Source organism: Thalassophryne amazonica, chromosome 17, assembly GCF_902500255.1.
Source record: "Thalassophryne amazonica chromosome 17, fThaAma1.1, whole genome shotgun sequence".
Classification (NCBI taxonomy): domain Eukaryota; kingdom Metazoa; phylum Chordata; class Actinopteri; order Batrachoidiformes; family Batrachoididae; genus Thalassophryne; species Thalassophryne amazonica.
The window spans coordinates 1,685,632-1,757,720 of record NC_047119.1 but is presented as its reverse complement, the minus strand read 5'-3'; the positions used below and the strand labels follow the sequence as shown (position 1 = coordinate 1,757,720).

General features: G+C 43.9%; 2 protein-coding genes across 4 annotated transcripts in view; both read right to left on the bottom strand.

Annotated features, from left to right (window-relative positions):
* LOC117528887 (metal transporter CNNM3) overlaps positions 1-3,059 on the bottom strand; it is a 63,985-nt gene extending 60,926 nt beyond the window's left edge. The window contains exon 1 of one of the 2 annotated variants that reach the window (XM_034191503.1): positions 2,215-3,059. In XM_034191503.1, coding sequence (XP_034047394.1) covers positions 2,215-2,928 — 714 coding nt within the window. In that variant the 5' untranslated portion in view covers positions 2,929-3,059. The remainder of the gene's footprint in view (positions 1-2,214) is intronic. The other variant, XM_034191502.1, reaches the window with a different exon arrangement.
* A 14,389-nt stretch (positions 3,060-17,448) lies between these two features.
* On the bottom strand, positions 17,449-65,618 carry LOC117528886 (metal transporter CNNM4-like). Of its 2 annotated transcripts, XM_034191499.1 has the most exons (8): positions 64,226-65,618; positions 51,850-51,993; positions 50,326-50,460; positions 47,325-47,494; positions 40,205-40,301; positions 33,182-33,271; positions 28,736-28,911; positions 17,449-18,017 (listed from the first exon to the last, which is right to left on the bottom strand). In XM_034191499.1, the coding sequence occupies exons 1-8, from the start codon at positions 65,616-65,618 to the stop codon at positions 17,472-17,474; spliced, it is 2,751 nt and encodes a 916-aa protein (XP_034047390.1). In that variant the 3' UTR covers positions 17,449-17,471. The 2 variants fall into 2 exon arrangements, with proteins under 2 accessions (XP_034047390.1, XP_034047391.1); XM_034191500.1 differs by lacking the exon at positions 33,182-33,271.
* Positions 65,619-72,089: the final 6,471 nt, after the last annotated feature.

The window sequence follows — 72,089 nt, the reverse complement described above, 5'->3', positions numbered from 1 at the left end:
TCTGTTTCCATGTATCTTGGTGAGATAAACAGTGACGTTGTGCTAGAGAATTGTAATCTCAATTCTTTACTCCTTATTTGCATAAACCATTTTTGGTTATTTATCTATTGGCTCATTTTTCTAGATACCTGTTCAACAAAAATGTTGTGTATTTATTCATGTGTGCTATGTTCATTCATTCAGAGTTGTATTCATTCCTTATGAACTTGTAAAGGACTTGTGTAAATATTCATCACAAACGTTGAATATAATAACGATATTATGTTGAAACCTGTATAATTGGCTCAGTACAGCACAGGTGCTACTTACATATTTGACACCAGGGGGCGTTGTTGGCCAGTGGCCAGGGGCAGGCTGCAGCTGTAGCAAGAAAGGAGAAATGGGCAGCTAATGCCAACTCTGTTGGCATTGCCCCCACCCCCGTACCAGAATCCTGCTTGCAACTTATGAGCTGCAGTTGCACATCTGGCTGTTCCTGTCGGTGCTGCAAACACAGACAGTCTGGCAGGTGATGCTGCACTTCATGAAGCTTGAACTGATGAATCGGAGATCAAGTGGAAATAAACACGTTTGTTAAAATGTGTCTATCAATACAAAAGTTGTTTAAGAAATGTGAATCCTATTTACATATAGTGTTGTTTATAAGACAGTTTAATGTTAGACTTATAAGAATATTGATATTTGTTTCTCACACACAGTGTTACATTCCTGTTTCTCATATTTTAAGCTTTGACAGACATATGACGTGCATATTTATCCTAGAAACATGTGGTTCATTACAAATGGTCAATCTAAAATAAGCATAAGTTTAGATTTATTTTAATACTTGTATAAAACTGACAGAAATTACTGCCTTGAAAAAGTTGGCATCACTAAATACTCAAGATCTTAAAATGAAAATATTTTAATCATTCAGTTGTGAAAATATGAATTTTATGTGACTTTCATGTAACTGGAGGCATAAATGTCAAAAAGGTTCATAGTGAATGAAGTCACCCCACTCTACTGTGACGTCACCCCGCTCTAGTGTGACGTCACCCCGCTCTACTGTGACGTCACCCCGCTCTACTGTGACGTCACCCCGCTCTACTGTGACGTCACCCCGCTCTACTGTGACGTCACCCCGCTCTAGTGTGACGTCACCCCGCTCTAGTGTGACGTCACCCCGCTCTTGTAACACAGTATTTAAATTCTACTATGTTCATGTAATAAATTATTTATACACACCAGTGTGCTAACACACTGTTCTTAAGTTTTGTTAGATGATGTTTTAAGGTTGAGGAATGTAAGTGTCAGGGAGCACTGCCCAGTCAGTCACATCACACCAGCAGGTCCCCAACTTTAAACTAGTCATTCTTAATTATTTTAAAAATAAGCATGGATAACTGCAGTGGGGTGACTTCCCCTGGGATGAGTTGGCAGTGGGGTGACTCCACTGAAAAAAGTGGGGTGACTTCACCTGGGGTGAGTTGGCAGTGGGGTGACGCCACTGAAAAAAGTGGGGTGACTTCACCTGGGGTGAGTTGGCAGTGGGGTGACGCCACTGAAAAAAGTGGGGTGACTTCACCTGGGGTGAGTTGGCAGTGGGGTGACGCCACAGAAAAAAGTGGGGTGACTTCACCTGGGGTGAGTTGGCAGTGGGGTGACGCCACTGAAAAAAGTGGGGTGACTTCACCTGGGGTGAGTTGGCAGTGGGGTGACACCACCTGGGGTGAGTTGGCAGTGGGGTGACACCACTGAAAAAAGTGGGGTGACTTCACCTGGGGTGAGTTGGCAGTGGGGTGACACCACCTGGGGTGAGTTGGCAGTGGGGTGACACCACTGAAAAAAGTGGGGTGAGTTCACCTGGGGTGACTTCACTCCCTACTGTTGAAAATACTAATCTTGATTATGTAAACTGGGTATAAAGGACGGTACAGCTTTAATCGAGTAATTCTGAATTTCTTCATTTTATTTCTGGAACACGTACAAGCAGCCTGATAAATAAAAGGTTTTATGCAGATTGGGGACGAATGAGATGCAACTTGCCAACTGCAATTTTTGAATTCAGCAGGTCAAAACACATGGGAATAGAAGTTTCAAACTATGTTATAGAGCCAACAAACAAAGTTGTGAAAAACTGGATAAATTAGGTGGCCACGTGTGCAGGTCAGAATCCGTTCGAGTCGATCGGTTATCTGCTTTTAACAGAATTATTCAGGCCCAGAAACTCACCAAGAAGTTCCCTCTCCTCCTGACGGGCTGCAGCCGCTTGGCGGCGCGCTTCTCCTCCTCGGAGCCGCAGCTGTGCAGGACGTAGAGCTCCACGGGGTCGAGCCACAAAAAGCTCAGGTGGACGGTCCTCAGCGCCGCGCACACGAGCAGCAGCAGCGCCAGCAGCAGGGCCAGAGCCCACGGAGGGACGGAGTCCGCGGGCCCGGCGCTGTCCGCGCTGATCCGCAGCCTGTCCGGGACCACAGAGGCCCACTTCCCGCCGCTCAGCACGCACAGGTGGTGGAGGCTCCGGAGGCTCTGCGCCGCCGCCCCTCCTGCTCCTCCGTCTCCAGGGGAGATGCTCCCCTCCAGCGCCCGGACCGTGATCAGGCCGCTGCTGTCCTCGTCTCGGCTGAACTCTCCGGTCACCTCGAAGGAGGCCTCCTTGCGGCGGGACTCCTGCGCGCACGGGTCGGCCCCGGCCTCTCCGGCGGCCGCCCCCGCGAACGCGACCCACGGCCAGCTTCCATTCAGTCCAGTCCCGAACAGACGGAGCTTGAACGTGGACCCTTGCGGCGCAGAGATGACCCGAGCCTTCATGCACACCAGACCCTCCGGGTCTTCCAGCCGCAGCCCCAGAAGCAGCGGGGCGGGCTGCCTGCAGGCGCCGAACCTGATCCCGCAGAACAACAATATCATCAACACCAGTCGTACAGCTGCCAAGCTGGCCACCATATTGGAATGGCTCAGCCTGGCTCTGCGCGAGTCATGTGACCCCACCCTGCTGAAAACCCCGCCCAATGGAGGAGCGCAGCCAGCCAATGGCAGCGCGCGGCGAAACTGGGCTCTGGAGCAGCCATTTTGGCGCACGGAAAGAAAGGGAGATGATGGAGCAGACAAGACATTTTGTGCCTTAATTTGGACTAGTTTCCTCTCCGTTACAGCAGCTGACCAATCGGAACCGCTGTGTTTTTCCGACCAGTGAAGACTGGGAAAACAAGAAGGATGCCACGCCCATCGTCGATAACCTTCTTAAAAACAAGCCATTCACCACTCTGGTTCTCTTGAAATAATAACTAAAAAAACCAAAAAGAGAACAAACAAACACGGGCTCCAGCCCCATCAACACCTCACGGGAATAAACGGGATTCAAAGATGGACGGATGTTAATATTTGACTATTCTGACTGAATATATACATATAAATATATGTAGACAGACACACACTGACACTAGCAACTAATTTATTATAACAATTTACTTTGAATAATCTGTGTAAACAATGTCAAAATAACTAATTATTTCTGTTATTAATCTGCAGTTTTATTGTTCTAATGATTGTCTGTAATCTGAGCCAATACCACATGAACCTTTATGACATCATGCAACTGTATGTGCTGCCCACTCATCAGCAGACATCAAAGCGATCATGTAGCTCGGTCCAGACTCTCTGCAGCATATCACATGTGATCGAGGGGTGCACAGAAATTCTGCAGGTGAGATAATAAAGTTAATGTATCTGTGGTCACCATATTTATAGACATTTTTTTGCACACCCTGAAACATATCACCCTTATTTACAGATAACACTGTGATCTGCAGTGAGAGGAGACAGTAGGTGGAACCCACCCTAAAGAAGTGGCGATATGTAAGAGACCTCTTGCAAGGGAGACCTGGACAATTATAAAGTCTCCAGTCCATCTAACCTGTATGTCTTTGGTTGTGGGAGGAAACCGGAAGCCCACGCAAACACAGAGAGAACACGCAAACTCCACACAGAAAGGCCACAGGTGGGAATCGAACCCATTACCTTCTCTCTGTGAGGCAACAGTGCTAACCACTAAACCACCGTGCCGCCCAAATTTAATAAAATTTAAGATGAATTAAATTCTTTGTTGTCCTAAAACCTTTGCACAATACTGCAAAATGACAGAAAACCAGAGGGAAAAAAAGTGTCCCTTTGAACCTGATGACATTATCAAAGCAAGTCTGATTTGCTCCATCTCTCTCTCTCTCTCTCTCTCTCGTTGCACTAAAACTTAAGAAAACACCAGCAAATAGAAAAACACTGCAAAAGCAAAATGCACTGCAAGTCAGGCCCAAAGTGTCTAATTACTTTTGATCCCTTTAAATGGGGAGGCCACACACACAAAATGAACTGCAGTGTATTGGTCTAATTTGGGTGGAAGCTGGACATTTTCAGTATCTGCTTTCAGCTACCTTCAATATCCATATACATATTTGGATTTAACTAATTGCTGAAAACACTTTATTATTGTCATTAAAAAAGCCACAGTGCTTTAAGTCATCAGTGTAACAAAGTAAAGTTTACAGTTCGGGCAGTCAAAGAGGACATACCTCCACCCTGATCCAATGGTCCTCGATTTAAATCTCTGTTCACATATTCCTTTGATCCCTTTTTGTCTTTGTGAGAGGGTTCTTCCTTTGATCTCTTCTGTAACATTCTGAATTGCTGATTACTGACCTCAAAAACTACCAATAACTGTGCTGTGAATAAGTAACACACAGTAGAAAACGGCCCATGTGACAAACACACACTGGAAATATTTAAGCCCCGTCACACGGCTGAGGCCTAAAACAACAGGCTGCTCCAGAGTCCCACAACCTGAAGGTGTGAACAACAAAAACTGCTGACCAGATCGGACCGGCACTCCAAAGAGAGCCAAACGAGTCTCCATGTTTTTGAGCAGCAGAAGAGCTGAGATAAGAGCAGCAAAGGAGCGTGAGGAAGTGAGGACACCCGTGGGAGGAAAAACGGGACGGTGGGAAAAGAGAGCAGGAGAAACCGGTGAAGGTCAGGAGACGCTTCAGCTGAGGCCTAGAAAACACTTTGGTGATCATTTGGTGCGGCACAAAAATGTGAAGCTGAAAAATGTGACGTGAAATCATTTTAAAATGACCAGGAAAATGTTTCCTGGTCCCCCCCCCCCCCCCCCCCCCCCCACAACAAAAACAGCTGATGACATCATCACCATAAGTGAAAAAGCACATTTTTAGCCCTCAAACGCATCTCCTCAGTACCACAATGATTCTATCTTGTTGCTAAAATACAAAAACGTTCATTTCACCATTGAAGAATCAGAAAAATGGGTGACCTTTTTTTCAGAAAAATGTTCAATTAGATCAAAACCTGATCTTTGCAATTAATGAGTTTCTCATTTCCATACAAGGCCACTGTGTCATTGACACACTGAAATATCGAAAACACAAGCAGATGAAATCTCACGTGTCATTTCGATGTCGTGATGATGTAACAGACTTGCAAGGAACTGAGACCGGGTGGTGAACCAATTTCGGGACAGTCAAATATAGATCATCCCCCCCACCTTCCTAAGCAATTAGACCCGTCTTTATTTTCCATTCTGGTTGTTTTGTATATTGATAGAGACCATTGTGACCCAAAATAGATTGAACCCCAGTTCTTACAGTTTTTACAGAAATTTTGCAACTCATTCACTGACCAACTCCATTAATTCTACCAGGAAACAATTTGACACCAAATTAAAAGACAAACACGGACAACATGCACAGAACTAGACACAAATAGACAGATGGAATAACAATACTCACAATTATTTTCTTATTTTCCAGCTTTTGAATTCACCCTTGAATTAATCTGGTTAGTGTGGAAACAAAACAACACATCTCAAAGCAGTATCACACTCCTAATAAATACATTTGAGGGCTGAGAATAAAAGGGCAATTCCATGAGAAATGGGACATGACCAGCAAAAATTATTTTCAGTTATAGATTCTGAAAAAGGATGCAACTTATTTATAAAACCCCCAACTTTACAATAAAAGTGTCATGCCCAGCCCTGGCTCAGGGGTTAGGGCTTCATTCAGTGCCTTATTTATGCCTCGATTCTTTGGTTTTACCTTTCATTAGTTTATACTTTATCATGTTAGTCTCAGTTTGGTTCTGTTTATTGCTTTGCTTTGTTTCCTGTTTAGTCACTGGTTTCATTCTTTACCTTATCATTTAGTTTGCAGTCTTTGGTTTTCTTTTATTCTGCAGTTGGTTGTTGATTTCTTTAGTTTAGTTCTGTTTATCACATTTCTTGAATTCTGCTTTAGTCACAGGTTTTGGTTATTATTCACCTTCAGTGAATAACCTTTGTTATTGCATTTTCTGTTTATCAGTTATCTTGTTTTATGATTATTCTGTTGTCACTGGGTTTGTTTATTCTCTGTTTATCATCTATTTTGTGTTGTATTCTGTGGTTACTGGTTTGGTTTCATGTCAGTTATTTTCTGCTCAGTTTGTAAACTGATTCCTCATGTCTTTATCGGTTATTGCATTTTATTTTTATACTTTAATCTGTATCAGTCCCTGTTCTAGTTTCAATTATAATCATAGATCTTGTTTCCCGCTGTTTGGATTAGTCACATTATTTCCTAGTTTTGTTCCCCTTTTGTTTTGCTCTCACATTATTGCTTGTCTGGAACACGTCACGTTATTCACTGTTAGTTTTTCTGTCACTTACTTCTCTTGCTTTACACCGTTTTGTTTTCCCGTCCCGCACTCTCTTGCCTTTCTACCCTCTTCTTTGTTTCACTAAACCACACCTCTTTCCAGAACCTTCCACACACCTGCCTCACATCACCTTGATTAGTTTCCTCCTTATTTAAGTCCTCACGACTCACTGCCAGATTGTTGATTTCATGTCAGTCTCCAGCCTTAGTTCTAAGTTCACCTTTTCCCTGTTGTTTGCCTGTTGGATTTTTGACCTTGCTTTGTCTTTATCTCTTTTCCACGTGAACTGACTGTCAAATGATTAGTTAAAGTGGTTGGTTGTCAGTTTTTGCCAGATTTTTACATTAGATTTTTGTTGTTTTGACAAATGTTCATATTACATATATCTCAAGAAAGGTTGGGCATGTAGGAGGAGTGGAAACACTTTCCTCAGATTTCCTAAAACCTTTTAAACCAAGAAATGCATGAAAGAGTGTAATTTGATGTAAAATCATCAATAATTGGATTATTTCATTAGCAAAATATTTCAGAAAACATGTCTTATCTGCAAGTCATGTTAATGAATCAGATGTAACGTCAGTCACATGGAACGTTTCACAGCCCTGAAGCCAGTGCTGCCAAGCGCCTGACCATTTGTTCTGTATTGCAGTCAGTGTATTAGCGAGCCGACTCCCCTGTATAACTAACGTTCACAGTCAGGATTTGTTGTTAGTTTTCAGAGAATTTTGAAATAAAGTTTGAGATTTTCATGTGTCTTTTTCTTTCAACATCGTCACACTCATATTTTTGTTATAAAAAAAAAAAAAACAGAAGCGTAACTGGGTATTTTTTCTTTGCCCACACGAGATCAGGTTGGAAAGGCTCAGACGCCTTACGAATGCACGTCTGTCACTGTGGAACTGCCCTGAATATTCAATGACAAGAGGACACAATTCTGTGGTCAAATCCCAAGTACTGTAAATGCTCTTTGAACTCATTGAACTGTGTGTCCTATATCGTCATACACAGCAGTCAATACACCGAGTGACAAACCGAACCAAAGCTCATCAAAAAGGACAAAAGTATTTGAGGTCAACTCTGTTATGTTTATTGCTTCTGCAATGCCTTCTTCATAAAACAATAGAAAATAAAACTTTGAATATCGCACCTGTTATCATAAATAACTGTCAACTGTTTCCAGCATCTCGTCATCACACCCATGATGTCTTGTGGAGTATTTACAGATTTCAGAGTTTTCACACCCATTCAGCCTGGAAACATTGAAAAAAAATTGACAAAGCTGAATGAGTCAGAAAGTTTTCTGACGCAATAACAATAATCAGGTAAGTGAACACAGTGTTTATGGGGAAATGAACCCAGTGAAATCTGGAAGCCTGTTTCACGGAACGACACTTTCAGGCGCGACGCTACGTACAAAAATAAAATAGAATAAATACAAAGTTCACAACAAATAAAAGATGATTTTCCATTTCCCAGCACACAAACTGGTAGTTCCACAGCCAACCAGTGGCTCTGTGAGAGGAGACATCTATGAAGCAGCCAGCAGGTCCACTGGTTCCCCCAAAAGAAGGCTTCGTCCTTTTAAATAAAATCTAAAGCTTCTGTGTTCTTTCTGCTCCTGTGCAGAGAAGTTCTTTGGAATATCGACATTTAAAGTGTTTTCAGTTCAGTGCTTGGTTACACAGGTTTGTTCTTTTTACTTTTCACATAAATATTTTGTTTTCAAGAAAATATCTTTACACTCTGTTACATCAGGTCACTGCACACGTGGGAAAAACGGGCGGATTACAGGGAAGCAGCATCGGTATCAGAGTTCAACTCTGTCACACACACAGTGAGGAGTGAGCGGCGCCGGCATCAGTACAAGTCCTCCAAAAACACACGACACAATGCATCCCGCCACACTGGGTCGTTGGTGTGTGGAATTATCAACCCCAACATTAATTCAGAGAGAGATTAACCGAGTGCTAGGTCAGGGTCGACATCCGGTGATGACTATTTACGCCGTAAATGAATATTGTCAGATGCTACATGATAAGTGCAGTTCACAACAAATGCGATTAGAGCTGGTTTGTTTGTAATATGCCCCGTCAACGGGCAGGTGTGTCACAATTCCTGGCAGAAATTGCTAGTTGCCCCAAATCCAGAAACCTGGTTCCCCTCAAAATGTTTTCACTGGAGATCCATCGTATGAATCTGCTTGACCACTTCTTCAATCGCGGGGCTAATTTTAGTCCAAAGACCATGCAGCCATTTGTATACCCACTTACGCCATCCAAGGGTCCCGGTGGGCCCTGGAGCCAGTCCTAGCAGGAATAGGGTGTGAGGTGGGTTCATGCTGGACAGGACGCCAGTCTGTCACAGGGTCACATACAGACAAACACACCTATGGTCAATTTAAAGTTTCCAAACCACTTAACCTGCATGTCTTTGGATGTGGGAGGAAGTCGGAGGGAACCCACACAAACACGTCAGCTCCACACAGAAAGGCCCGTGTGCAAAGCAATCCCATGACCTTCTTGCTGTGAGGCAACAGTGCGAACCACTAACTGTGCTGCCTGTGCATAGACCAATAAGAAACATTTTTAAAAAACATGGTTCATGAAGACATCACTGCCATCTACTGGATGTGGTTAAAGTGCTGAAAGCGCAGATTGATGACCTACGAGCATAACAAAAAACAAATCTAAGACGGTGTGGAATTCAGTCTCACACCTGATTTGTGTTGTTTCCGTCTAATTTTGTTAGTGGTGGCCTTGTGGTTAGAGAAGTGGCCTTTGACCAGAGGGGTTGTAGTTTTGATCCCCTGTCCAGCTAGACAGAAATGTGGGTGGAAAGATGAGATACTTCCCTTTTCTCACCCTTTTTCTTTTAAACCGCATGCACCCTTTGGTGTTGGGGGGGGGGGGGGGACTCCTTAATGGCCAAGAAGCAGAAACAGGGGGTTTGCTTCATTTCTCTCACCCTCACTACAACAATAAAAGGGAACTTCAGAAAAATCCCAAGTCCTCAAGAAGCATTTCTGAAACCGAATGCTTATAGGTTTGATCCCCTAACATGGGTGGGGAAGAAATACCTCACTTGTCTCACCCTCATTACCACAGTTACTGTAACCTTGATCAAAGTATTTAATTACCAAAAAACTGCCTTGAAACCAGAAGGTTGTAAGTTTGATCCCTATCCGGCTAGAGATACAAAAATCCAGGTGGTGATCCGCTGTGGCGACCCTGTACAAAAAAATGGGAGCAGCCGAATGAACAACAACAACTTGTCTCAGATTTTTTAACACTGGGTGGGAAACAAATCATTTGATTCCCTAGAAGGAGCCATGAACATAGAGAATTTGATTCCCTAATGTGGGTGGGGACGGTGCAGCACTGCACTCATTACAACGCACCTCAACAAAATCCTTAATCCCCAAGAACCGGCATAGAGACTGAATGCGGGTTGTGAAGGAGAAGTACTGCACGTGTCTCATCCTTGTTACCACAGTTACAGTCAAGTATTTAAATCACCAAAAAGCAGCCTTGAAACCAGAGGGATGTAGGTTTGGTCCCACAACAAGCTGGATATGTACTGGGGAAAGGGGAAAGGGATGTACTGCCCCTCTCACCCTTGTTACAGTGCACTTCAGCAAAATCCTAAATCTTCAAGAAGCAGCACTGAAACCGAATGGTTATAGGTTTGATCCCCTAAGCTGTGTTGTGAAGTAGAAGTACTGCACTTGTCTCATCCTTGTTACCAGTTACAATTAAATATTAAAATCACTAAGAAGCAGTGTTGAAACCAGAGGGCTGTAGGTTTGATTCCACAACTAGCTGGATATAAATGCAAGTGGGGAAAGGGATGTACTACACTTTTCCCATCTACACCCTTCTGGTGTAGATGGGATCCACTGATATGGTGGAAAAAATGTGGGTGGGGAAGATGTTGAACAATACATTTTTTACTTACATTAACATAGCTAAAGTGCCGCTGCTTAAGTCGTTTTATCCCAAAGAAGTGGTCTGGTGAACACAGGGTCATAGGTTCAAAACCACATCCACATGGACTAAGGCCCAATCCCAACCATTTCCTTTCAGATGTGGGTGGAGAAGGTCCTCCTCTCACCCACCTCACCTTTCACCTGCAAGTGTCCTTCTATCCCCAAAGGGCTCCTGTTGTGCGGCTCCTAACACCGGCGTGTGTATGAATGGGTGAATGTAAGGCGTCACTCTGAGCACTTTGAGCACCAACCAAAGTCGCCTAGAACATCTGAGAAGAATTTGTTTTTCTGTGAAGCAAACGTTCATCTGTATTACATGTGTGACGTTTGGCAAAAATAACCAAAACACCACACTGTCGGTGCCACTGAACACAGCAGCAGGTTGCTGCATGTTTTAGGTCGCTGGTGTTATCTGTATCTGCGGACTCATTAATCAGTGTCTACGTTAACCTCACCCGGCGTAAATAAACAACAAACAAAGTCCACTGTCAAGTCAAACGAGTGAAGTCAGTCCATCGTTACACCTTAGTGAACGCAGTGTTACGACCTGTGTTCGTGTTCAATAGTGAGCCGGCGGCGAGCTCTGCGCATAGTGACGGCATCATTACGGAGGTGCTAAACAGCAAGCATTCACATGAAACAGCGTTCGTGCACTCGGCATCATCGTTGGATGGAGCTCAGTTCGCAGGAGCCTCCGTCCAAAGAAAGTGAACAATTAAACCTCTCAAATTAAAAAAAAAAAACATATCAGTAAAATACAAATCAACAGCCTGCAAAATAAATACAAACTGAAAAACACTGCATTCAGAAAGTAACCAGACCCTTTACTTCGTCCTCTCGAGAGTTCATACGTTTGTGTTTGTCACCACTTTGCTTTGGTGGAATCTAATGTTCAAGGAAGAGATCAATCAGAGGTTTCTGACCCTCGTCACCGAAACACCGCCTGCTCCTAAACATCACAGCTGCAGCACCAGAGGGCTGAAAACGGTCTTTCTTATTAACCTGGTCCTTCAAAGGGGTCATATCGTAATTTTATTTTAACCCATGACCAAGTGCATTGAAACATTAAAATCTGCAAAAACACGAATCAGCTGCAAAACGTGAATACTGAAAAAATATCTTCCAAAACGTGAACGCAGGTCTGGAAAAACGTGAATTTCTTCACAATTTGGTGTCTGTGCTTGGCTGAGGAGCCAATGGTGCAACGCTGCCATCTGTGGGATTCTAACTGTGCACCTCTCACTTTCATGGCGCCACTCACGCACTTTAGACTCTTTCACGTTCCCTATTAGTGGGTGAACAATCCAACGCTTGGTGAATTCTGCTTCATGATGACAGGAACAGTCGACATTGAAGGATCAAAAAGCGACATCGCCATGAACGCTTAGCCGCCACAAGCCAGTTCTCCCTGTGGTCACTTTTCTGACACTTGCTGTTTAAAAACAAAAAGGCAGAAGGATGGTGAGGCCCCGCTGTCACCATCTGTATTCATACTGAAAATCAAGATCAAGTGACCTTCTGCCCTTCTGCTCCACAGGAGGTTTCTGTCCTCCCTGAGTTTGTCACCTGCGTTACCGTTTGACAGGTGCACTGCCCCGGTCAGACTCCCCACCCATTACTGTTGTTTCAAACCCAACACTGCTGTAACCCGTCTCTTACAAGGTTTAAAAAACAAAACAAAACAAAAAAACAATAAAAAACAAGTAAATCTTCCTCCATCCACATGTAGCATGCCATGTATTTGAATGCAGTGGTGGGCACAGCTAACCAAAAAGTAAGCTTCCATAACCGCTAATCCGCTAACTGGAAAGTTAAGTTTTATAACACTAAACCAATGAACCGCTAAAAACAAATTAGCGGGAATTACAGCTAACCGCTAACTTTTAGTATTGACTCAATACGCAGTTGGCTAAGCCAGTTTTGAGTTTAAGCACCACAAGTACTGCTGGGTAAATTGAAAGGTGATCACAAACCAAAAACAAACAAAAAGCCAGAGCTTCTGTCTTTATGCACCTGACCCGCCGCTACAAAAAAAGAAGCATCATTTACTTGAAACATGAAGGAGCAGGAGACATGAAGCACAAAGAACCTTTCACTCATGGTTTCATTTAAAACCAACTAATTCCAGATAGTTTATCAAGATTAACGGCAAATCTGTCATTTTTACAAAGTGAAAATATGATATTGAACATACTTTTTTAAAGTAATTAACTAATTCTAAAAGGTTTGAGCATTAAACAGACACATGCAAAATTTCAGAGAGTTTGCATTGAGACGTTCTGATCAGGCTGCAGTTTAACTGCTGCAAGCAAACAACAGCATTAACGTCCCAACATAAAACTCTTTGTATATTGTGCCTAAAACTCTCGTGAATATATAATCTGGGTTTGTAGACGTTGTTATTGTGTTTGTTTTATGTAAACCTGCGAGAAGCTCAGGGTGGGTGTCCATTACTTTCAATGGGAATCGCTGTGAGCTGCAATCGCTTCCAGTTCACGTCGTTCTGGAGGAAACTGAAGTTTGCTCTTGAACATCCTGCTTATTGTCCTTTAGAGCACTGTCTGGTCCAGAGTAATATATATAAAATGTCTGAAATTAGATTTGTGTTTATGAAGTTCCACGCAGAACAGGCAGCTCCAGACAGGGGTTTACAGAAAACCCACTCACACTGACCAATATCTGCTCTTTGGCTCCAACCACCCCCTTGAACACAAGCCCAGAGTGATCAGGACTCTTCAACACAGAGCCCTACAGGTGCCCACAAATACAGAGGGAAGGGCTAAAGAACAACTTGTCCGGAAAGCCCTCACAGTATGTGGGTACCCACAATGGTCCCTGGATAAAGTGCAGAAGTCCCAAAGAACAAAGAGACCAGACAGACAGGAGACGGAGCCAAGAAGAAGAGGGGTGTCTCTCCCGTATTTAGCAGGAGTAGGGGAAAAACTACAGAGGATCTTCAGACAGCACAAAATCCCAGTTTACTTTAAACCTGTTAACACCTTGAGACAGAAATTAGTTCAGCCTAAGGACAGGATCCTTAGTTACAAACAGAGCAATGTAGTGTATTCTATCAGATGTCAGGAAAACTGTAACGAACACTACATAGGTGAGACTATGCAGCCGTTGCACAAAAGGCTATACCAGCACCTCAGAGAGGGCGCCGGTGGACCTCAGTCTGCAGTTCATCTCCACCTTAAAGACACTAACCACACGTTTGAGGACAAGGAAGTTAAAATCTTAGCCAGAGAGAAGAAATGGTTTGAAAGAGGGGTGAAGGAGGCATTCTATGTGAAACAGATGAAACCCAGCCTTAACCGGGGAGGGGTCTGAGACACGCTTTATCCCCTGTTTACAATTGGGTACTCAGGTCAAAGCAGTTTCAGTCTTTTGTTCATGGTAATGAGTCATTCACATCATCAGCAGAGTCGTCAAGGGAGCCATCAGGAGAGGGACAGCTGCCCTGTCATTAGGAGGATGCTAACTAGAGCACAATAGGTGCTGATTAGAGCTATTGTTTAGTCACTAGCCTATAGCAGTTGGCCTCTCGGTAGGAGGGGTCTGGTTAGGTTTAAAACTCCAGCTTTTGTGGCTTCTGTTATTCTTGTCTACAAGAGTCAAGACAGAGTCAGACTACCAGAGCAAGAATTTTAGCTGAGGAAGCTTCTGCGATTTGAAGCAAAACGTCCTCGCATCAAGCAACCCAGTCCAGTCGAAGATTCAAGCTTCTCTACTATGGAAGTTCTACGCAGGTTAAACGTTGCAGACACAGAATATTTGGAATATTTGTTTTAGCAAGTTTGTCACAGTAGTCTGATTATTGAAAAACACAACAGGAATTAACATGTAGCATTTTAGGTTTTACAGATGTTTCTGACTGTTAAGCTTTACTCACTATGCCAGCAAGAAAAATGTCAGCAGACTGAAAGTTAGTGGAACTAAATTTAGCACAAGCTAATCGGTCCACTGATGGTTTTCAAAGTTAGCTGAAAAGTTAATCTGCTAACAAAAATGCAGTGGTGAGCACTGTTCAGCTAATCCGACAACCGATAATTATCAAAGCTAATGTTTTTGTTAGCGGATTAGCTTTTCAGGTAAGTTTTAAAACCATCATCAGACAATTATCTTCCGCTAAATTTAGTTCCGATAACTTTTAGACCGCTAACATGTTTTTTTTTTTACATAGCTTGTAACTTGAAAAACATTTATAATCCCTTTTGCTATGCCTGCTATATATTTTGCAGCAGTGAGATAACTAAGAGGAGCTGAGCTCAACTCTGCCCCCAGCAGGAAGAACCTGGCTGCCAAAATGCCACAAAAAGAAAAAAAAAAAATCATTATACCTTAACCCCATACGGTGGTCCAGCGATGAGGAAGAGGTCTTGAAATGGGAAGCAGGTTTGACTTATGGTTTTTGATTTAGAAATCAAATTATTCCAAATAGAATAACTGCATTAATGTAAACTCTTAAAATGTACAAAGTGGATATATAACACATATCTGTTAATTTTAAAATAATGCACTAATTCTGAAGATTTGAACATTAACACACAAGTGCTTAAAGAGATTATGGGTAAAGTTAGCCTCCGCTCATACTGATTGGTTGATTCATTCATTCATTCTATGTAAAAACCATGTGTTGGTGTTTACAAACAAATGTGCTTTTGTAAAATGTCATTTTTTCATTCGTGTAAAAAAAAGCATTTGCAAAGCCGAAAAGTCTGTTCAATTGTGATTCAGGCCGTGTGATATAACCGGCATCAAAATGCACAGAACACTGCCATCTACTGGTGACTGGTTATATCACAGTGTTGTCAACCACAGGATTTTAAAATTATCTGTAGGTTTCCAAAACCTGAGAGACCCCACACGTGGAGATAAAAACTAATCATAGATCTGACAGGTTTAGTTGTACAGCGTGTGTGTGTCAGCCACATGGTAAAAACAACACACACAAAGAGATTTCACACATGAACATTCCCAAGTCAAACACCTCGCTTTCTGATTGGCTGCATGTCACATTTAGTTACTCACGTTCTTCTTAACACACCACATACGGCATGAATATCTGATAACATTATATTTAGCGTCATCATGATTGTCGGGGCGTCCTTAAGATTGTCGGAAGGGGAAGATCAGGTCCGATATCGCCCTAATTATCTTGCCATGTGAACCAGGCTTAACTGATCAGATGATATGACGCCTCACGGAGCAGCTGATTGATCCGTTGTGACACTGCATGGAGCCACTAACCGATCGGATGTTATGATACCGCACGGGGCGACTGATTGATCTTTTGTGACACCGCATGGAGCCCCTAACCGATTGGATGTTATGAAGCCACGAGGAGCGAATGACTCATCCGTTGTGACACTGCACTGCAAAGTTCAACGGCCAAAATACCAACATTCTGGGCGCAATGAACATGTTTTCACTATTATTTGATTTCTTTGCGCGACTGACATCGTTATTCAAGTATTCAAACGCCGATTCCTATCGCCACACAACTCTAACACACGGGAAAGTTTTTTTGACAGTTCTTGTTATTGAAAGAAACCTTGTCTCCCTAACTGGACAGAGTTGTGATGTCATCACGCGTGCGCTTAGGCGCTGTCTAGCAGGATCTTGAAAATTTCTTTTTTAATACAAATGAAAAAATGACATATTTTACAAAAGCACATTTGTTTGTAAACACCAACACGTTATATTGATTCACTTGTGTTGGTTTTTACATAGAATGAATGAATCAACCAATCAGTATGAGTGGAGGCTTAGTTTACCCATAATCCCCTTTGGGCATCTGTGTGTTAATGTTCAAATCTTCAGAATTAGTGCATTATTTTAAAATGAACAGATATGTGTTATATATCACTTTGTACATTTTAAGAGTTTACATTAATGTAGTTATTCTATCTTGAATAATTTTATTTATAAAGCAAAACCATAATTCAAACCTGCTTTCCATTTCAAGACCTCTGCCTCATCGCTGGACCACCGTATCCTGTCAGAGTAAATGAAGCTTTCCTACAGCAAGGGACGGAGCGCACAAAGACATAAGCGCTGGCTCATTGGCTGTTTGGGTTTGTGATCGCCATTGGATCTGTTAGAAGCTTTGGTGGTGTTTAACCTCAAAATCAGCTTCTTAGTAGCTGAGAGCGTATTCGAGGCAAAATTGAAAGTTATTGGTTATCTGTAACTAGGCAGATATCTGCAGATTTTCAATTTACAATGTGAAATTTGAAGGCTGATGGAATTTAACCTGAGTGGGTGTGGCTTTAAATGTGCTGGCCACGCCCCAGGTGTTTTTCTGGCTATCTGCACCACATCACACAGGCAGGCCACGCCTCCCGGACCGGCTCGGTGGGCGTGTCTCCTACAGCAAACAGGAGTTCAGATTGGACTTTGCTGACGTAAATGTAATGGACACTTTAGTTGTAGCTCAAAAGTTTGTACATGTAATTTTAAAACAGTTTAGGCTGAAAATCAATCTGTATTTAAGATTAAAAATTTTTTGCATGTTATGAACCCTTTAAAGAACAAACACACACTTTCACAGATTCCCACTCACAGTCCCCGGCTCTCACTCCTCTCCCTACTCTGCTCATTCCGGGTGTCAGAAGAGGAACATGCAGGAATGGTGTCCGATTACACAGCATACGTGGCGATGTGCTGATCCTCAGCATCCCTCTGACATCCACAGAAAAGTACTCAGGAGACAACATGCACAGAGGAAGAGGAAATAGTGCAAACGCGTGTCATTAAGTGAATGTGCACAGGTCGCCTCCTGCCAGGACAGCAGCTAAATGGTGCTTTCAGTGTGCACGTGACTCACAGGGTGCAGGTGAGGGGGCGCCTGGGTGTGGCCGGGCCTTTGAGGGCCCACGCAGTTCTGCTGCTCACTGAGCAGCGTGGTGGTTTCTCCCGGCCCGTTGGTCAGGCCGGCAGAGCGCGGCATCAGCTGGGACTTCAAAGAGTGACGAGAGGTCTGAGTCATGTGGGGGTTCGAGGTGGACGTAATCGTACCCGTGGAGGCGGGAGGAGTTTGGGATAAGGGGGTGTGATTACTTGATGAGTGTGAGACCTGCTGCAGGAACTGGCTGGGCGGGCGGCCGGAGGACGACGTGGTTGGGGGCAGTGAGACGTGGCTGTTCGGCGGCACCGGCTGAGCGCCGGACAGAGGGCGTTTCACAGGAGGAGTGGCCAAAGGCAGCGGCGTTTGTGTTCCAGGTGGCGTCACAGGAGGCAAAGAGACGGCCGTGTCCAGGCAACGACTGCCCTCTGGAGACTGTGGGGAGCTGTCCAGCCGGGATGCCAGCAGACCGTTTTGATACTGAGCTCGAGTGATCTGAGGCGGGGAGAAAAACAAACAAAAAAAAAGAGCAGAGGAGACACACAGTGAGATATTATGACTCTGTACAAAACATGAATTAAGATTTGTGAAATATCACACATTTATTTTTAGGGCTTCATCTAATGATTATTTTTTAATTGATTAATCCATCTATATTATAACAGGCAAGGGACCTCTGTGTGCGTGGCGTTGATCACGGAGGAATCGGGGAGAGCTGACATTTGCCGTTTGGTATATTTATGTATTGTGGGTCAAGGATGAACACTACGAAAACAGAAAGTTGATAGGACTAACATTTTTTGAGAAATTAGTGATTTTAGCTAACCAGTAAACAATGGATGTTGTGCTACAATGCACCATGGAAGTTCTGGATTTTGAAATTTTAAATGCTGTTATTGTGGTTCATGTTAATTTAACAGTGTTGTTAGTATTATTGATTCATTGTGTTTTTGTAGTTCAATTGGTTTAGTCAGTGTCAGTGTCATGTTGTCGTTACCATGAGTGAAATGTGTTTTGTTTTTGATGTGTTCCGCCACGGTCTCTCTGTCAAATTAAAAGCACCTGCTTACAACAGATTGCAGAAAAGACAAAAAGCTGTGCATGCATGCAAGTTTGATCACACACAGACTGGGGAGAGGTGACATTTGCTGTTTGGGTCAAGGATGAATGGTACCAAAACCAAACATTGATAGGACAGATGTGTGTGATGTTATTTAGTAAGTTCAATGTAAGTACATAATCTAATCTGAAATATGTTAAAATACATGGCTGACACAAGAAACTGAAAACACTTATTTCCATTGTGGTCTATTTAAAAATCAAATAACAAAATAGATGGTACAGGCATGCACCCAGTCTTCCTGGTACTGTCTTTTACAGTAAGGTGTGTAGTGTAACCGACATTTAGCAATCCAGCAATAAAATTACTGAAAATGTAAAATTCAGGTCACTTTTAGGAGTAGTAACAAAAGTCTATCCTGAAATCTAGTAGCGCAAGAAAACATCTGGATGAATAAGAAGCCACGCAGCATGTTTTCTTTGCTACCAGAGGGCTTCTTCAACTATGGTGGGAGAATAGTGGCTCTGAGTGGCTCTTAGACGCATTATCTTCAGTTAACGAGGTTCATCTCTGAGCGTAGTGCTAATTTCAAGATGTTCAAAATGTAGCAACAACAGAGTGGGGCAGTTTGTGTAAAACGTGTCGTGGTGCTTACGAGGCTGCTAAAAGCCCGTTATCGTGTGCCTGGCAGCTACGCAGGACCTGAGAGGCTGTTTTTGGAGTGGCTGCCCTCTTGCCCACACAATTCCACCTGTTCTGTGCTCTGGACGCTGTATATAAAATAATTATTTTGTAGCGGATTAGTCATTTTCTGCCAACCTTGGATGCTGAAAACACCTCTAATCACTTCTGGAATCACAGAGGACTGTTTAAACTGGAAGCTTTTTTTCCTCTCTTTCCTGTTATGTGTCGACGCGGGTTGAGGAGCGGACCTGCGTCTGACGGAACCCAGCGCTAAAATAACCAGAAAGCGGTTCCAATAACAAAACAATTTATTCTTTCACCCTCTGGTGCATAACAAAGTGAATGAACAAAAAATGCGTCAGTCTGGTGGAGTGAAGGCTGGCACGCTCTCCAGCGGCTAAAAGGATCGAAGTGTTGGGAAAGTGTAGGAACACGGACCCACAACAGGGGGCGCAAATGAACGGACAATGGAGTAAGTCAAAATAACAACGCTTTACTGTTGTGAATGTGCACAACGAATACAACCATTACAGAAATGGACAACAGTCAATACACAAAAGTGTCGTGTGGGCAGGCTCGAAGATAGGAGACGCCTCTCCAAGGTAAGACCGGAACCACACGGCTTCCCTCCGCCACAGGACCCCGGGAATACTGGAGCCGCCAAGTCCCGAACTCCCAGGTGGCCACTGCCTCCGCGTGTCGGACCTGGTACTGCTAGCGAGGGAAAAAGAACAGTTAGATGGGGGCGCGTTTGCACCCAGAACTCCGACGGCAGGAAAGGTACCTCCACCTCTCGTTGGAACAGTAATCTCAATAAACTAGCTCAGTCAGAATATGTACTCTGTATGCTTCGATAAGTTACTCTCCGGTAGAACGATATCTCGGCGATGAGGTGGAGATGCCGTCCTGCTGATATACCCCAGTGATAATTGCCGTCAGCTGTCTCAGGTGATGGGTGACAGCTGTTACCGAGGCTGCTCCTGTGGGGCGGCGGCGCCCTCTGGTGCCTGGAGCCCGCACTCCAGGCAGGGCGCCCTCTGGTGGTGGTGGGCCAGCAGTACCTCCTCTTCAGCGGCCCACACAACACGAAGCCTCACTTTTACCGCCAAACACCCCCCAGGTGGACATGACAAACCGACTCTCTGCGAAGGATAGAAGAGGTGAGGTAAGTCAGCAGTTACAAGCAATATCCTTCAAAAGGCACACACTATCAGCAACACATTCAGGTCTGTATTTAAGCTTTATGTAAATGAGCAGCTTCTCACAACAGGTGGAGGATCACCGGTCCGCACGCCACGGCAGTGAGAAGCGAGCTGCACAATTCTCATCACAATTCAAATATACTGCGTAACAAAATACCAAGTTACTATCAACAATTAGTCAAACAATTAATCACCTCTGATTGTGCTGACAGCATGTGTCCCTCACCCTTCTTCCGTCACAGGCACGATGTGTCAAACCCAGGCGCGGGTCCTCAGCGTCTCACAAACGAACATCACAAGGTCGAGTTCCCGGCAATTCTGCTTGAATCACACATGGCTTAAATGCAGAACGCCATCTAATTATCTGCTTCAGCTGAAAGTCTTTAAGGTTGCATGTGAGCACCATCCACAGGTGCTGCACATAACGTTGATGAGGGTGAAGGACTCTTCAGCCAGCACCTTCTCCACAGACAATCAGTTTTCATACCACCTGGAGAGCAAAGAAAAGAAAAGAACACCAAAATGTCCAGCCACACCCCCCCCAACACACAACATTTCCTGCTCTATGTGGAATGTATTTTTAACAGCTTAAGGGACCTATTTTTAATGTTTTTATAGCTTGATAAAACAGTTCCTAGCTGTAAAAGTATGCCTATGGTTGATTTAATATCTTGTTAATGGATCACATGAGCTCCGCTGTGTGTGCGCACTGACACAGTGACTCATCATGACGCTTCAAATGAGCATTTAGGCAGAACACAGGCTCACAAAAGAGTGATTTTTCAGTCAATAATGGACAAACACAAAGTTAAAATTTGGATGACTGCGTGAAAGTGGATGCGTGTTTAAAGCCGCAAAAAAATAACTCCTGTGAAGCCGATAAAAGCAGCGCAGAGCTGTGCAGCAACACAGGAGGAGAGCGTGCAAAAGACCAATTCTGAAGACATAACACAAAGTTAAAAGTTGTATCACGATAACTTATAAGCTGCAAAAGAAATAAAGAAATATATATATTTTAAAGTGGTCCATGTGAGTTGCGGCAGCAGGTGAATATAATTAAAGCAGCCATCTCACTGTGTATGCAGAATGGCACCGCGCGCAAAAGAGTGATTTTGCAGAAATAAATGGACGAACACAAAGTTAAAAGTGGGATCACGGTGTGTGTGTTTAAAGCCGCAGAAGAAATAAAGCCAGCGAGCCGCAGAGCCAGTGAGGAGCACAGAGGCGACTCTCCAGGAGCCTGTGGTTCGGTTCTAGCTGATCTGGTGCATTACAGGTGGACAGTAGCCTGGCACACAGTGCACAACCGCGGGTCTGTACTGGAGCATGTATTTTTTTGGACTGCGTTTAAAAAATGTGACATCTTTAAATGCTACTGTGAATCTGTGAAACAAAAACCCACACTTTAAAGGGACCAGGTGTGGGAGGGCTGGAGGTTTGGACCAAACCCATCATGCCTGTTGTGAAAGTGTAGTGACACGGACCCACAACAGGGGGCACAAATGAACAGCCAATAGATGAGCCAAAAGGTAACAATTTAATGTTGTGAAATGTGCACAACGAACATACAATCTCAGAATATAATTACAGTCAATCCACAAGGTGACGTGTGGGCAGGCTCGAGGATAGAAGACGTCTGTCCTGAGAAGAGCCGGAATCACATGATTTCCGCCGCCACAGAACCTGGTGAATACTGGAGCCGCCAAGTCCCGAATTCCCAGGTGATCACCGTCCCCGACTGTCGGATCTGGTACTGCTGGCGAGAACAAAGACAGTCAAGTGTGGGTGTGTGTACACCCAGTAACAATAACGGTGGGAATGCCACCTCCACCTCTCACTCAAACACTGCTGAGTACTGTAGATTCCTCAGGGGAAAAGAGTGCCTTCAACGCTCTCACAGCTTTCACCAACGGAGGAACTGGTACTCCTGCAAACACTCACAATATACAAATATTGCAATTACAGAACGGCTGAGTATATTACCTCCAATGAAGTATGATATCTCGGCAACGAGGTGGAGATGACGTCTGGTCTTTATGGAGTGAGAGGACGTTGAGTAGATGGGTGACAGCTGTCAAGAGGTAATGAGTGACAGCTGTCACCCCCGGCTGCGTCCATGGCGGCAGCGCCCTCTCGTGCCTGAAGCCCGCACTTCAGGCAGGGCGCCCTCTGATGGTGGGCCAGCAGTACCTCCTCTTCTGGCGGCCCACACACAACAATGCCTAAACGTGTGCCAACATGGCGTTATCATGGCGCTATCACGGCACTACGTGGCTTAGTGTGGCTGATGCGAGCCATTCGAGGCTCTAATGACAGGTTGGTCGTGGCTCACTAGAGGCTGCTACGTGGCACATGCGGGGTACAGAGAGGCACACAGTGGCACCTTCATAGCGGATACGTGATAGATGAAAACGTGGGTCATTCTTCGAATAATCATGACACACCCGTGCGTGGCTCATTATTCATGGCTTATTCTTCAGTGGGACCCAGGCTTTAGAGTAAAATATGTGGTGTTATATTTCATGTCATTAGATGTTATGCATAGGTCCTAAATAACATTTAAAAGGTTAAAAACACATTTAAATCTTGGTAAATGTAATAATGTGCGTCGGGCGGCTGCGGGTCAAAAAGCGACAGAGTTTTCATTAAGTCATTAATAATTTACAGACACATTACACACAACAGGCTCCATTTGATGACTTTCATCTCTCTTTTCTTTCACCAGAGAGGGCGCTCTGCCCGATGTGGTGCGTTCACGTCGGCAGGCTGTAGGTGACGACACTTACTGCGTTCTGTCTGTGGCTCGTTGAGAGAGAACGTATGGTCAGAATCATCGGCTTTTATGGGGGGGGGTCATCTTTTCACATGGGGCGAAAATGGATTTAATTGGTGTGTTATTGATTTTATTGGATGGAGCAAAAAGAAACACTCAGACAGAAGCACTTCTTGTGGCCGCTGAGCTGCTGAAGAGGACCTCATCCTGTAAATCAAGTCGAGACTGGGAGCATGCTCCAGCGCCGCACTTCACCGCATCCAACAACACCACGGTACCACACTGGGCCCAGGATGGCAACCACCCAGGCAGACAACCAGTCCATTCTGACATCTCAAAAATAGCCATCTACTCTGCTCCATAATCATTAGTCGACCTGTAATCACTCAGCGGACAGCAGAGGTAGCCAGCGGCTGAGACGCTAAGGCAAGCAGCTAACTGTATAATCGCTCATCGTAAAGACTTAAATAGACACATCGAGAGATCAATACTGTATGTGTATGTCTGCCTTCACAGGAAAACTGTTCACGCAAATGGACACATCTAATGTTGCCTGTTCAGTGGCGCCCAGATGTGGTTGTTTTATTAGTTTTATTGTTGTTATATTGTGTTGTTTTTTTATGAACTACTCAAATGAAATTGGCCCTTGTGGGATTAATAAAGTTGTTTGATTGATTTATTCAGTGTTTCTTACTGCATCGTCCAATCACAATATTTAGCCAGTTAGCCCACGGTGGTGTTTGCTTTCTAAATCAATAACGAGCCTATTAAGTACAAATCCAAACATCTGTATGTGATGGATAGTCCGTTTTTATTTTATTTTTAACCATGGATTTCTGCTTTAAAATCTCTCTGAATCATTGCTCAAATGTGCCCACTGCCATGAAGAGCCCCAGACTTCCAGCCCTGTTACATGTGAGGTGCAGGTCATCAGTTCTGACGATGCCAACGTGCATTCAGCTGGCTGTCAGCGGGGTGAGACATTAAGAAAATATAAGGAAGGTTAATGTCATTATTACATGGAGAGCGTCTGTTGTTTTGTTCGGGTGACGCGCTGCACACTCAGTACCTCATCACCAGTGGTGGGCACAGATAACCAAAAAAATTAACTTCGATAACAGATAATCAGATCACTGAGAAGTTATCTTTGATAAAGATAAACCGATGAACCACCCAAAAATGTATCGGAAGTTACAAATAACCGATAACAGATCAATTCAACATTGTCTCTGGTACATTTGCAACTACTAATAAACTGAATTTGAGTTTTAACGCCACAATAGCTTCTAGTAATATTAAAAGTGACAACAAACCCAAACAATGAGACCACACTTTTGTCTTTCAACATTCGGTCCCTGCTGGAAGCTCTTGTTTACTACAGAGCTCCCAGTACAGAGACACCCTGAGCACAGCCATAAAGACAACTCTCTATCAGTCATAATGCTCCGGTCAGGCTGAGGTCTTGGAAAATAAAGCCATGCTGACTTATGGTTTTGATTTATAAATAATATTAATACTGATAGAATAACTCCATTAATGTCAATTCTGTCATTTGTACAAAGTTAAAATATAACATATATCTTTTAATGTTGAATAATGCACTAATACTGAGGTTTTTTAACAAACACAGACAGATGGCATTCTGGGTAAAATGTGCCTCTGCTCACACTGATTGGTTCAGTCATTGATTATGTAAACCAACACGTTAATGTGACGTGTGTCGTATGTTGGTGTTTACAGATAAATGTGCTTTTGTCAAATATTCCATTTTTTATTTGTAAAAACAGGCATTTTTACGGAGCCCTGGAAGTGTCATCGCAAAATGTTTTGCATGTGGAGAGAATGTGTGCACGTTTTATTAGTGCCGTGCGCACGTTTTATGATGTTGTAAAACATGCACTCAATTTTGTCTTGACCCATAAATGTTGGCTTTACACTGTGCGAGTTCTGGCCCTTTTTCAGATGATTTTTCATTCGTGCGAGAAATTTTTGAACCGAGTTTCAGGTTAATCGCGCGTTCTGCATCGTGTAGTGTACATGGAGTAACAAGCTGCGTTTAACATCTCACGACCACCTCCTGATCGCTGATCGTATGGTCGAATAAAAATCAAACCTGCTTGATATTATTCTGGTCGGCCGTCGTGAGGTTATCCTGCTGCTGAAGAGCTACACATGTGCAAACACTGCAGAGCTGTCTTGTAATGTTATTTTTTTGTTGTTGTTTTGTTTTTTAACTTAATTTGTAAAAAAAAAAAAAAAAAAACATTTGCAAAGCCAAAAAGTTGATTTGACAACCATCTGATATAACCAGGGTCAAAATAAATAGAACACTGCCATCTACTGGTGCCCAGACGCTTAGTACTTAGAGCGAATACTGCCATGAACACTGCTGGCCAGTAGAGGCCTGAAAAACTTGCCAAAACAAAATCCTAGATAATCCGTGTGTGCTACATTTAAGATGTGTGGAATTTAACAAACGCAAATACAATAACGTCTATAAACCCAGAGAATATATTCACGAGAGTTTTAGGCACTAAAGTTTAATGCTGTTGTCCTAGTGCAGCGGATAACTGAAAAAAATACTTCAAATGGTGATGCAAGCACCAAATTTGGCACACATACTCCTTAGACATTACTCTTTTAAAAATGCCAGGTACCCACGTGAACTTTCAATAGGCGGCCAATTGAAGTATTACACAGGGGTCAAAATTTAAAAATGCTCCAATCATATTGAAAGGTATTTCATATTATTTGTCTGATCATAAAGATTCCAAAATGGTATAGTTTGGACTATCTGTGAATGAATGGTCTGGAGTTATGGGGTAAAAACAGCAAGAACACTGAGAAAGGTCAAGTTTGTACAGGGGTCAAAAGTTAAAGGTGCTCCAATTTTGGTAAAAAGTGGTGCAAATTACTGGTTGAGCTAATAGGCTTAATAAATGGAATAGTTTTGACTGTGTTGCGTGCTTGGTTTGCAAAGTAAAGGTTAAACAATATCAGCATCCATTGGATTCTATGACATGTGACATATGCTATCCTGTAACATGATAACTAAGCATGATACATGATGCAAACTATTCCTTTTTTAACCGTATTCACCCAACTAATAATTTGCATAACTTTTTACCAAAATTGGAGCAACTTTAACTTTTGACCCCTGTACAAATTGAAATTGACCTTTGTCACTGTTCTTGCTGTTTTTACCCCTTAACTCCAAAACATTCATTCACAGATAGTCCAAACTATACCATTTTTGGAATCTTTATGATCAGACAAATAATATGGAATACCTTTCAATATGATTGGAGCATTTTTAAATTGTGACCCCTGTGTAATACTTCAATTGACCCCTTCTTGCCCGCCTATTGAAAGTTCACGTGGGTACCCAGCATTTTTAAAAGAGTAATGTCTAAGGAGTATGTGTGCCAAATTTGGTGCTTGCATCACCATTTGAAGGATCCCTCAGTAAATATTCACTTATCTGCTGCACTATCCGTGGAGCCTGAACAGTGTCTGAAATGCATTTGTGCTGTCGTGAACTTACTGAGATTAGACTATCACCCATAATGCACTGCTGGGCACAGAGAGAGAGAGAGAGAGAGAGAGAGAGAGAGAGAGAGAGAGAGATTTTGCCTATAGAGGACAATGGTTTCTTCTGGAAGCAGCTTTCTGCTGTTTCCAGAGGGTAGAACTATGCATCTGTTAGGAAACTTTTAACAGGTAGGTGCTCAACTGATTTAAAATTTAAAAAATGTTTGTCACTGTTTATCTTTGTTTACTATGTTATCGGTCTAAAAGTTATCGGACAAAAATGTATCGGAACATAATTAGTCCAGTAATGGTTTTTAAAGTTATCTAAAAAGATAATCCGATATGAAAACATTATCTTCGATAATTATCTGTTATCGGATTATCAGAACTGTGCCCACCACTGCTCATCGCTGATGCATGTGCTTCATCTATAACCACGATAAGTGCAATTAACAATGTAAAATGAATATCTACATTAAACAAAGAATTCTATCTCACCAGATTGAATTATATCCAACTGCAGATGTTTATTAGGATAAAATATATACTTCTTTTGCACCAACTGGGAAACAGCATTTAGAAAACCACACGTAATATATTCATACGCTGTGTGCAAAATGTGTTGTGAAAGTGTCGTGACACGGACCCACAACAGGGGGCATTAATGAACGGACAATGGACAAGCCAAAAAGTAACAATTTAATGTTGTGAATTGCACAACGAAGTACAGACAATAACAATATTGTGGATTGTCAATTATACACAAGGTGACGTGTGGGCAGGCTCGAAGATAGAAGACATCTGGCGAGAGAAGAGCCGGAACCCACACAGCTTCCACCACCAACAGATCTGAAGAACACCGGAGCCGCCAAGCCCTGCGCCCCAGGTGGCCGCTGTCTTCAGCAGTCAGACCCAGTACTGCTGGCAGAGAACAGAAACAGTATTGATGAGTGCGAGTTCGCACACTCAGTAATCCTCCGGTGTTTGAATCCTCCAGGAGGGAAAACCTCCACCTCCAATCACACACTCGTGCAGCTCCTGTCTAACCACTTATCTGGTTGGAGTGTGAAGCGAAGCCGTCGCTGTTCACACCAAACGCCAATCCAGCAGATAAGGCAAACACCACAGGAAAACGACTGCAAAGAGCTCAGACTATGACACAGTTTTCAGTACAGCAGAGAATTACCTGAATGGTAGCTGATTTCTTGGCAGGGAGGTGGAGTTGCAGTCCGGCTTTTATGGAGGATGAAGGTGATGAGTGACAGCTGGTGTTGATGTGTGACAGCTGTCACTCCAGTGGTTCCGACGCCCTCTCGTGCTTGAAGCCCGCACTCCAAGCAGGGCGCCATCTGGTGGTGGTGGGCCAGCAGTACCTCCTCTTCAGCGGCCCACACAACAAAATGTATGTTTTCTTTAAAGAAAACTATGAGGCCAGAATTAACTGTGTCATTTGAGTAAAGCACTTCATTTTTGAAGAAAAGGAATATTGAATTAAAATCATACATACTGATGAAACATGATAATTTTAAAGGAAGAGTAAATTTCCACAAGCCAGAGATGAACACAGATTTCATCTCATCTGCATATTACTTGAAAAAAAATGACGTCATTAACATTTTAATTGGTGTAAGATTTGCTACGTTTAGAATGACCGCTCACTTTGGGTGGAGCAACTGAACCCTTCAAGATGACCTCAAACATCATGTTCCGAAGCTGTTCAGGTGTTTTTTTGAAGACTGGCTGAATTTTGCTTCCTTTTGCTGGCAAAATAAAAACTGTTGCTTTGGGACTGAGACTCTGAAACCCGGAGACTCTGTCTGGTGATCAGGGACTCGTTCAGTACGTTTTCAGCTGATACAGCTGCAACATTATACACACGAAACACCACCGCCAAAAAGACACACACACACACACACACACACACACACACACACACACACACACACACACAGGGGAGGGTTACCTTGACAAACTGCAGGTCTGTGAGTGCACGTGCACAGAAGTCTGGGACGTACTGGAAGGGCGTGCCGGGGATCTGCGTGTTGCTGCCGCAGACAGAGCTGCCTTCCGGAGCGCGCTCGGCGCAGCTCAGAGACACCGAGCGGTTCAGATTGCTCCCGTGAGACGGAGATCGGAACTCTGGGATGGCAGAGAAAAGAGCCGACACGAAGGTGAGACGGCAACAAGGCAAATGGGAAAACAAACATACACAGAACACACAACAGCAACAAGGCGAGAGCATGCACACACACTGAGGCAGCCAGGGCCAAATATATTTGCACAGCAACAAAGTCATCATCATCATGAGCTCAGAGTGCAGACTGTGAACTTTAACTTGGGGACAATTATATCAAAATCAGACCCAAAGTGACAGCCATGAGGGAGCTGTAAGCTTCAGAGGTTGTGATTGGACAGACCAGACCAGCCAGGTCTCCATCTTTGTGCCATGCTTCCATGAAGCTCTGACTGGAAGTTGTTCAATGTAACGTTTCTCTCATCACAGCCAGTAAAACCTGTAGCTCCTTCAGTTTTTACAAGTCTCTTGATGGCTTCCCTCATTCTCCCATAGTCAGATTTACAGTTCTGGCCCGTACTTTTCATGACTGAGCAGGTTTTCAGTATCACTGACAGGGACTAAACAGCACTTAAGAGTCCAGGTCAGGGGTCAATGAAGACTTACACAGAGGTCAAAATATAAAAACGCTCCAACCATCACTCACTCACTCATCTTCAACCACTCATCCAGGATCGGGTTGCGGGGCAACAGCTCCAGCAGGCCAGTTCCCAGGCCAGTGTGGAGATAGAATCTTTCCACCTAGTCCTGGGTCTTCCCCAGGGTCTCCTCCCAGATGGAACACCTCCCTAGGCAGGTGCCCAGGAGGCATCCTTACCAGAGGCCCGAACCACCTCAGCTGGCTCCTGGATGTTGATCTTGTTTGACCTTTACTTTGGAGAACAAACATTCAACACAGTCAAAACTATTTCATTTATTAATCCTTTTAGTTCAACCCATAATTTGCACCACTTTTTACTGAAATTGGAGCAACTTTAACTTTTGACCCCTGTACAAACTGAAACTGACCTTTGTCACAATTTTTGCTGTTTTTACCCCATAACATTCAGTCATAGATAGTCCAAACTATACCTTTTAGGAATTGTTATGATAAGATAAATAATGTGGTATAGTTTTGAACATGATTGGAGGATAGGATTTTTAAATTTTGACCCCTGTGTAATGCTTCATTGACCCCTGACCTGGCTACAGTTGACAGGCTGTGGCACACTGAAGCTGGACTCTATGTGCCATTTAGTCCCCTTAAGTGATACTGATTAAGTCCAAATTCACTACTGGTCCATGGACTATACAAGACATATAAACCTGAAACAAATTCTAGTTTTTTTGTTTTGTTTTTTTTGCTAAGGAACACACACTAGTGCGTGACACAGCAAAATATCCAATTACTTTTGGCCTCTGTAAAAGGTGGAAATGTACCATTGCATTGGTCACCTGAGTTATGGATGCATTGACCCTCAAATTAAAGCCAACTGCCTGCAAGACTGTTAAACCATCAACACCCAAATATATGTGTCTGAATGTCAACATTAGACATTTACTACGGTTAGTAATGCCAATAGTAAGTGACAATATGGTATTTGTGATGTAATGAACGCCTCAAACATGCCATGCAATCAGGTGAGTGCATCATTTGAGTGTTTGATGTTAGAGCGGGACAGTTGACGCCGTGATTGGCTGGAATAAAAACACAATGGAGGGTGACGTAGGGGCAGGAAGTCATCCTTGTTGTGGTTTAAAGGACGACATTACAGGTCACCGTGGGTGTTGATCATAGAACTTTAGTTCAATGTCACAAAGGAGGTCAGAACAGGACAAGGTCAGTGCTGAACCAAAGCTCTACAGTCAGTGGTGATGCAGAAACCTGAGCACAGATCAGCGCTTAAAGGGCAGCAGTGACAGGATTCAGAGGGCGCATATGGGAAGTGAGGGCGCTGTGCTGAGAGCCCCGTCCTGCAGATTTGACCACCTCCCTCCCCATGACCACGCCTGAGCCTGATGGTGCTGATGAGACCAGCTTTGATACGGACAGTCTGTTGGCAGCATCAGCATGGAGCACAGACCACAGCTCCACCCGGCGACAAAAGAGCCATTTAAAAACCATTCCTTCAGCTCTTAAACCAGACATGACGTGGGAACAGAGACAGTGGTAGGAACTAATAATTACTCTTGTGATTTGGTCCTGTATAAACTAAATAAATTTAACTGAAATAAACTGAATTAAATTAAATTAAACCTCAAACTGAATATTTTACAAAGCCAGTTTTTGCTTTCTCAGAGGAATGTGTGTGTGTTAAAATTTCAGCTCTTCAGCTCTGTTTTTCAGGGTTTTATAGGAAAAAAGAAAAATATAAACTCATATAATAAAAGTTAGCGGTGAGCAGTTATTGGTAGCTTCAACTAAATGTTTTAGCAGTTGAACATTTGGCGGATTAGCCGTCATCAAAGCTAAAGTTTAGCACAGAGAGGATCCCTATGGAGGTAAATGTGCACATTTACTTTGTAAAATGACATTTTACAGGCTGTGCCCCGAGTCAGCGGCTGGACTCGTCTTCACATTTCAAAGGCTGCTTGGATGCTGCCTCCTTTCCCCTGAAAAAGAAGGACACAGCAGGCGCGTCCTTCATGGCACAAACAATCCCACGAGTCACTGCATGACTTGTTTTCAAACTAAGAAGTTGGTAAAAAAAAAAAAAAAGGCTTTTACGCTCTGTATGTACAATTACATACAAGTTTATATATTTATAATTAAAGCATATATACAAAGTACTGAAAAATGATTAATAAATTACAGATAGCACCCAGTGCACTAACATGGCAGTGTAGCTTTCAAGGTTGCTAGGCAACAGGACGCAGGGATGGAGAAACATGATGCAATAGCAAAATGTTCAGTCAGCAACACCTTTCAGAATGTTTTATTCTGGCCTCTGCTGTATCTGACAGGCTGAAGCTGGAAGAATTTCATGGGACACAGCCCTTAGGAGGGTGCAGACCCTGAGCTGGGACACAGCCACAGTTAGCTGCTTACCTTAGCCTTGCTGTCCTCTTCCAATGTCAACTTCCACTGAGGGATTGCAAGTCACCTGTCATTAAGTGGGCTGTCTAACAGAATGAGCCACTCATTCATGGTACTTTTCCCTTCACGTTTTTACTTCTTTGGTGACAGGGGATTGTGTTTTCTCTTGTGATGGTCTAGTGGTTAAAGTGTTGGGCTTGAGACCAGAGCATCCTCGGTTCAAATCTCAAGTCTGACTGGAAAATCACTAAGGGCCCTTGGGCAAGTTCCTTAATCCCCTAGTTGCTCCCGGTGTGTAGTGAGCGCCTTGTATGGCAGCAGCCTGACATCGGAGTGAATTTGAGGCATAATTGTAAAGCACTTTGAGCATCTGATGCAGATGGAAATGCACTATATAAATCCAGCCCATTTACCATTTGTGATAAGCAACACTTTATCCTCCATTCCACAAAAAAGGGCCTTGGTGGCCTTCACTAATAACCAGTAGACAGCTTGTAGGAAAACAGCCACTAACTGCTTTTCTTTTTTCTGCACTCTTCCACCTGTGCTGTGAAATGCAGTAGGCCGAATAAGTATGTCCTGTATGGGCTACTGTATCAACATGGCAGCCTCCATGAAGGGACTCGCTCCCATGTACATATGAAGGGTTCACTCTAAGCTTATGAAAACACAGTCATTGTTGCAGGTAATTATAGATTAATGTACAGATTTTATCAATCAATCAATTTCAATCAATTTTATTTATATAGCGCCAAATCACAACAACAGTTGCCCCAAGGCGCTTTATATTCTAAGGCAAAGCCATACAATAATTACAGAAAAACCCAACGGTCAAAACGACCCCCTGTGAGCAAGCACTTGGCTACAGTGGGAAGATTTTATGAATGCCATATTCCATTTCTGCTCAGAACAGCCCTAAATCTGACACACTGGGATCGTAATGCTGCATCCACCACTGACCTGATCCACTGAGTATTAAGTTCTCACACTGCAGACGCTCAAACCAGCAAAATATCTGGCATTTTTATTTGATGACTGAGAATAAACTGAGTCAACTTTGCTTTCAATTCATTTTCTTAAAGGCAACCATTCAATGAATTAATCAATAACTGTGATGAGAATAATCTGTTCCAATGCTCTCAGTGTGAATGACGTCAAAGCTGCCTTTAACAGACAACTCAAAAAAAAAAAGAGAATTTCATGAATTACTGGCAGCTGTAAAACTGCTGGAACGGGGCTCTTAAGATGGTAAAAGAGGACGAGGTGAGAATGGCACAAGAAGGAACCCCGACCCGTCTGTAGGCAGTGCCAATCTTTACCTGGGAAACGAGAGAACAGAGAAAACCTCTTAAGAGAGAGGCGTCGTGGAGGGGGTGAGTTCACCGACGGGGAGAGAGGCGGGGTGACAGCTGAGAGGGGAGGTAGAGAAAAACACATCAGCTTGCTTGGTTTTTTCCCCCATTCAAATCTCCTCCCTGCTGGACGTCCAATCAACACCGTTACTGTCCCCTAAAAACAGCTGATTGTCTCAGTAACATGTGTGATCAGTCAGAATGAGGCACGCGGCTTCTTATAGTACACGGCACACTAAAAAACACAATTCTCAGCTTTCAACAGTAATAAAATATGCTGAATTAAATACACGAGTTTAAAAACTTTGCCCCCCCCCCAGTTAGACTGGTATCTGGAGCGAATGGTGTGTGAGAGAATACAGCAAAATCATAATATCACACAAAACACCAGTACAGGCTCAGTGAGACAGTATTTTCACAACACAATCAAACTGAAGTTTTACCAAGTACATATACGTACATCTATAACGGTGTTTTTGACTACGAGTTCATCATATAACTTCTCTGTGACTTCATTTTGAAGTCATTCATACCAATCAATCATAAATATTTTCTGATCAATATATGCCTTAGATCATCCACATGGGCTTCTGGGCTGTTAAAATACACAAAAAGGGGTTTATCAGACCATGTTTTCTTTGACATTTGACCAAACTACACAAAAATTGAATCACGCTGAGATATCTGATATCTGTCCAACTTAAACTCCCACCACGTGTGAAGAAATCAGGCCTCGTCCACACAGAAACTGAACATTCCCCATGCAATATTTTTCTTTGTCATTTTCAAAAGGTGTTCTCTAAACATGGCACCATTTCAACAAATATCTGAGTCCACATAGAAACGCTCAAACTGCCTGAAAACACTAATACATGTGCCAGGCTTGTATGTGGCGCTGTAACACTTCCACAGAAAATGGGGAAGATGACAGAGTGGATTAGTTATCACAGCCTGACCAAAACTGTTGCCCACATAAGCACTTATTTTCTCTTTCATATGGCTAGCATACTGGCATAGTATGTTACTATGCTTTTTACTCTTTTCATTAATTTTATTAGTAAACAGAGCGTGCCACGACCTCAACTTTATCTAAATTCTGGGTCTTTTAGTGAAACTTAGGGCTAGTGGCTGGAGATCACCTTAGTATTTCTTCTGTTTTTCTTGTTTAATGCTGACAAATTATACTGTACAACCCCAATTCCATTGAAGTTGGGACGTTGTGTAAAATGTAAATAAAAACAGAATCCAATGATTTTCAAATCCTCTTCAACCTACATTCAATTGAATACACCACAAAGAAAAGATATTTAATGTTCAAACTGATAAACTTTATTGTTTTTGTGCAAATATTTGCTCATTTTGAAATGGATGTCTGCAACATATTTCAAAAAAGCTGGGACAGTGGTATGTTTACCACTGTGTTACATCACCTTTCCTTCTAACAACACTCAATAAGCGTTTGGGAACTGAAGACACTAATTGTTGAAGCTTTGTAGGTGGAATTCTTTCCCATTCTTGCTTGATGTACAACTTCAGTTGTTCAACAGTCCGGGGTCTCCGTTGTCATATTTTGTGCTTCATAATGCGCCACACATTTTCACTGGGCGACAGGTCTGGACTGCAGACAGGCCAGTCTAGTACCCGCACTCTTTTACTATGAAGCCACGCTGTTGTAACACGTGCAGAATGTGTCTTGGCATTGTCTTGCTGAAATAAGCAGGGACGTCCCTGAAAAAGACGTTGCTTGGATGGCAGCATGTGTTGCTCTAAAACCTGGATGTACCTTTCAGCATTGATGGTGCCATCACAGATGTGTAAGTTTTCCATGCCATGGGCACTAACACACCCCCATACCATCACAGATGTATAAGTTGTCCATGCCATGGACACTAACACACCCCCATACCATCACAGATGTGTAAGTTGCCCATGGGCACTAACACACCCCCATACCATCACAGATGTATAAGTTGTCCATGCCATGGACACTAACACACCCCCATACCATCACAGGTGTGTAAGTTGCCCATGGGCACTAACACACCCCCATACTATCACAGATGTGTAAGTTGCCCATGGGCACTAACACACCCCCATACCATCACAGATGTGTAAGTTGCCCATGGGCACTAACACACCCCCATACCATCACAGATGTGTAAGTTGCCCATGGCACTAACACACCCCCATACGATCACAGATGTGTAGTTGTCCATGCCATGGGCACTAACACACCCCCATACCATCACAGATGTATAAGTTGCCCATGGGCACTAACACACCCCCATACCATCACAGATGTGTAAGTTGTCCGATGCCATGGGGCAACTAATACACCCCCATACCATCACAGATGTGTAAGTTGTCCATGCCAGGGCACTAACACACCCCCATACCATCACAGATGCTGGCTTTTGAACTTTGTGCTGGTAACATCTGGATGGTCTTTTTCCTCTTTTGGTCCAGAGGACCCGACATCCATGATTTCCAAAAACAATTTGAAATGTGGACTCATCAGACCACAGCACACTTTTCCACTTTGTGTCTGTCCATTTCAAATGAGCTCGGGCCCAGAGAAGGCGGCAGCGTTTCTGGATGTTGTTGATATATAGCTTTCACTTTGCATGGTAGAGTTTTAACTTGCACTTGTAGATGTAGTGACGAACTGTGTTACTGACAATGGTTCCTGACAGTGTTCCTGAGCCCACGCGGTAAGATCCTTTACACAATGATGTGGTTTTTAATGCAGTGCTGCCTGAGGGATCAAAGGTCACGGGCATTCAGTGTTGGTTTTCGGCCTTGTTGTTTACATGTAGAAAGTTCTCTGAATCTTCTGATTATATTGGACTGTAGATGATAGAATCCCTAAATTCCTTGTAACTGAACATTGAGAAACATTGTTTTTAAACTGTTGGACTATTTTTTCACACAGTTGTTCACAAAGTTGTGATCCTCACCCCATCTTTGCTTGTGAACGGCTGAGACTTTTGGGATGCTCCTTTTATACCCAATCATGACACTCACAATTAGGTGTCCTCAGTTCCCCAACCTTATTGAGTGTGTTAGAAGGAAAGGTGATGTAACACAGTGGGAAACATACCACTGTCCCAGTTTTTTTAAATGAGTTGCAGGCATCCATTTCAAAATGAGCAAATATTTACACAAAAACAAAGTTTAGCAGTTTAAACATTAAATATCTTGTCTTTGTGGTGTATTCAATTGAATATAGGTTGAAGAGGATTTGAAAATCATTGGATTCTGTTTTTATTACATTTTACACAACGTCCCAACTTCATTGGAAATGGGGTTGTATTGTTGTCTTTCTGATGCCTGATTTTGTTTTTTCTCTCTGTTTGAGGTGCGGCTCCATCCAGTGTGTGGCAGATCGTGCAAAGAGAAACATGGCACATGGACAAAATGTGGACGCTAACGTTCTTTACTACTGATCCTCCTCATCTGAGTCTTCTGAAGTACTGCTCCTTTGACACAAAGTCATTCCAGCGGTACCCAACAATCCTCCAGAGAGACCTAGTAGCTAAGACATCCAGTCCTCGCCTCAGGCCACTGTTCAGCATCCAAGCCTCACAACCATACAGTGAGACACGTGGCAGCAGGACCCTAAAGACTTGGACCTTCATTCTCCTGCAAAGACATCAGTACCCATGAAGACCTCTGTCCAGCAACCTCCTGACTCCATGAGCTCTTCCCAGGTGTCTCTCCATCTCAACCCAGAGACATGTTCATGTTGCAATTTTTATATTTTCCCCCATGATGATATAATTAACTGGCTGCATTAACATTTTTGTATTTTATTGTGTTATGCTAGTAAAGTATTTTAAAATTCTTTGTAAAGTTCTCTACAAATACAATTATCATTCTTATGAAAGCATATTTTATTTTAAAATGACTATTGTGAGACCATTAAAATAAAATACTCCATGAAAAAATAAGGTTCATGATCACATAATTTATTTATACAAAATTTTGCAAATATAATGTCCAGGTTTGTAATTTTCACTTTAGAATAATGTTTCCTTATTGTAAAACATTTACTACTATTTAATTTACTGTATAATGTGAACAGCAACATAATGTATCATGTTTTGTGTCATGGAGCTTGTGAATTGTTACTCTGTTAAAATGTCGTGATGCTTTTGTTGTATTATATCAAATGAAATGAATACTTATTCTGTGATTAACATTTTTACTAAATCAAGCTCATGTGGCAAAAAAATGATGGTTTCACTTTAAGACTGAAGAGCATCCATCCATCCACTCCGGATAAAGCGGAAGCGGAAGACTGAAGAGCATTCTTCATAAAATAACAGCACAAAAAAAACAAAAAAAAACTTTGTTTTAATTTGATTCCACTCAACTCACCCTGACCAAACAAAAGAGCGAGTAGTTTTACAAAAGTTAGTTTAAAAATCTCATGACTAATTACTAAATTTAGATAGAAAAAAATGTTTTCATACAGCAGTTTAGTTACTGCTGTAAAATAATTTGTTGGACAAATATGTGGATTAGTGTTGCATCTTGAATGAATGGAGTTTTGTCACATCCCTCCATCATTGGCACATTTCTGCTGAACAGCTGCCACATCTTAAAATGTGCCACTTCCTGACTTTAGGATTCCAAAGGCAAAAGTCAGTGGGAAACACACACTGGGGTACTTTGGTAGACTGTGCTGCACACAAAACACAGACTTTCTCCAGGATCAGCAGATTAGAGGAAAGACGAGCGGAACATTTCATAAACACTGACAGAGCTGAGCCACTAGGTGGCGGCAGGGTGCCTCTGGATATCAGCACGACCTGGCCAGCAGTGATCCTGATGATGTCTGGTGACTGACGGCCTCATCAGGCGGGATGACGTCACCAAACACCTGCCATCCACTAATACGCATGACCTCGACCTCTGCCGTAACATCAGTTGATCATGACCTCCAAACTCAGCCTTCGTCCAATCTGTACAGAAACACAGTCACTGAAACATCTCATGATGTAACAGTCTGCCTTGTTTTGACTCTTCCACTCAGGTTTTTTCCCTACAAACATCAACAAATGAAACAAATTAGAAAAACTACTATCAAGTTGAGCAAAGAGGAAATGTGTTCATAAGACAAAGTCATCGACTGTGCAGGATGGCGGGGGGCAGGTTTGGTGGAAAAGGCCTCAGAATGATGGCAAACTGCCAGCACCTCCAATATTCAGGTTTACATTCACCAAGTGCTCACAGGCCTAGAACACGGTCGATGGGTGACCACTGGGGTGTGAACCCAGACTGTTCTGTTCATTGAAGGAAGGAACTGAATTCTGTTAGTAACAATCCTTGCAATCACTTTTCCTGCCAGAGAGAACAATGTCATAAAATTCATAATAAAACAAAAACACAAAGCAGATCTTTGTGTTTTTCCAATGTTCTACCAGTCTGTGGTAGCCAGTGTCCTCTTCTCTGTGGTGGTCTGCTGGGGGAGCAGCATGAAGAGGAGGGACGCCAGGCGACTGACAGGCTGTGAGGAAAGCTGGTTTAGTGCTGGGAACAGAGCTGGGACACTAACATCAGTGGCAGAGAGAAGGACCCTCAGTAAACTGCTGGCCATCATGGACAATGTTGAGCATCCTCTGCACAGCGCCATCATCAGGCAGAGGAGCTCATTCAGCGGCAGACTGCTGTCCCAGTCCTGCCACACGGACAGATTCAGGAAGTCTTTGTCCCTCAGGCCATCAGACTGTTCAACTCTTCCCATCTCAGTAAGAATAATCCTGTGACATCTGTTTGACCTTTTATTGCTTTCTTTTGCACTACCAACATTGTTTACATCTGTGCTACCTCCTCACTACTACATTTACTCCTCCGTCATATTCTCTGAGACTGGATGCTGCACTTGCACACAAATTTTATTTTTAGTTAGTAGCTTTTATTGATTAGTCCATTTTTCTTTTATTACTTAACCCTATTTTGTGTGTCTGGTGCAATGTGTGTGTCTTGTCTAATGTGTAAGCTGCTGGATGCCTTGAATTTCCCTCTGGGATCAATAAAGTATCTATCTATCTATCTAGTGTGCAAAACTAATACGACTTCTTTACTGAAATTAAGAAAATAAAGCTTCAGCAGCTTCCAAAATATCAATAACTTTATTTTAAATGGTTGTCACATGTTTAGTAATCAATTAGGGTGCTACCAGGTTCAAAACCTCTATTTTATAGGACAGCAGTGAGGCAACACCTTTGTTTACATTTGAATCAGGAACTGCAGCTTCACCAACTGGATGTTTCAGATGGCTGAGTCCACTTACAAAAGCTCTCAGCTCCTCGAGTGCTGCAACCAGGACATGTGTTCATTCTACAAAGGTCAGCAATATCTACAAAGTCAAGCTTGGTGAACCCTTTCTGAAGTCAACAGATTCCAGAACACACCCATGAGGAACACCAGGATTTACCGGGAAGATGCCCAAGACTGCACCTGCTCTGCATAGCACTTGTAGTACCTGTGTAGCAGTCAGCTATGAGGTCCAGCAACTTAACCAAGGACCACAAAAATGCTCAGAATCACCCAAAGAGCAGGAATTTTCAAAAATTAACACCATCTCCAAAGAACTCATCGTCACCGATATGTGTTAGGAGCCTCATACAAACAATGTAGTTTCAGACCACTTCACTGTTATAAGGATTCTTTTAAATTTCATGCACAATGTTGAAAACCAAAAACTGGACACACGTGGTAGAGTAGCCCGGCAGTGGAGATGAAGTGACATCAGCAGAGACACAGACAGCTGCTGCAGGACGTGATGAGCAACGACGGAACAACACAGTGACCGCGGCATCTCCATGAGTTCATTCATCTGAAAGTACACTATGTGTGTGTGTGTGCACGCACATGGAAATACATGAAATACAAACACAATGACACCAGAAATCATGTGTCACATGCTGTGTGTGTGTGTGTGTGTGTGTGTGTGTGCGTGTGTGTGTGCGTGTGCGCACTCACCCTGTGACAGTGAGCTCAGAGCCATGATGCCGTAATAGGAGAACGGACCAGTTTCAAACCTCATATTTTCTTTTCCTGCTTCCACTTCCACTCGACCCTGAACAAACAACAATAACTCTTTAATGTCATTTTTATTTTGTTATAATTTTTCCTCAAATGAGGTGCACCAGAGATTTGACTCATTTTATATTACACAAATACGAGGTCTGTGATGAAAAAAGCGGTCCTTTTTATTTTTTTCAAAAAATAAAAGGATTTGATTCATATGTTTTTACATCAGACAAGCTTGAACCCTCGTGCGCATGCGTGAGTTTTTTCACGCGTGTTGGTGACGTCATTTGCCTGTGGGCAGGCCTTGAGTGAGGAGTGCTCCACCCCGCCCGTTGGAATCTCTGTCTGCCGCTGCGGACGGTGCGCGTTGCTTTATCAACATTTTTTCTGGACCTGTGAGGAATATCCGAGTGGACACTATTCGAGAAATTAAGCTGGTTTCGGTGAAAAGTTTAACGGCTGATGAGAGATTATGGGGTGTTTCTGTCGGTGTAAGGACTTCCCACGGAGCGGGACGTCCTGCAGCGCTTCCAGGCGCCGTCGTCGGCCTGTTTCGACCTGAAAACATCCTAATTTAAGGCTTAATTCACCCAGGACGTCGTGAGAGAACAGAGAAGATTCAAAAGAGGCCGGCATGAGGAGTTTATGCGGACATTCCACTGTTTAAGGACATTTTTTAATGAAAGACGTGCGCGCAAATTCGCCGAGTCGTTTCCGTGACGACTCGGCGAATCTGTGTGCGCCGCGACAGGAAAAACACCTCCGTGTTGAAAACCATTTGTAGAATTCAGGCGGCTTTTGATGGCTTTCAACAAGTGAGTAACTGAGAAATTGTTTAACAGCTTGGGCATGTTCCAACTTGCCCGTTAAGGTTTCCAACGGAGGTGTTTTTCCTGCCGCGACCCCCCGCGGTCGGGTCCAGCCCGACATGCGACTCTGCCCGCACGTTCTTTCATTACAAAATGTCCGTTAACAATGGAATGTCCGAATAAACTCCTCATGCCGACTTCTTCTGAAAGTTTTCTGTTCTCTGACGACTTACTGGGTCAACAGAGCCTGAAATGTGGAAGTTTTCAACTTGAAACGGTGAGACGCTGCCGCCTCGAAGCGCAGATCGCCGTCAGGCACCGTGGGCCGTCCTTAAAGTGACACTACCAGACCAAAATCTCTCATCAGCCGTTAAAATTTTTACCAAAAACCAGCTGAATTTATCGAATGGTGTCCACTCAGTTGTGCCTTACAGTTTTGAAAAAATTTTTATCAAACAAAGCAGCAGTCTCTGAGCCATTCCTAAACAATGAAAAAACGACGAGAGGGTGGGCAACTCCTCACTCAAAGACTGCCCACAGGCGAATGACGTAACCGACAGGCGTGAAAAAACTCTTGCATGCCCACGAGGGTTCAAGCATGTCTGATGTAATCACACGTGATTCAAATCCATATGGTTTTTGAAAAAATAATAAGGTCTGTTACTTTTATCACAGACCTCATACACACTAGCTGCATGAACTTGTCCAGCGCACCACGTCAGGCATACCGCTCACATACCGCTGTGCCTCGTGTACCGTTAAAAACAAGCCAGATCACAGTTAGGCTGGAGTCTCCCATGTGCCTTCTGACAAAAGTGCAGCTGAAACTTCACATCTTTTTAAGAAAATCCTCTGCACCACCAAGCTGTAAAACTAGTGACGCAACAGACAAAAACTGTACAACGCAGTTCATCCAATCACGGCCACTGAAGCCTGTAACCACTTCAGATTTGTCATGTATGTCTTTGGAGCTTCCCTCACCAGTCTGCTCCTCGCACAGTAATTCAGTTTTTGAGAGCTGCACATTTGCCCTGCAGTACCATACTGTTTCTTTCTACTAATGATTAATGTAATCGATGTCCAAAACACATTCAGTGACTTGGAAATGTTCATGTATCCATCCCCTGAATTTAGAATAGTCAGAGGAGGTCTACAAATTGGCGTGCTGCAACTGGCGTGCCCCTCTTCTTAAGTCACGTGGTAATCACGCAGTGAACGGCAGTGCTAGCTGGTGGCCAGCAGGCTAAGGTAAGCAGCAAACTGTATAATCAGTCGTTTGAAAAAGGTTATTTACATTTACCGAGGTGCTAATGGCTTATAATACACACGTTTATGTCCACGGGGACCCTCTCCATGCTACTGGACACTTCTTTCAACATTCTGACCTGTTCATTGGTGCTAAGAAGCGGTTTACTCTGAGTGTTGCTGATTGCCCCACACCACCATTACATTACATTAGCTGGTTAGCCTGCAACTGTTTGCATTCTCAATCAATAATGTGCTGACTGATTTAGTTTGGTCTGGAGTAGAAAGATGACCTCCAAAATATCGGTTATGTTGTGAAATTTGAAGCATGTGTCCTGCTTCCGTGCACTAATGATTAATCCAGAGGTCCACACTGTGTGGAGGGTAACGAGTCGCCTCCTGTGACGGTTAAAAGAAACACTTTGATGTCTTATAAATATTACATTCTGTCACAGAAGAACTGGCGGAGGTTTGTGTGTCTCTGTCCAACACACACAGCTGGCATCCTGTGTCCTTCTGAAAAAGTTAGGTTTCACATACACACCTGTGCTCAGGCCTCAGAGATGGAACAGAAGCAGCTGTGCTCAGATTACAGACAGAATGTCTGTAGTCACTTTACCCACACCTCAGGTGGAAAAAACAGTGAGACTCCACACAGCAGACACGGGTGCCATCCATCAAAGAGAGGACAGGATGATTGTCATGACCCATGAGTGGTCAGGGGGCACTACCCTCAGGTCTCCCAGGCCAACAAGGTCAATCCTAGCATCCCAATATGATACGATGTGAGGATAGGAGCAGGGTGAGGCCTCAGTTTAGGAATATTAGAAAAAAAGGTGGCTTCTGGTGCATTTTGAGTGTCATTTTTTGTGTCTGTGTGCACGTTATTTTAATAGCACTTGGACTATAACGAACAATAATAAGTATGTAACTGGGTTTCAGTTCAACACTCCTCCCTCCAGAGCTCTCAAGTTATTTACTCTCTCAAGTACATATACTCTGAACAATTTATTGTTACATTTTATTATCTTTTATTTGGCTAAAAATTACTCGCACCACAGAAAGCACCTTTTTTGGAGTTGCACTCAAATCTCATTGCAATGCAAATTACAATGACAATAAAGGTGATTCTGATTCTGATGTTGAGATACACTCAAGGAGTTATTTTACACCAAATGTTGTCTTGCAGGTCATTTTGGTGGAATGTCATGCATTAGCATGAGAACGTGACAACATATGGAGTCTCACACTGAGTGTGAGACCTGACAGGACCGTTTTAAAGTGCGAGTCTCACTCCGAATGAGTGACACTTGAGAGCTCTGTCCCTTTATCTCACTGACTCACACACCATAAACTTCATCTGTTGGACGCTGCATTCACGTTGGCTATAAGCAGCAGACGGCAAACTAAATGTTCTATTTCTTACAATGAGAAGTTGGTGGAAAAATACTAATAACTTTGCCAACACTGACTGTGAGCACAGCAACCATTTACCATGAAGGTACTCGAAAGACACAAAAATTCTACTTTGCCATTTGCCGCAGCCAAAAGGACAAACCGGAGATCATATGTCCTTAACAAATAGAAGGACAAACGGCAAGGGGGTTATTTAAGTGCAGGGAGTCACCATGGACACACACACACACACACCAAAAATCACAGCAAAATTTTTATAGATGTTATATATAATAGCCGACAGGCAGGGGTGATGACCAAGTGGTTAATGCGCTTGGTTTCAGTGCAGAAGGTTATCAGTTCAACTCCACCCCTGCCACATTTCTTCATGCAATGTGGAGTTGCATTAGGAAGGGCATCCGGCATAAAACTTGTGCCAAATCACCATGTAGATCTATGTTGAATCTGCTGTGGCGACCCCGAGTGCAAACAAGGGAGCAGCCAAAGGGTCTTACTTACTTATTTACATATAAACAGGTGACAGTCCACCGCTGTTAGACAACAAACTGCTTCATTTATGACTTTAAATCGCTTAATGATTATAATATATTGAGGAATGCATTTATTTATTATACTGTTAACTTGACTACCAACTCATGGACTGGGGCTTGACATCAGGTATGTTTGCTTTGAGTCTACATACCTGTGTCTTTTGGACAAAAGACTTCATTTGCGCTGGCGTCCCATCTAGGATGAGTCATAAGACTCTCATCGTCTTCACACTGTGGTCCACGGGGCTAATCACCAAAGGGTCTCGCAGCTTGGATGGGACTGACTGACTCCAATGGATGTGTTTGCTGGCCATTTTATTTTGTCATGTAGTGATATGCAAAGCTTTAACATTATTATTTCATTCTTACATGTTCACCAACTGCCAGAGGACGACAGAGGTCACATACTTGCCCATTTAGGTCCAACACTTTGAAGACGGAATGAAATTTTGCATCGCAATTGTGATGGGATCAGAGGAAAGTTGGTGACCAGGATATGCCTCAGAGTTTAGCTTTTAATTCTTTTAATAACTTCGTTAACACCGTGTGATGTTTTTTGTTTAACTGCTAATATTCTGGCTTCATGGTATCACAAAATAATGAGAGTCCTTACTGGCCAATAAGACTCCAGTGGAGGTGAGGAGGCATGTCCCCCCGTGCCCCCTTAGAGTTATCCAAATAAGTACTGTATCACACAATTCCTCAGACGCTGCACTCTCTGTAACACCAGTCTGAGTAAAGTTCTCACTCCATAAATTCTAGTATACAGGGTTCATTTTAAGGACAGCACACAGACAGCAATTCTTTTTTTTTTTTTGAACAGCCTCCTGAATACTTCATTCCCCTCTTCAAAATCTTCCCAATGTTTCCTTTGCTTATGTAAAAGAATCTGTTACTGATGGCTGAGCAAGCTGTGGTGCCTGCCAGAGCCATGATCATCACAGAGAGAGTACAGACAATATTTCAACCATAAATAATCTATACAAGTTAAATGTACAAATAATTATTTTTTTTAAATAAATAAGAATCTTTAGTTATTGAACTGTACAATTAGTTAGAAAAAACATTAATAATGAATTACAAATCCAATCTATACTGCAAAAAAACCTCTACTAATTATATATAAAATGCATTTTTAAATATTTATAATAATTATATAAATATTATATTTTAATTACTTTTAAATTTAATTATATATAAAGGATCTTTACTACTGTATTTTCTGGAGTTGGGGAGCTCCTGCACCTTATACTCTGGTGTGAGGCATATTTTAGCAGGTGCAACTTATACTGTGGTAAATATAATCATTAAATTTATGTACTGGGAGAGTACGAGACTCAAGACAGTGCATTTCAAAATGCTGGAAATTTTTATCTTTGCATACAGTATCAAAGCACCAGGACTGAGTGTGTCTTGTGACATCACAAAGGGCTGACTGGGATTAAAGTCCCAAAAATGTTGAAAGTTATTACACCAATTTTGGCGTCTCTTCACTGGCTTCCTGTCCCAGTGAGATCAGATTTTAAGGTTCAGCTACTAGTCTGTAAAATTGTTCATGGACTGGCACCTCCTACCTAGCTGACCTAATTAAACCTTACGGCCCGGGCTTTACGTTCTCAGGGTGCAGGACTACTTTGTGTCCCTAGGGTGAATAAAAAGTCTGAGTCACAGAGCTTTCTCTTATCGTGCCCCTGTTCTGTGGAATGATCGCCCTGCATCAATAAAACAGATTCTGTGGAGACTTTCAAGTCCAGACTTAAGACACACTTATTTTCCCTTTCATATGGCAGCATACTGGAACAGTTTTATTTTACGCTTTTTACCCTTTTAATTAATTTATTAGTAATTGGAGTGGACCGCGGCCTCAACTTTACCTAAATTCTGGGTCTTTTAGTGAAGTTTAGGGCTAGTGGCCGGCGATCACCTTAGTATTTCTTCTGTTTTTCTTGTTGTTTAATGCTGACAAATTATACTGTATTTCTTGTCTTTTTGCTGCCTGATTCTGTTTTTTTTTCTCTCTGTTTGAGGTGCAGCTCCATCCAGAGATGGGTGTGGTGTCTGTTTCTGTAACCCTCCTGTCCTGTGCATCCACAACATTTCCTGTATATTTGTTCTGTGAATTGTTCTGTATTTTATGTTTGTATCATGGCCCAATCAGAGGGTCACCCCTTAGAGTCTGGTCTGCTTGAGGTTTCTTCCTCAGAGGGAGTTTTTCCTTACCACTGCTGCTCTGGGGGTTAGTAACGTTAGACCTTACTTGTGTGAAGCACCTTGAGGCAACTCTGTTGTGATTTGGTGCTATATAAATGAAAATAGTAAGTAAGTCCCTTCGGCTGCTCCCTTGTTTGCACTCGGGGTCGCCACAGCAAATCCAAGGTGGATCTGCATGTTGAATTGGCACAGGTTTTACACCAGATGCCCTTCCTGATGCAACTCCACATTACATGGAGAAATGTGAAAATAAATTGGGAAAAAAAAAGTCAGAGTTTTGGCCACATGCAGATGTGTGGTCAATAAGAGGACTGTCTTTAAAATGACTGGACTTTTCATCCAGACCACCCCCATGTTTAAAGGTTTCTATTTCAGCCCAAACTCGACCTTTGAAAAGCCACATTGATCCACTGTTATTCCCAGTATTTTACCAATAATGGAACTGGCACATTGAACTGTGAATACAACTTTTAGCTCAGTGAACAAAAAAGGTATCAAGGCCAAACTTTTAATTACCTTAAAGTAGGGGTGTCTTAAGAAGTTTAGCACTTGTGCTAATCAGCTACAGTAATGCTGATGTAGCGACCTTAAATAAACCCGTGGTGGTTCAAAGAAGCCAACCTGTTATCCAGCCACATTCCATGACCACACTGACCTGGTTTAACAACAGACTGACACCAGTCTGCCTCCAAAGAACTGTACAAACATGCACACGGGCACCAACTTTCCTCACTAGAGTCTGGAAAACACTCGGCACTGGTGCCGGCTCCAGAGAGCCACTCCACTTATAACCACTGATAACCAGAGAATGAAATAAAAAACGCTTCCTGTACTGTCTGCGCACGTGTGAGTGAGCACCTGCAGGATGAGCACAAAGTAGTCCACAGGTTTACCCCGCTGATAGAGGAAATGCTGCGGAGAGCGTTTGTCGTTTTCATTGAATTTCAGCTCCTGGATGACGTCGGGATGTCTGAGGATCCGGAGTAAGACCTTCTCTGTGATCTGGAATGGACTGAACTGGCTCACCTCTGGGGAAAAAGACAGACACGAGGAAAATCCAAAGAAAAAGAAGCAAAATGCATCAGGATTGTGTTCGAGAAAAACTTTGGGAGTTGCACACAGATCTGGGAGGATGGATTCCTGCCTGTGACTGTGTGCTTACAGAACACTGGCACCAAATACGGCACAAAGAAACACTATGGGGTCTGTGATCCCGTTGCGGGGACTGTGGCACACATCGCACTGCAAAAAGCCACCAACATGTTACATCAGCAAAGTACATGAAAGATCGCATTCTTGAGCAACCATGAGCTTCACATATAGGTTTGTCACGGTTACAGACTGTGACCTGCTGCGATGCTCATCCATGAGGTTGTTATTCTCCATTTTATTCTGTCCACTTTGTGTTATTTTTATTCTTTGTGTTATCTGGCTAATTGTCTCTGTGGTAAACAGTCTCCAGCACTTTTACTTTGATGTTTCTTTTTTGTTCTTTTAGTGTAACTTCACTTCCTCTTTTCAGCCATCCACTTTCACATATTTCTAAACATTTGATCTTTAGGTTTCCTATTTAACCATGTTCCCTTCATGCCAGATTGTATAGGTTTGTCCTGCTCTCTCTCTCGTGTTGTTATTCCCAGTGTTTTTTGTCTTCCTGTTACAGACTTTATTGCCATCCAACATTCCTGTTTTTTTCTGATTGATCACTCAGTATGCACACTCTCCATTACGGACCTTCGCCTGTTCTTGGATAACTCTCTGCTGCCCACCTTTGAAAGGCTGTTGTCTGTTGGACTGGTCATCCATATGTCTGTCTTCTGGCCCAGTTTTTACCAACCCTGAACTAAAATATTTTTTTGCCCGTGGGGATAATAAACCTACTTTTATCTTCCATCCTTGTAGTTCTCTGCATTTGGGTCCATTGCCAAACCGTTACATGTGAAGGAGAGAACAGGGCTTCATAAGTTGCACTCTGTAATCTCTGGATTGTAAAATCTGAGCTTCAAATCAAAATTGGCTGAGGTGGAAAATTAATGTTTCCACTTCAAAAACAATACAACCATGAAAACTAAATAAAACATTTTAAACTGTCGCACTCTCTTGAAGTAATATCCAGGTATGATGTTCATGCATGAGTTTGTTCAGGACACACTGACTAAGTTTCCCTTTGCTTCACTGTCACTCTGACATACACTCAACAAAAATATAAACGCAACACTTTTGGTTTTGCTCCCATTTTGTATGAGATGAACTCAAATATCTAAAACTTTTTCCACATACACAATATCACCATTTCCCTCAAATATTGTTCACAAACCAGTCTAAATCTGTGATAGTGAGCACTTCTCCTTTGCTGAGATAATCCATCCCACCTCACAGGTGTGCCATATCAAGATGCTGATTAGTGCACAGGTGTGCCTTAGACTGCCCACAATAAAAGGCCACTCTGAAAGGTGCAGTTTTGTTTTATTGGGGGGGGATACCAGTCAGTATCTGGTGTGACCACCATTTGCCTCATGCAGTGCAACACATCTCCTTCGCGTAGAGTTGATCAGGTTGTCAATTGTGGCCTGTGGAATGTTGGTCCACTCCTCTTCAATGGCTGTGCGAAGTTGCTGGATATTGGCAGGAACTGGTACATGCTGTCGTATACGCCGGTCCAGAGCATCCCAAACATGCTCAATGGGTGACATGTCCGGTGAGTATGCCGGCCATGCAAGAACTGGGACATTTTCAGCTTCCAAGAATTGTGTACAGATCCTTGCAACATGGGGCCGTGCATTATCCTGCTGCAACATGAGGTGATGTTCTTGGATGTATGGCACAACAATGGGCCTCAGGATCTCGTCACGGTATCTCTGTGCATTCAAAATGCCATCAATAAAATGCACCTGTGTTCTTCGTCTATAACAGATGCCTGCCCATACCATAACCCCACCGCCACCATGAGCCACTCGATCCACAACATTGACATCAGAAAACCGCTCACCCACACGACGCCACACACGCTGTCTGCCATCTGCCCTGAACAGTGTGAACCGGGATTCATCCGTGAATAGAACACCTCTCCAACGTGCCAAACGCCAGCGAATGTGAGCATTTGCCCACTCAAGTCGGTTACGACGACAAACTGGAGTCAGGTCGAGACCCCGATGAGGACGACGAGCATGCAGATGAGCTTCCCTGAGACGGTTTCTGACAGTTTGTGCAGAAATTCTTTGGTTATGCAAACAGATTGTTCCAGCAGCTGTCCGAGTGGCTGGTCTCAGACGATCTTGAAGGTGAACATGCTGGATGTGGAGGTCCTGGGCTGGTGTGGTTACATGTGGTCTGCGGTTGTGAGGCTGGTTGGATGTACTGCCAAATTCTCTGAAACGCCTTTGGAGACGGCTTATGGTAGAGAAATGAACATTCAATACACGAGCAACAGCTCTGGTTGACATTCCTGCTGTCAGCATGCCAATTGCATGCTCCCTCAAATCTTGCGACATCTGTGGCATTGTGCTGTGTGATAAAACTGCACCTTTCAGAGTGGCCTTTTATTGTGGGCAGTCTAAGGCACACCTGTGCACTAATCATGGTGTCTAATCAGCATCTTGGTATGGCACACCTGTGAGGTGGGATGGATTATCTCAGCAAAGGAGAAGTGCTCACTATCACAGATTTAGACTGGTTTGTGAATAATATTTGAGGGAGCGTGCAGTTGACCAGACAGTGGGCGTTTACTACCTGCAGCATTGCCGGAAGGACATTTCCATTATGCATCTTAAATAACAATTATTACATTTTAGCGGCAAATTAAATGTTGTCACAGTTTCTAAGAGATAAGACAAATTTTTGTTGCTGTCTGGGTGCTCACCTGTAGCCAGGAAGCGATGCGCTGCCAGCAGCAGCTGAGGAGAAATCTTCACCTTACTGTCACCGTCTTGCTTGAAGGCGGAGAAGTTGCGCTTGTTTTTGTTGGGGTCGACCTTTTTCCCATTTCTGTTATCAGCTGGAAAACCACAAGCACAGGCCAACAGACACGAAGCTCAGCTAACAGGCTAACCTCAGCTCGGTGTATATTAACTCATATTTTTGGGGTCTGAGTGGTTGTTCTCATTTTTTTTTTTTTTGGTGTGGCTAATTTCCTCTGTAATCATGAATTAACGTCCCATAGCTGCTACAAATGCCAACACTGTTAGCATCCAAAACTACACATGATAATTTCCCTTGACACAAATCTAGCACACACATCTTCGATGATCTGTTCAAAGAATTAACCACACAATAAGCCACATTAATTTGTTCATTTTCTGCCACTTATCCAGGTCCAGGTCACAGGGACAATAAACTAAGCAGCTCATCCCACACTTACCTATTCTTGGCTAAATCCTCTTCTTGAGGGATCCTGTGGCGTTCCCAAGCAGCTGGGAAATATAGTCCGTCCAGTGTGTCCTGGCCTGCTCCCATTTGGGCCACAGGGTGAATCCTCACCAGATGCTCAAACCACCTCAGCTGGCTCTTTTACAATATGTTTGTTACAAAACACTCAAAAAAAAAGGACCGGCCTTCACAGTAGCTACAGCCTGAGTCGGCGTCTGGCCAACCACAGTTCTGGCACACCAGCTTGGGGGGGGGGGGGGGAGTGTGTCAAGGCACAAGCCATCACTCAAAGTGGCCACGCCTCTAATATCTTAGAAGTACTTTGTTGCGTAGTGAACATGAAAATAAAAATGATATCTGAAAGACTGACTTTGATCTTATATGCACTTTGATCTAAGGTGGTTTCAGTTCTTCTACCTGCTTCAGTTTCCCCATGAAGATTTTACTGTATTTACAGTGTATTTTTCAAATAATATATTCATTTATTTCCACACTCACTCCAATCACAGGTCACAGGTTCCGTGACCAGAACGGTCCAGTCCATCACGGGGCCACAAACACATTCACCTTTGCAGGCACACCTGTGATCATTTTAAAGTTTCCAATTCACCTAATCTGCATATCATCTGGAAGTGAGAGGAAGGCGGGGCACATGGAGGGACCCACACGAACGTGAGAACACATTACGCTGCTCGAGCTGTGGCTTTTTTGTTGCACCACTAGTGCTTGCTGACTTATAGTTCTGTGTGTAGTCTGATGTTGCTGTGCAGGGGTGTAACACACAAAGACACATCGCCGGCGGCCGTGTCCTTGTGTGTTACACGTCTGTCTTCAACAAATATATAAATTCAAGCACTTTCAATGACCCTTGTCCCTAACCCTTTCTACGTGTGAACAGCCACGTGATTACGTGTCATCATGAGAGTGACTGAATGGCGACAGGTGTGTGTGGTATCACAGAGCTTGTATTTGGCTCCGCCCCTGTCAGATATCTGAGTGGTGACCGGTGCCGACTCACTGTAAAGGTCAGACTCATCCAGGATCTCAGATTTGATGATCTCCTCAATGACGTCTTCCAGGGTGACCAATCCCAGCACCTCATAGAAAGGGTCCCCCTCCCCCTCGTTGTTCACCTTCTGGACGATGGCCAGGTGGGATTTACCTGGTGAGAAGACAAACTAACTGAACGTTACAACCGCAGTGGAACAGTGGCAACATTTTGTTATTTTACTCCATCTGCACACTGCATGTCGTCCAACCGCTGAGACGCTAAGAAATCATCTGGCAGAAATGTAGGTCAGCATCAAAGACACAGGAGGAGAAGACGGTTTGAACTTCACAGAGATGCTGCCACCTAAACGTCAGGACTCCTGCAGATGAAAAGCTCCACTGTGTTTTTGTGTTTTGAAGCCGACGCTGCTGATGGATCAGAGCTGTCAGCGGATTTAGTCGGACTGCTGGGAGGAGACTAAGAGGAACTGCCAAAAAGAGATAAAGAAGAAAGTGTGAGGGACAGGCAGCAGGAAGAGAACGCTAAGGAGGAGGATAGACATGGTAGAAAACAAAATCCACTATCCTTCGTCCACCGTCCAAAGATCAGATCCTCTTACGTTATGAGTTGTCTTTGCTTGCTTAACGTTCATCTGAGTGCACGTGTTTGTTTACCAGTTGTGTGGTTCTGCAGACGTCTGCACCACAAACCTCACATGACATCTGAGTGAAGGTGTGTGTTTGTGGTCACAGACAGTGATGGATGCCGTCACCGTTTCACCTAATCGGCGACGTTGCTGTGCTGCACAAGTTGAGCAACGCTTTGCTCATCAAATTAATAGTTGAATCCAGGGTCCTACTATCTATGAACCTGAACTATCAGAGGCAAAGTCATCACAAAGGTCTCTGACGTCTCGCATTCAAGCATCTCGCGCGTACAGCGCTACTTAATAAATGAATTCATGCACGCAAATGTTATGTTTATGTTCGTACCAGATTCCATTCTATGGTGGTGGTGATGGTAACAGTTCAAACTCAACAAAATACTCTATGCAGATTTCTATACACTAACCCTAAAAAAAAGAAGCATTAAAAAATAAAAAAATAAAACAAAGCATACCTCAGACAATAACTGACCAGTTGGTCTCACGTGGCCCCAAAAGGATCTCGGCTAAAATACAGTCATGTAACTGTACGGTGTGTGTGTGTGTGTGTGTGTGTGGCTATGAGATGTGCTTACACACACACACACACACACACACACACACACACACACACACACACACACACACACACACACACACACACACACACACACACACACACACACACACACACACACACACACACACACAGTTCGTAGTATATTTTAAGTCAGAAAAAAAAAAAGACTTTAGGGGAGGTGATGGTCTAGTGGTTAAGGTGTTTGGCTTGAGTCCAGAAGATCATGGGTTCAAATCCCCACCTGACTGGAAAATCACTAAGGGCCCTTGGACAAAGCCTTTAATCCCCTATTGCTCCCGGTGTCTAGTGAGCGCCTTGTATGGCAGCACCCTGACATCGGGGTGAATGTGAAGCATAATTGTAAAGCGCTTTGAGCGTCTGATTCAGATGGAAAAGCGCTATATAAATGCAGTCCATTTACTTTTTAGGTTGTCTGAGGTAACTTATTTATGTCTTCCTTGCAAAGACAACACAGTCTGAGTGTGTCACTGTAGTTTTGCGCTCTGTGCAAGACTTGTACCAGTTTTCCTGAAATTCAACCAAAATATGTGAGTAGTTGATTTCAGAATGGAGGCACCCACTCATGAAACTGACTGACTGTAGATTCAGGAGCCATAATTCTGGTAAAATGAGCTCAGCTCAAACAATATGATAATATGTTACCGACCTATGACAAGGACTAGTACCAAGATTCATGAAGTTCCTCCCAAAAATGTGAGAGGAGCTGATTTCAGAACACTTATACCCTTTTTGGGACAGACGGACAGACAGACAGACATAATCTCCCTTCAGGTCTTTGGCCAGTGGGGTGGGGGGTAAAAAATGGCCCACTTGTGTATCTGGCGCCTTTATAAAATGTTAGTAATCTGTAAAAGTATGAAACCAAGCAGATCTAATTAAACTGTCTCTGTTTAGAGCATCTGTACGCTTCATGACCCCAACATGGCTTTAACGTGACCTACATTTACACAAGCTCACAGGGGTCACAGGGTCACAGTGTGTGTGTATCTGATCTGAATGCAACACCTGGAGGCCACAAGAGACACAGAACGCTCACAAACAAACTCCTCTAAGATTCATGTCCCTCCCCCATTTAACACAGGGGGTGAGACCGAGACGTGACTGTACCAGCCAAGGGCATGACTTTTTTATTTTTGTCTCAGGATGACCCAAGGGACGTGTCTATACACTCCCAAAGAGCATTTTTCTGTTGAAAAGACAAAAATAAATAAAAATCTATACCCACCTTTAAGAGGTTTAAAAATAAAAGATTTTTTTCACAGTGTATTTGCAGACAAACATTCACATTTTTTATTCTCTGCAATGTGCAAATTATGGCAGATCATATTTTTTGGCATTAAATAATGAATTACATCCACGTGTCTTAAGAGCCCGTAGTGCAAATCTGACTTTAAAAAAAAAAAAAAAAAAAAAAAAAAAAAAAAAAACATGGACAAACATCTAATCAATTTGAAGATGTAGACGGTGGAGAAAAAATGGTTCAAAAAATGTAATTATAAAGAATCACACCACCTGCATCAAATGAAGAAGAAAGAAAAGGAATACAAGTGCTCTTTATCCATTTGTTCCATTTTTGATTTGCAGAGAAAAAAAACTCAAGTACCGCGCTCGTAGAGCGCAAACCTCCGCCAACACTAGTTTATAACTCCACAAATTTTAAACTTGGAAAAAATGCTCCAGGTCAAAGTTCTGTTAGAAGTGATTTTTCATAAACTAAATTAGATGAGATCAAATGTCAGGAGGACGTATTGACTTCATCCACTTTTTTTCAGCATTTTTGGTTTCTGAATTCTTCTTCAGATCATTTTCACAGAATGTTGGTTTTCTCTGCTATGCACAGTTTGTCGTTGCTTTTTCACACTTGGTTTCTGACAGATAACTGGAACACAAACAAGCATAAAACTGGAACCTCCATCCAGTTTTGGTGGTGAAGGTGAATCCAGAACAGAAGAATGAGAGTGACTGAGATATAATGAAAAATGTACATCAAATGGGCTTTTCAATAACCACAAAATCTGTCATCTGGATCAGGAGCCTCATGTACAAAGCGTGCGTATGCACACAAACCTGGCGTCCGTCCGTCTCCACGTCCACATGCAAATGTATCAAAAGTGACGCGAGCATGGAAATGTGCAGCGCGTCACGCACAAATCCAGGCTGGCATCCGCACGTTTCTCTGTGGACATGTAGAGGTGACACAGGGAACTGTTAATAGTGTGAAAACATGAAGTCATCAGAGTAACGTGCACATCAGAAACAGACCGACGAACAATTAACACACCCACATGTTTGCAGTTATAGGGAAGGATATAAAAACAAGCAAAGTGATGCGTAAAACAGCACCAACGGTGGCTGTGTTAGTGTTGTTAGACCTTACAAATGGTGCAATCAGACGTGAGCCTGTTTCCAGGGAACACGAGGATTTACTTACAAATGACAACAATTGGCTCATAAACTGATTTCGATGACCAAGGCCACTGTTACTGGAGTTGAGCACAGAACTGCCGGCGGCCCAGAGCGCAACACGGCGAGTACCCAGGGGTTGTCTGTGCCCACACAGGTGCTGACCACGCTGGGCGTCCTGGAAACAGGAGCACTCCAGCAGGAGTTGCCTGATCAGTCAGGAGTGTGCCAGTCAACCTTGCACCAAGCCGCAATCATGCGAATCTCATCCAGGTACATTCCAACATTATAGCACATTCTGCAGCGACGGCCGGTTTCCCTTTAAAGTAATCTGAGCTACTGACTGGACACATGTTGCTATAAAGGCACTGTCACATGATGAGTTTGTTTCTATTAATAGGAAACATTTTCATTCCATCAGTGTGCAAATATGTGATGAACAAACGGACATCAGGCTGGAGGCGTGGTTCACAATGGGGGGGGCTTGATTGTTAAATAATTTATCCATGTAATTGTTCTGAATGAAAACCAGCCCAGACACATTTGGGCATGTGCACATTCAAGTGTTTTTGTTTTTTTATTATTATTATTAATATGGTTTTTTTTCTTGATAGTGGAACTAGAGATGAGCTTCTTAACGAGCCCTCGACTGTGTTCACTATTTGTCAATAAAAGCATGTGTCATGTTAATGTCACACACTATAAATAAATAAATGGACTGCATTTTATATAGCGCTTTTCCATCTGCATCAGACGCTCAAAGCGCTTTACAATAATGCCTCACATTCACCCCGATGTGAGGGTGCTGCCATACAAGGCGCTCACTATACACCAGGAGCAATAGGGGATTAAAGACCTTGTCCAAGGGCCCTTAGTGATTTTCCAGTCAGGCGGGGATTTGAACACTGTGGTGGCCAAGTGGTTAATGCGCTTGGTTTCAGTGCAGAAGGTTCCGGGTTCAAATCCCACCCCTGCCACATTTCTCCATGTAATATGGAGTTGCGTCAGGAAGGGCATCCGGCGTAAAACTTCTGCCAATTCAACATGCAGATCCACCTTGGATTTGCTGTGGCGACCCCGAGTGCAAACAAGGGAGCAGCCGAAGGGTCTTACTTACTGTCAGCCACCGTGCTCCTCTTATCTTTTTACTTTTGTGTGTGTGTGTGAGCACGCAGCAATTTCAATTTATTAATTTATATAGCGCCAAATCACGACAAAGTCGCCCCAAGGTGCTTCACATAATTCACAACACAAATTAATCTAAAATCAAAATTAAAAGCAAGAAAAGCACAGTAAAAAGATAAAACACAGTAGAATAAAAAGAAATTACAAAGCAAACACAAACAGATTAAAAAATTAATGATAAGACCGTCTAAAAAAGTGGGTCTTCAGTCTTGATTTAAAAATCTCCACCATGTCAGACTGCCGAATAACAGCAGGTAGATCATTCCGAAGAGCCGGACCACGGTAGGAGAAGGCTCTATACCCCACAGACTTTTTGTTCATCCTCGGAACACACAGAAGCCCTGCGCCCTGCGAATGCAAAGGCCTCGCAGGTACGTAGGGCTTAACCAAGTCCGCCAAGTAGGAAGGTGCCAGTCCATGAACAATTTTATAAACCAACAATAAAACTTTAAAATCCAATCTGGCAGAAACCGGTAGCCAATGAAGGGATGCCAGAATGGGAGTAATGTGGTCAAACCTTCTACTTTGTGTCAAAATTCTGGCAGCAGCATTCTGCACCAACTGAAGTCCTCAAATGCTAGACTGCGACAGACCAGAAAATAAAGCATTACAATAATCCAATCTAGAAGAGACAAATGCGTGAATCAGAGTCTCAGCATCAGCCATAGACAGGATGGGGCGAATCTTTGCTATATTTCTCAGATGAAAGAAAGCAGTCCTCGTAATGTCCCTAATGTGGAGGTCAAAGGACAACGTAGGATCAAAGATTACCCCAAGGTTCCTCACTTTGTCAGTATGATGTATAACACATGAACCTAGGCTAAGCGCCAGCTGATCAAATTGGTGCCGATGTCTTGCTGGGCCAAGAACCATCATTTCAGTCTCATGAGTTTAAAAGTAGGAAGTTTCTAGACATCCAACTTCTCACTGCTGCAAGACAGTCCTGTAAAGATTTTATGTGGACAGGATTTCCAGCAGCTATCGGCATATACAACTGAGTATCATCAGCATAACAATGAAAAGCAACCCCGAAACGCCGCAAAATGTTCCCAAGGGGTGCCATATACAGGGAAAAAAGCAGGGCACAGTTCAACATTTACACACACAAACTTAAGTACTTGATTTCCTTTTTACATGACAGCGAGCTGAGAGAGAACGACGATCAAACCACAGCTTTTCTTGTTTTTGTATGTTGTCTCTGAAAGTTCTTTCATTTTTACACAAAACAACATGGAGACGATGGCGGGCGTCATCAGACACACAACACTCCACACTGATGGTGCCACCAGCACGACACAACCAGACTATTTGAATACATTTGCATATTCAGATAGAGGCGTGGCCAGGGAGGAGTTTGGCACATGTGCACATATGCTTGATTCCACATTCAGTGGGATGTACAAACCAAACGTGCGTGGATTCATGCCCACACAGACTTTGATACATCTGAATATTTGTGCTTCTGCCTGATTCAGGGTTTTGGCAAACACCAACTTTTAGTAGAAAGTCCACGTTAGTCTTTGTACGTGAGGCTGCTGGTCTGGATCAAGCTTCAGTTGATAAAGGGTACATCCTACATAACGCTCTCAAATATGAAAGAAATTCAGTCTTTTTTTTGACAGTTATGAATTTCTGATAAATTTGTTCACTGTTAAAGAACAGGGATTTTTCCAAATTTCCAAGATTTTTCTTGACTTTGACCTTGACAACTGAATCAGATTTTGTCTATCAGGATATGAATCTTCAGTAAAAATTTCATAATGATATATGAAAAAATTGTGGGTTACAGGCTGTTAAACAAACAAACAAACGGGTGAAAACAGAACCTCCACCGGAGGTAAAAATCAGAAATGAGAAAAACAAGTTGTTATACTGTTGGTCTGTTTGCTTTAAAAACACCAAAGAAACAAATGTTTTTTATTTTTTTTTATTTTTGGTTTCATACTGAAAACTGAACGAGGGAATGACACGCTGACTCAGAGTGTACATCTGATGTTTGACACAGACCTACGTCTCCTCTCTCTCCCTCTCATGCTTTCAGTGACTTCACAGAGGTCACAGAGGTCACAGAGATCACACAGCAGAGCACGTGCCTTCGTTCTGTTCCGTGTCATCAGCAGCCCTGAAACATCCTCCGCTAATCGTGTGTGCACGAACGTGCACATTTTCATCCCATTTCACTGATGAGCTGCTGCTCTCCGCTCAAAGATGATAATACAGCTGCAGTGTGACGGGAATAAAAAGATTACAGGCAGCATTGATGCGGCCAATTGCAGTGACGGGAGAAGGGGGCAGGGCTACAAGGGGCCGGCGCGTGCTGATGATAGTGTGGTGAGCTCTGCTTGCCAACCTTCTATTACCAACGCGTGTGTGCGTCAGCACTGCCTCAGATCAACACCGACACCAAACGCTTTCAACGTGTCATATTTGCATTCTTCTCCTCAGTTACACATTTGTGGTTCAACGTTCCACTCGTCAATACTGGTGATCAACACAGAAATCAGACACAGCAGGGGGCAGCAGGATTTCATTTCAAACAAACACTGCAGGCCCCAGTCAGGATGGACATCAGAGGAATCGACCACTATAAGTCTGTTAACCAAAGCCTGCCCCCAAAAAACAACATTAGTGCCACGTTTACATTACCCTTTAAAATGACATCAACCGCATTTGTCATCCCACTTGTCATATGAACAGTTAAAATTCATTACCAGACATCATATGAACGAGGTCTAAGTCTGACCTGGAATCAGATGGTTGTGTTCACATCGCCATTTGAAGTGATCCGGATCTGATTTCTTTAGGTTTCTGATATGACTAAGATGTGAGACCTGTGTTAGTACTACGTGCTGAAGTATACTCAATCAGTTTTTTGTTTTTTTGTTTATACATCACACAGATCTGAACCTTTAATGAAGTGGGAAGTTGCCAAATCTCTGGCATCATGACTTCTGCAAGAATAATCTGATGAAAGTGGGTCAGTTGTGCTACATCCAGGTTATGGCTGAAGTGAGTGGAATTGGACTTTTTTCTGATCTGATCTGACCCCCCCCCCCCCCCCCCCAAAAAAATCTGGCCAGTTAATGCTCCTGGTTTTAAGACTGTGTTTACATTACCAATTACCAAGAATGAATCCGTTCACTCCAGCCACTGTTAGGAACACCGGTTATGTGAGCCTAGATCTGGCTTTAATTTGACACTTGGAGATGCATACGAGGTCTGTTAGAAAACTATCCGACCTTTTTATTTTTAAAAAAAAACTATATGGATTTGAATCATGTGCACTTGCATCAGCCAAGCTTGAACCTTCGTGCGCATGCATGAGTTTTTTCACGCCGACGTTCATTGCAGACGTGCGGAGGGATTCACGCGTCGGGACGGAGCCACTAATGGCGCACAACAAAAAGCACGTCCGTGTTGGAAACCATTCGGAAGATTCAGACGGCTTCCGGTGGCTTTTCAGTCGAGTGAGTATCCGAGAAATTGTGTAACAGCTGGACATGTCACAACTTGTCCTGTGAGACTTCCAACACGGACGTGCTTTTTGTTGTGCGCCATGAGCGGCTCCGTGCCATGCGCGAATTCCTCCGCACGTCTTTCATGACAAAATCTCCTGTGACAGTGGAATGTGCCGCAAAAGTGCTGATGTCCACATTTTCTGCAATTTCTCTGGTCGTCAGACGATGTCCCGGATCAACACAGCCTTCACTTTGGAAATGATCAGGTCGTTTCAGCCTGTCGATGGCCGCTCGGAGCGCGGTGCACCCTGCGCCACTGTGGGCCGTCTTTAATCTGGTCGTAATGTTCCTTAATCTGTGTGACGCCCAGATTATCCTCACCGAACGCCGTCTGAATCTTCCGAATGGTTTCCACCTGGAGGTCGCTCACAGTTTCTGGAAAAATTTGATTCAGTGCTGCTCCAATCGCTTCCCTGACAATGAAAATCTGACGAGGGGGGGTGGACCAGTGCTCACTCAAAGCCTGCCCACAGGCGAATGACGCAACCGACAGGTGTGAAAAAACACACGCATGCGCACGAAGGTTCAAGGGCACATGATTCAAATCCATATAGTTTTTTTTTTAAATAAAAAGGTCAGATAGTTTTCTAACAGACCTCGTAAGCTGTGAAAATTGTCATATCTATGAAAAAGAGCTTGAAAGTTGAATATCTACAACCCCAGATCAGAAAAAGTAAAGATGATACGAGGGAAAAAGAAAACAACAAAGTGCCCTGATCCTGACATTTACTTTGGCTTCTGTTTCATTGCCGACAGTATGAACCCAACATATTTACCATTTTGTGTGGTCAACTTCATTTTATTAATACTATGCATATATTCCCGCATTTAAAGCCTGCAACACATTCAAAAATATAGTAATAACAATAATAATAATAAGGCAACTTAGGATAAATCAAAGGCTTAAATTATCACTTTTGTGGCCAGTTTTCTTGAGACAAGTCAGTGGATGGATACATAAACATTTCCAAGTCACTGAATACGTCTTGGACTTTATTTAAGTCAATCATTAACAAATACAAACAGAGTGGCAGTACATGGCAAATCTGTGCCATGCAGGCGGTTCTCAAAAAGTGAGTGACAGTGCTGGAGAGTAGTGAGGGAAGCCACCAAGACACCCAGACAGCTCTGAAACAAAATGATAGGCCTCTGTGGACGCAAGCGGAGGGACGTGTAATGATGCAACATTTGCCTGTTGCGTCCCTTCACAGCTTCATGTTGAAGTGGAGCAAAGAGAAAAACCCATCAAGGCTCAGGTTCCGCACGTGCTCTCTGGCAAACTGCAGCTGAAAGCTAGATTTTGCACAGTTTCTCCAACCACAGAACCCTGTAACTCCTCCAGAGCTGTCTGGGCATCTTGGTGGCTTCCCTCACTAGCCTCCTTCCAGCACGGTCACTCAGCTTTTGAGAACTGCCAACATGACAGATTTACCATACTGTTTGTTTCTTAAAGACTGATGCAAATTAAGTTCAAGACATATTCAGTGACTTGAAAACACACAGGTGCATCTCAGAAAACTAGAATATCGTGAAAAATTTCAATTTTTTTTGTCAGATATTTCACAGAGCAAAAGTTTTACATATTCTAGTTTCAATACATGGAAACTAAAATGTTTCACTCATTCATCTTCAACCGCTTATCAGGATCCCTGTCATGGGGGCAACAGCTCCGGCAGTGGACCCCAGACTTCCCTTTCCTGGGCCACATTGACCAACTGACTGGGGGATCCTGAGGTGTTCCCAGGCCAGTGTGGAGATATAATCTCTTCACCTAATCCTGGGTCTTCCCCGGGGTCTCCTCCCAGATGGATGTGCCTGGAACACCTCCCTAGGGAGGCGTCCAGGGGGCATCCTTACCAGATGCCTGAACCACCTCAGCTGACTCCTTTTAACATGAAGGAGCAGCGACTCTACTCCAGGCTCCCCATCGATGACCGAACTTCTCACCTTATCTCCAAGGGAGACACCAGCCACCCTCCTGAGGAAGCCCGTTTCAGCCACTTGTACCCGCGATCTAGTTCTTTCGGTCATGACCCAACCCTCATGACCATAGGTGAGAGTAGGAATGAAGATTGACCTTTAGATCGAGAGATCTGTTTTCATCACAACAGTATGGTAGAGTGAATGCAACCCTGCCCCTGCTGCACCGATTCTCCGGCTAATCTCATGCTCCATTGTCCCCTCACTCGTAAACAAGACCCTGAGGTACTTGAGCTCCTTCACTTGGGGGAAGACCTCATTCCCTACCTGCAGTTGGCAATCCATGGGTTTCCTACTGAGAACTATGGCCTCAGATTTAGAGGTGCTGATCCTCATCCCAGCCACTTCACACTCGGCTGTGAACCGATCCAGTGAGTGTTGGAGGTTCAGTTCACAAGAGCACAATTATGGGGGAGACTGCTGAAGTCGCAGATGTCCAGAAGACACTCACGGACACCGTCCACGGGGGAGATTAAGCCACAGAAGGTCGTTGCCTAAAACTTTGGCTTTTTAAAGTTTTGGATCAAAGAATAGTCACGGAAAGTTGACTGGAAGGAAAAGTGTGGTTGGAAGAGGAGCACAAGTAACAGAGACAACTGCAGCCTTGAGAAGGTGGTCAAGAAAAGCCGATTCCAGAAGTTGGGCAGAGCTTCAGAAGGAGTGGACTGAGGCTGAAGGTGGTACATCAAGAACCACCACACACAGATGTGTCCAGGAAATGAGCTACAAGTGTTGTATCTGTAGTGCCAAACCACTCCTGAACCACAGACAGCATCAGAAACATCGTCTGTGATGATGTGGGGTGCTGTGTAGACCAACGTCTACTGTGTTTATCACATTCAACATCAACCAGGAGGTTTTACAGAACTTCATGCTTCCATCAGCTGACAAATCTTCATGGAGAGAGACGCTGATTTCCTTTTCCAGCTGGACTCTACATCTGCTCACAGTGTCCAAACTACTAGTACCTGGTTTGCTGACTGTGGTATTATGGTACCCGATTGTCCACACAGACATTCCTTAGATTCTCTATGGGGTAATGTCAGTGTGGAAGACTACAGGCACCAGGTAAGACCTGAAGGCTGCTATCAAAGCAACCTGGACTTCCAGCAGACCTCAGCAGGTCCACAGACTGATCACCTCCACACCACACTGATGCTGGAATTCATTCAAAAGAAGCCACAGCCAAACTTAGGTATTTGTGTATTACAAATCCTTTTTTAAAATGGATCTTCTAAAATATTCTAATATCATGAGATTTGCATTTTCTATTTGTAGATTGTAATTATTAAAATTAAAATTTTAAAAATGATTGAAACAATTTAGATTCTTTGGATTGAAACCAGAAGATGTAACATTTTCACTCTCTGAAAATGTCTGACAAAAAAATGTTGAACTTTTCTACAATTTTGTAGTTTTTTGAGATGCGCCTGTATATTTATCCATCCCCTGACTCCTCTCAAAAACTGGCTGTACAAACTGATTTAATCCTTATATTTACAATAAATGGAACCAGCCACAGGCAGCACTGTGGCTTAGTGGTTAGCACTGTTGCTTCACAGCAAGAAGGCCATGGGGTCGATTCCCACCTGTGTCCTTTCTGTGTGGAGTTTGCGTGTTCTCCCCGTGTTTGTGTGGGCTTCCTCACACATCCAAAGACACACAGGTTAGATGGACTGGAAACTTTAAAACATCTGTAGGTGTGACTGTGTTTGTGTGTCTGTATGTGACCCTGTGACAGACTGGCGTCCTGTCCAGGGTGAACCCGCCTCACACCCTGTGACTGATGTCACTGATGAGTAAGTGTATAGAAAATGGATGGATTACTTGATTTACTTGTTTGCTCGTTTGTTAAATTTGTATTTTTGTCAACTTTTTCCTCATTTAGGGTTGAAGATTCCAGATTTTAAATAGATAAAAGTCTGAGGATAAAAAAATGTTTCAAGGCACTTCGGATGTTATTCAATGCAGCCTATATGCAAGCAGCTGGCACACTGACACACACACACACACACACACACACACACAGAGAGAGAGAGAAAGCAGGTGGAGGTCATGTCAACGCAGACTGACCTTTCTTGAACTCCTCCAGCATGGCGTCCAGCTTGGTGTCGTGGAAGACGAAGTGCACCGGGTGGTTGTAGAACTTGGTGATGGTCTTCAGAGTGGTGCAGTCGTCCGGGTCCACGAAGGCCAGGTCCTTCACGTACAGGATGTCCACGATGTTGGACCTCTCGTCGTCGTAGACCGGGATGCGCGTGTAGCCGCTCTCCATGATCTCCGACATGGTGTTGAAGTCGAGCACGGCGTCCGCCTGCATCATGAAGCAGTTGGCCAGCGGCGTCATGACGTCCTCCACCGTCTTGGTGCGCAGCTCCAGCGCGCCCTGGATCATGTTCAGCTCCTCTTTGACCAGGTCGTTGTAGGGCTCGGTCACTTTCAGCATCTCCACCAGCTTCTCCCGGTTGTACACGGTGCCGATCTCCTGGCCCAGCAGCACGTCCAGCAGCTTGCTGACCGGGAAGGACAGCGGGAAGGTGAGCAGCATGAAGAACTTGGTCAGGACGATGGTGTTGGCACCGACCGCCAGCCCGTGCCGGGAGCACAGCGCCTGGGGCACGATCTCGCCGAAGATGACGATGCCGATGGTGGAGGCCACCACGGCCCCAAGGCCGGAGCCGATCAGGTCGTCCAGGAGGATGGTGAGAGTGGTGTTGACCAGCACGTTCCCCAGGAGCAGCGAGCACAGCAGGTAGTTGCCTTTGCTCCGGATGGGCTCGATCTTGCGCGCGTACTTCTTCTCCTTGTCGGTGCCGCAGCTCTGCACGATCCGGAGCTCCATGGGGTCGAGGGCCATCAGACCCAGGTTCAGGCCGCTGAACATGCCGGACAGCGCCAGCAGGCAGCAGATCAGGCCGACCTGCAGCCACAGCGGCAGCAGGGACTTCTTCTCCTCCACCACTAGCACGCGGCCGTCGGTGTCCCCGAGCAGCAGCCAGCCGCTGCCCTCCGCGCCGCGCGCGCACAGCGCGTACTCCTTCCGCGCCTCGTTCTTGCGGAGCGGCTTCACGCGCACGGTGACGAGCCCGGAGGTGCCGCGGCTGCTGACGTTCATGACGGTGCCGACCGTGATGTCCTGGGTGAAGTCCACGCAGGTCCGGTTGTCCCGCTGCTCCTCCTGCTGCTCCTCCTCTCCTCCGCGCGGGAGCAGCTCCGTGAAGCGGATGTGCGTCCCGGTGCCCGCGTGCAGCTGCAGCCCGTAGAAGCGGAGCAGCGCCGAGCTCTCCTCCGTCAGCTGGATGACGCCGTCCTCGGTGGTGGAGGCCGGACGGTCGCTCCTCTCCAGCCGCATGCCGAGCACCTGACTGCCGCCGGACACCGCCTCCGCGGCTCCGGTGACGGCGCTCCACACGAACACCACGACGGTCAGAGCCCCGCCGCGCTGGCCGCTCCGCTCCGTCGCCATGTTTGTTTCACCGCTGGCGGGCTGACGTCACTTACTCCTGTCCGAGCGGCTCCGCCTCCCGGCGCCGCACGTGCAGACACACCCCTTCAATCACCGCCTGCCGGGCGGACACAGGTGAGGTCACGTGATCCCACCTTCGCCAATGAGGAATGTTTGTGCGTCGGAGAATAGAAAAAAACAAACAAAAAAAACTCATTATCTAACTTTTATCAAACTGACAGAAACGTGTTAAAGACAGACATTGATCAGTGACGTGTGAAAGGAACCCGGCGAATCTTTGCGCCGAACACACAGATTTATTTTTTTTATTACTTTTTTTTTTTTTTTACCTGAAGCCAAAATAAGGCCACCAGGTGCTGTGAAGACTTCCCGTCTCTGTTCAGTATCTACAACCCCTGGCAAAAATGATGGAATCACCGGCCTCGGAGGATGTTCATTCAGTTGTTTCATTTTGTAGAAAAAAAGCAGATCACAGACATGACACAAAACTAAAGTCATTTCAAATGGCAACTTTCTGGCTTTAAGAAACACTATAAGAAATCAGGAAAAAAAAATTGTGGCAGTCAGTAACAGTTACTTTTTTAGACCAAGCAGAGGGAAAAAATATAGAATCACTCAATTCTGAGGAAAAAAAATTATGGAATCATGAAAAACAAAAGAACGCTCCAACACATCACTAGTATTTTGTTGCACCACCTCTGGCTTTTATAACAGCTTGCAGTCTCTGAGGCATGGACTTAATGAGTGACAAACAGTACTCTTCATCAATCTGGCTCCAACTTTCTCTGATTGCTGTTGCCAGATCAGCTTTGCAGGTTGGAGCCTTGTCATGGACCATTTTCTTCAACTTCCACCAAAGATTTTCAATTGGATTAAGATCCGGACTATTTGCAGGCCATGACATTGACCCTATGTGTCTTTTTGCAAGGAATGGTTTCACAGTTTTTGCTCTATGGCAAGATGCATTATCATCTTGAAAAATGATTTCATCATCCCCAAACATCCTTTCAATTGATGGGATAAGAAAAGTGTCCAAAATATCAACATAAACTTGTGCATTTATTGATGATGTAATGACAGCCATCTCCCCAGTGCCTTTACCTGACATGCAGCCACATACCACGATTGCTTTTCCTTAGCTCATTGTAACCTTGTTTTTTTTCTGTTTAGGTGTTAATGATGGCTTTCGTTTAGCTTTTCTGTATGTAAATCCCATTTCCTTTAGGCGGTTTCTTACAGTTCGGTGACAGACGTTGACTCCAGTTTCCTCCCATTCGTTCCTCATTTGTTTTGTTGTGCATTTTCGATTTTTGAGACATATTGCTTTAAGTTTTCTGTCTTGACGCTTTGATGTCTTCCTTGGTCTACCAGTATGTTTGCCTTTAACAACCTTCCCATGTTGTTTGTATTTGGTCCAGAGTTTAGACACAGCTGACTGTGAACAACTAACATCTTTTGCAACATTGCGTGATGATTTACTCTCTTTTAAGAGTTTGATAATCCTCTCCTTTGTTTCAATTGACATCTCTCGTGTTGGAGCCATGATTCATGTCAGTCCACTTGGTGCAACAGCTCTCCAAGGTGTGATCACTCCTTTTTAGATGCAGACTAACGGGCAGATCTGATTTGATGCAGGTGTTAGTTTTGGGGATGAAAATTTACAGGATGATTCCATAATTTATTCCTCAGAATTGAGTGATTCCATATTTTTTTCCCTCTGCTTGGTCTAAAAAAGTAACCGTTACTGACTGCCACAATTTTTTTTCTTGATTTCTTATAGTGTTTCTTAAAGCCAGAAAGTTTCCATTTGAAATGACTTTAGTTTTGTGTCATGTCTGTGATCTGATTTTTTTTTCTACAAAATTAAACAACTGAATGAGCATCCTCCGAGGCCGGCGATTCCATAATTATTGCCAGAGGCTGTAAATTGTTCAACTGGGGGATTTCAATGCCCACGTGGGTGGAGACAGTGAGACCTGGAGGGGGGTGATCGGGAAGCACGGCCTCCCCGATCTGAACCCGAGTGGTGTTCAGTTGTTGGACTTCTGTGCTAGTCACAGTTTGTCCATCACGAACACCATGTTCGAGCACAGGGGTGTCCATAAGTGCACGTGGCACCAGGACACCCTGAACCAGAGGTCAATGATCGACTTTGTAGTCTGACCTTTGGCCACGTGTCTCGGACACTCAAGTGAAGAGAGGGGCAGAGCTGTTGACTGATCACCACGTGGTGGTGAGTTGGATTCGCTGGGAGGGGAGGAAGCCGGTCAGACCTGACAGGCCCAAACGTATCGTCGGGGTCTGCTGGGAACGACTGGCGGAACCCTCCGTCAGCGAGAGCTTCTCCCAGATCCCAGGGGAGGTTGGAGACATGGAGTCCGAGTGGACCATGTTCTCCACCTCCATTGTCGATGTGGCCGCTCATAGCTGTGGTCGCAAAGTCTCTGGTGCCTGTCACGGCGACAATCCCTGAACCCGGTGGTGGACACCGGAAATAAGGGATGACGTCAAGTTGAAGAAGGAGTCCTACTTATCTTTGTTGGTAGGTGGGACCCCAGAGGTAGCTGACAGGTACCGGCAGGCCAAGCATGCCGCAGCCCGTGCGGTCACAGAGGCAAAAACTCGGGTCTGGGAGGAGTTTGGGGAGGTTATGGAGGAGGACTATCGGTTGGCCTCGAAGAGATTCTCGCAAACCGTCCAACGCCTCAGGAGGCGGAAGCAGCTCTCCACCCGCACCGTAAACAGTGCGGGTGGAGAGCTGTTGACCCTGACTGGGGATGTTGTCGGGCGGTGGAAGGAGTACTTTGAGGATCTCCTCAATCCCATCGTCACGTCTTCCGAAGAGGAAGCAGAGACTGGGGACTCAGAGGCGGACTCATCCATTACCCAGGCTGAAGTCACAGAGGTGGTTAGAAAGCTTCTCGGTGGCAAGGCTCCTGGGGTGGATGAAATCCGTCCTGAGTACCTTAAGTCTCTGGATGTTGTGGGACTGTCTTGGCTGACACGCCTCTGCAACATCGCGTGGCGATCGGGGACAGTGCCTCTGGATTGGCAGACCGGGGTGGTGGTCCCTCTGTTTAAGAAGGGGGACCGGAGGGTGTGTTCCATCTATAGGGGGATCACACTCCTCAGCCTCCCCAGTAAGGTCTATTCCAGAGTATTGGAGAGGAGAATTCGACCGATGGTCGAACCTCGGATTCTGGAGGAGCAGTGTGGTTTTCGTCCTGGTCGCGGCACACTGGACCACTTCTACACGCTCCATCAGGTGCTCAAGGGTTCATGGGAGTTAGCCCAACCAGTCCACATGTGTTTTGTGGATCTGGAGAAGGCGTTCGACCGTGTCCCTCAGTGCCCCCTGTGGGGAGTGATCCGGGAGTACGGGGTCCGGGGTCCTTTGCTAAGGGCTATCCGATCCCTGTACGACCGCAGCAGGAGCTTGGTTTGCATTGCCGGTAGTAAGTCAAACCTGTTTCCAGTGCACGTTGGCCTCCCCCAGGGATGCCCTTTGTCACCGGTTCTGTTCATTATTTTTATGGACAGAATTCCTAGGCGCAGCCAGGGTGTAGAGTGGGTCTGGTTTGGGAACCACAGAATCTCGTCTCTGCTGTTTGCGGACGATGTGGTTCTGTTGGCTTCGTCAAATCAGGACCTTCAACGTGCACTGGGGCGGTTTGCAGCCGAGTGTGAAGCGTCCGGCATGAAAATCAGCACCTCCAAATCCAAGGCCATGGTTCTCGACCGGAAAAAGGTGCTTTGCCCTTTTCAGGTCGGTGGAGTGTCCTTGCCTCAAGTGGAGGAGTTTAAGTATCTCGGGGTCTTGTTCACGAGTGAGGGATGGATGGAGCGTGAGATCGATAGACGGATCGGTGCAGCATCTGCAGTGATGCGGTCACTGTATCGGACCGTCGTGGTGAAGAGAGAGCTGAGTAGGGGGGCAAAGCTCTTGATTTACCGATCAATCTAAGTTCCGATCCTCACCTATGGTCATGAGATTTGGCTCATGACTGAAAGAACAAGATCACGAGTACAAGCGGCCGAGATGAGTTTCCTCCGCAGGGTGGCTGGGTGCTCCCTTAGAGATAGGGTGAGGAGCTCGGTCACTCGGGAGGAGCTCGGAGTCGAGCCGCTGCTCCTCCACATCGAAAGGAGTCAGTTGAGGTGGCTCGGGCATGTTTTCCAGATGCCCCCTGGACGCCTCGCTGGAGAGGTTTTCCGGGCATGTCCCATTGGGAGGAGGCCCCGGGGAAGACCCAGGACACGCTGGAGGGACTACATCTCTCGGCTGGCTTGGGCCTTCGGGTTCCCCCAGAGTAGCTGGGGGAAGTGTGTGTGGATCGGGAGGTCTGGGCGGCTTTGCTTGAGCTGCTGCCCCCGCGACACGACTCTGGATAAATCGGAAGAAAATGGATGGATGGAATGGATGTAATAACTCCAGTTCTGTTACTGCCACAGTCTTCAAATTCACAGGGAACGTTCTTTGGACACAGACCTTGGACAAGTTCAAAGATGGCTAACCTGGACCTATTTTAAGAGGTCAAAAGGTCACATTCTTTCTATACACTCTTCCATACAGCCGAGGGTATTTTAGCATTTTCCCTTCGAAAGCTCTGCATCATGTTTTCAGTTTGTAACTGGAGCCCAGACGATATGTCGGTGATGATGTCAGCAGCCTTTCACAAACATACAGTCACCTGTTATTTTTGACAATATGAAAACTTTTATTTTACTGAGTAAACAATGATGAAAACATTGTGTTTAGTTGGAAATGGCGTTATTACATAATTTGTCCAAAAAACAAGTGGTTGCTATGCTGGTAGCTCGATGGGGCTGAAGTAGACAAGAAGTCTATTTTATGCAAATATTGAGCAGTTCTACATGGAGGCTGCCAGTCCGAGTGATGGCAGCCTGACCTACATTGGTTGGTTTTATTTGTAATTATTTATAATGAAGATCATGTTAAACTGTGACACTGACTGCTAATCTGACTCGAGAGTGTGTGGATTATATTTCCCACCTGGTTTGGGAATGCCTCGGGATCCCCCAGGAGGAGGTGGAGGATTTGGCTGAGGTTGGGAAAGTGTCAGATGAACTGCCCGGTCTACTGCCACCGCGACCCGGACAAGCAATGTGAGGAATCGCTGAATGTATATATCAGCAGATATATCGTCACAACTTTTTTACTCCCTAGCATCTTATTGGGCCCAAGAAATCCATATGGGTTGGGATCTGCATGTTGCAACATATTGCTGTTTCAATTTATTTTCATTTATAAATCACCAAATCACAACAAAGTTGCCTCAAGGTGCTTCACACAAGTAAGGTCGAACCTCACCAACCCCCAGAGTGAGAACACAGGCAACAGTAGTAAGAAAAACTCCCTCTGATTGTTTAAGCTAGAATAGGTTTGGTTTGGTATCCGACAAAGAAGTTATATAAGTTATGTTTTCTTTTGTTAAAGTTCCACTTTATTACATCATAAAATGCACCAGAATTGGTAGAAGTGCTGATTGGAGGACAGCAATATCTGATGGACATTGTTCTGTTATTATCTCAGTGAAGGAGGTTTTCCTCTGAGACACTTTACTGGTTTGTTAGCTACAGAATTACTCAGGTTTCTAATTAATTATCATTAAATGTGGTTAACCGGTTAAATTTGGCCTGGAATAGGAGCAATTCAAATTTAATCCAATTAAAATAGTACTGTAACTCAAAGGAGGTGAGCTCTCCAATGAGTACCCTTCTAGCTGCAAGGCAAGTTATTTTTCTTTGAGTATCACAGAAAAAAAAAAATCTCGCAAATGGGGTTTATTGAAATTTGCTGGTGAGGGACACCTTGGGTCTAGAGTGCCTTTATTCAGAGAGTGGCGTCACTCAGAACATAGCACCATTTTGGTTCAAACCGCGCTGAACTACTGAATGAACTTTTAATGTTTCAACATTTTTTTTAATCATTTAGCGACATACAGAAACACATCCAGGTACAGGTGCTATCAAAATAAATATAAAAATAGTTAAACTATCAAATTTACAATTTATGATGATTTACTTAATTGATTTATGCAGCTGCAGCTCTTTAACTCTGTGTCATACAATGACGTGTGTGACAGTTTAAAGTTCTCCATCTCTGGATTATGAATCAAATCAAATCAATTTTAGTTATATAGCGCCAAATCACAACAAACAGTTGCCCCAAGGCGCTTTATATTGTAAGGCAAAAGCCATACAATAATTACGGAAAAACCCCAACGGTCAAAACGACCCCCTGTGAGCAAGCACTTGGCTACAGTGGGAAGGAAAAACTCCCTTTTAACAGGAAGAAACCTCCAGCAGAACCAGGCTCAGGGAGGGGCAGTCTTCTGCTGGGACTGGTTGGGGCTGAGGAAGAGAACCAGGAAAAAGACATGCTGTGGAGGGGAGCAGAGATCAATCACTAATGATTAAATGCAGAGTGGTGCATACAGAGCAAAAAGA

Excerpts from the sequence above, each read along its gene's own strand:
- LOC117528886 (XM_034191499.1), bottom strand. The coding sequence starts at position 65,618 with ATGGCGACGGAGCGGAGCGGCCAGCGCGGCGGGGCTCTGACCGTCGTG. Across the intron at positions 47,495-50,325 it reads GCATCGCTTCCTGGCTACAG|AGGTGAGCCAGTTCAGTCCA; the intron begins GTGAGCACCCAG and ends CTTTTTCCCCAG. Across the intron at positions 28,912-33,181 it reads TCTGTTCTCTCGTTTCCCAG|AGTTCCGATCTCCGTCTCAC; the intron begins GTAAAGATTGGC and ends CTGCCATCCCAG.